General features: G+C 39.8%; 1 protein-coding gene across 1 annotated transcript; it reads left to right on the top strand.

The window, feature by feature from the left end:
• The first annotated feature begins 16,193 nt into the window (after positions 1 to 16,193).
• LOC110706140 (probable serine/threonine protein kinase IREH1) lies at positions 16,194 to 40,362 on the top strand. The gene is made up of 18 exons (XM_021884048.1): positions 16,194 to 17,156; positions 20,159 to 20,229; positions 20,325 to 20,507; positions 20,596 to 21,951; positions 28,236 to 28,408; positions 28,787 to 29,033; positions 29,200 to 29,292; positions 29,373 to 29,513; positions 29,613 to 29,705; positions 30,800 to 31,004; positions 31,392 to 31,477; positions 35,229 to 35,317; positions 36,448 to 36,499; positions 36,592 to 36,648; positions 36,731 to 36,904; positions 36,990 to 37,067; positions 39,848 to 39,994; positions 40,078 to 40,362. The coding sequence occupies exons 1-17, from the start codon at positions 16,532 to 16,534 to the stop codon at positions 39,929 to 39,931; spliced, it is 3,807 nt and encodes a 1,268-aa protein (XP_021739740.1). The 5' UTR covers positions 16,194 to 16,531; the 3' UTR covers positions 39,932 to 39,994; positions 40,078 to 40,362.
• Positions 40,363 to 72,089: the final 31,727 nt, after the last annotated feature.

Here is a 72,089-nt window from a genome sequence, read left to right as displayed (position 1 = left end):
TCATCGTAGTGGAACATTTCCTTAGGTAGTGGAACTTGAATGGGGCTGTCATTAGGCAACACGCAAACACGGTTGTGCAGATAAGTTAACTCCTTAGAGAGCGATTGAAGCACCGTGTCTTCAACTAGTGGAGTAGCTTGCATAGCTGAACCTCGTGAAGAGCTCTTGTTCGACGCTTTTCCACTCACCGAGCCATGTTCACTCCTCTTCTTTGGCATCGGTTGATCAATGCTTTTTGGCCCCTCCACCCTCTTCTTTGGAGTTTGGCTTTTCCTCGATGGCTAATAAGACAAATCACACAAATGGTTAGAAAAGAATTTCATCCAACTCTCGGGATGAAAATCGGGTATAGAGTAAAGCGTGAACTTTAAATCTTAATTACCTGGTTCACCAACCATATCCAAGCACATGGCCATTGCACAAAACTACCTTTTGTCGCCCAAAGTGTAGTAAACTCATCCTCCTCTACAGGAACAGGTATTAGGATGTCCTCGAACCCGACAACCACGAAATGGATCCCGACCGAATAATGTTCAGGTCGAAGCGGTCGCAAATGGACCGTACCTTGTTCGGCTGGTTGTGCACTACCATATGCAACGACATTCAAAGCTCCACTAAGCGATTCACCCGGGTGAAGAATTTCACAACAGGTCTCTTCCTGCACCAATTTGGAATATCACTTGTAAGAAACAAGTAAAACAAAAAAAAAGGGAAGAGCAAAACAGGCATGAAAAACAAAACAACAGCAACAGCGGAACAACTGCACAGCTGTTGCCTGCTGCCTGCACAGCTCACAGGCAGGCATCACAGTTCATCAGGCAGTCAGCACAGCTCACAGGCAGCACAGCACAGCACAGGAGCAGTGAGCTCACAGCACATAAACAGCACAGACACAAGCTCACAGCAGGCAGCACAGTTCACAGGCAACTTATAAACAGCAGGAGTGAAATCACAGCACAGAAACAGGAGCAGTGAGCTCACAGCATAGCTCACAGCACAGACACAGCTCACAGCAGGCAGCATGCAGACACAGCTCACAGCATAGACACGGCTCACAACACAGACACAGCTCACAGCTCACAGGACAGACACAGCTCACAGACACAAAAACAGCAGCAACACAGCACAGAAACAACACAACTCACAGCATCACAGCAGGCAGCACAGCTCACAGCTCCATAGAAACAGTAGACACAACTCACACCACAGAAACAGCAGCAACACAGCACGCTCACAGCACAACTCACAACATCACAGCAGGCAGCACAGCAGGCAGACGGCAGCATTAGATCAACCATGAAAGAAGGCAGACATCAAGCATAGAAAAGCATGACAGTAACAGTATGACAGCACAGAAACACGACAACAATAGCACAGAAACAGCACAGAAACCGGTCTTTACAGGAACGAAGAACCATGAAACAAACAAACAAACGAAGAACATTTACAACACATAAAACCGCAAACTTCATCCAATATAAAGAAACAACACAACAAACTTCACAAATTCACAGCAGAATCAAAGAACCAATATCACCATCCAAAGAAATAACTAAACAACTCACCTGTAGAACTGGAAAGTCATGAGGTGTTGGATTTTCAAGCTCCCTCAAATACGTATGTGCAGGATTACTAACTTGCAACAGTGTATTGATAGTGCGAGGCTAATTAGAACCCACGTAACTCAAAAAAGTCAAAACTTATACATTAGAAACCACTTGATCATGTACCTCCTCGTCTGCATGTATCTCATCTTCTCCTTGTTTTCGTGGGTGACTAGAAGAGTCGACCAGTGTAGCCGAGGAGAAAGGAAAGCTCGACAAGTTCATTTGCTTTTCCCATGCATTGAACTCTTCTCGCATCTCGTTGTGCACTTGTTCCTTAATTGATGCCACCGTGGCATCCAAGTTGACCAGTGAGTTCACACTTGCCCGGGATCTCCCTGATTTGGTATATTCCGGACCCGTCACCTTCTCCCGTCCTAGCAAGCTCCCCCCCCCCCCCCCCGCACCCAATACGCGTCCTGGATGGTAGGGATTTCCCAAAGCCAAGGTGAAAGGGTCCTTCTCCACTGTTGGGACGAGCTTGCCTTCAACAAGCTCTTCAGTGTACTCAAGCTGTAGCAAAAACAAAAAGGCAACATCAAGTTAGTGTTTATGTAAAGTGATATATATGCAAAAGATTCATGCAGTTCACAATTCATAGTTGCTTACAAGTGTATCTGCCATTTCTTTCGTTTTCGGAGCCTTATGGACCATTTTCCAGTTTTCTTGTCAAGAGAATGCAAAGAAAAAAAGAAATCTCCGGCACGACTCACCAAAGTACTGGTCATGGAGTCAAAGGGCAATGTGGAGGACCCTAGAAGCGCAGTGGGGTATACTCCCTCACTCACCCACGTCTCCCTCCATTCATCAAACGTCATACACCCCATACGATGGTAGTATTGCTTCTACAATGCTTTCTTGGAATTCTGCTCCCTTATTTCCTACATAATTAGATATATTAGTTTCAAAACTACCAAAATATTAAATATATTATACAATTGTCCTCAGAGTTGCTTGAACTTACAATTGCTTCTTTTTTGCTTTTATGAAGAACGAAAGCATCCCAATCTTCCTTTGATATGCTAAGCCATATTTGCCATGGGAGTTTCTCTTCATCGACGAATTCATCATCATTGTCACCTCTTTTCTTGTTCTTTGGTTTTCTCACAAGTTTCTTTGTGATAAACCGACGAACTAAGATGGTCTTGAAGCCTCTGAATCTAAGTAAGGATTCAAACACCCTTCGCATATGATGATGCAAGCATTTCATATATTTATTGTTCTATTTAGTTTGTCATTATATAATACAGAAGTCTAATAGCTAGCATGAAAAAACTTTTATTAAAACAATAATAAAGAGAAAGAAATATTTATATCTTAGAGAAGTTTATAATTCGTACCAATACAATTAATGTATTCTTTCTCCCACTTGAGCTAAATATATAGTCTTCAAGCTAAACTTGAACTTCAATTCACATATGAACCTATAAAAACGCAAAAAGAAAAAACAAAACAAAAAACAAAAGTTAGTAAGTATGTATGCGAAATGGATAATAAATACAAATAGGGGCATATGATTAAGGAATGAGAGAGAAAATGGAGATACTCTAAGTTAGCAAGCAAATGTGTAACTATGCCTAAATTATTCTAAACTATGCCTAAATTATTCTAAACTGCTATGCTGCCTTGCTGCCTGCTGCCTGCACTGCCTGCACTACTGATCTTCTGACTGCTATGCTGCCTGCTGCTTGCACTGCCTTGCTGCCTGCTGCCTGCACTACCTTGCTGCCTTGTTGCCTGCTGCCTGCATTGCACAGCACAGCAACACGGCAGCAACATCAGCCACAGAGCACAGCACAGCAACAGCAGCCAAACAGCCAAACAGAGCAGCATAGCACAGCAACACAGCAGCCACAGAGCACAGCACAGCAGCAACAGAACACAGCACAGCAGAGCCAGCAGCCAAACAGCAAAGACGCAAAGTTTACTTTAGTTTTGTGTTTATACTTGTATTTAATTTTATGATTCCATAATTGCAAGAAATGAGTCATTTTAATTAGTGTGACTATTAATTTTAGTTCATGTAATGTTGATTTTGTTTTGGCGAATAAATCGAATGTAAGTTCATGTATTTAAATTCTGACTATTAATTTTACAGTCACAAATAAATACAAGAATGCTTATCAACATTCTTGACATGTTTTACTATTGAAATTTCATGAATGTAAATTGTGTGATAAGAAAATTACATTACATGAACAAACATTACATAACAAATTGCATGTACTGATTTTGTTTCGAACCCATGCCCCTCGGACCATTACCTGACATTGGCGCCTTAGACCAATCGTGAGAGCAAGAAGGTCGTTATGGAGGGGGAGCAATGCGCGTCTATTGACAAACCCTAGATTACAAGAAACTTATAATTAATAAATTGTAAAGCAAATCCACCAAAAACTCAAGAGTACGAAGGAATTCATCAATGGAGTAAGTAAAATCTAATTGCTACATACCTTGCTTGAAGCTGTTTCAATGGAGGGATATGGAGTACGAACGAACGGTATAAAAACTGCTACAATTGAGGTGGGAAGCTCGCATAGCCCTTCAATGGAAGTGAGAAAGCTTCCTAAGAGATGGAGCTAGGAGAAGAGAAGAGGGAATAAAGAAGAAGAAAACGTTGAATGCATAACAATGAAGAAGAACGAAGACTGACGTTGTGAATTGAATGAAGGAGAAATAAACCCGGGTTTTTTTTTTCAAAAATGGCACCGGTTTGAACCGGTGCTAATTAGCATAGTTGGCACCGGTTTTCCTTAAACCGGTGCGAACTCTATCCCATAATTTTTTTTTATTTTTTTTTTAAAAAACAGTTGGCACCGGTTTGAACCGGTGCTAATTAAAGAAGTTGACACCGGTTCAGGTGAGAACCGGTGCCAACTATGAATTTCCCATTCCCGCCCATTAATGTTGGCACCGGTTTTCAAGAACCGGTGCTATAGGGGGGTGCCTATTTAGTTTTTTCTACTAGTGAAATCTCTGATGTCTCGCATGGCACCCCAAGTACCCCTAATGATTCTATTTTGCAAGAATCAGGGGAGGAGTTTGAGAGTGATGCCTCTAGCTCTATTCGACAGGCCCCCGAGGCAGACACTAGGTCCGACGGCTCAGATAATGAGTCCGAGCCAAGTACTTCTAGCATATCCTCCAATGACTCAGAGGAAATATGCTCTCGGCTGGAGACAGCGAGAGAGTCCCTTTCTGTAGAAAAGGGCGAGGGCAAGGCCGAGCCGTCTGCTTCCTGTCGAGAGCAGTTTGCTGCTTACTATCTTCACGTTCTCGTGGGCAGGCGGAAAAATATGGCTAACAAGGTGGGAGTTTCAGAGCTGACCATTTCATGGGACATGGCCTTATTTTATGTGTACCGGATGCCGAGGACACCGTAGTCTAGCCTGAAGGGTCCAGCTATGGGGACAAATGCTTAGGCTGTTATGAGGCAACCATTCAAGGCAGCCTTGGATTCCCCCTCCATCCGGCCGTGGAGAGAATTTTGGACAAATACCAGCTGGGTATCTAGCAACTGGCCCCAAACTCTTCGGTAAATATTTTAGGCTTTGTTGCCGCCTGTGAAATGCTGGAGGTGGATCCCAGCTTCGAGGCGTTCGCCCATATGCATTATCTCAGCTGGACCCCTAAAGCAAGCGGGTCCGGATGGTACACTTTGTCTAGCCACAAAGGTTATATGATGACAATAAGAAAGGAGAACAAGTGGAAGGACTGGAGAAGTAAGTTCTACATTTTCTCTTCTCCTCACAAAGTGAAGAACAAAAAATACAACCGGTGGACCCGGAACCCTCCTCTGCTATTAGGCGGATCTGAATTGCTGCCTGTACCCGGAAAAGTCAGGGAGGAGATCTTGGACAAGGGCCTCTTTAAAGTGACCATCCGGCCCAATGAGGAGACTGGGGTGAAGGAGGTCATTCCCCAAAGTTACATTCCCTGATATGGCTGGCTGTCTTATAGGGATTATCTGGCCGCTTATGATCTGAGTGTAGAGAGGCTGAGAGGTAGTCGACCGATTGTGTTTAAATTTTTTAGTAAGACTTAACTGTTTTGTCCTACTTACTTAACCATTTGAATCTTCTTATGCAGAGAAAGCAATGGAAAAGCTCTCGTCCACCAAGAAACCAGCCGCCTACTACCACTCCCTTTTGGGCAAGCGGAAGGACGAGGAGCCACCAGCAGCTCAGGCGCCCAAGGTGAGCCTTTCTTCAATTTGGCTAAGTTTTGATTTATTTTTTCTCGCCTACTTCTTGCTCATTTTGGTTTATATGCAGGACGGTTCATCCAAACCTTCTCTATCTTCACATGCGGACCCGAAGCTTCAGAAGCAAACGGCCAGCGATGTGTCGACTCCTGGTAGACCTAGGAAACATGTGGCCCATAGGCCAGGAAGGACCCATCCTCCTAAGTCCCCAACCGGCCCTGAGAGTAGTCGGCCCCAAAAGGAGATGGAGGCGGCCGAAGGTATTACAAGCTTTAATCCTTTGTCTTACCCTTGTAGGGTCAAATTCAATTAGCAGTCGACCAATACCTCTGAAAGAAGCCGGTCTATAGGTCGAATTTACACCAAGTATTTACAAAGTGTTAATTGTGAAGATGCCCCTCAAAGGCCGGATCTTCAACAATTGGCCAAGACTGTGCTGAGAGCCATCTCCCTTAAGGATAGGGAGTCGGTTAGAGGACTCGGCACACTTAACCTTGATGCCATTCTCACTCTTCTCGCTGAGGTATTTTAACTTGTAATTTTTTACTTTTTTCACGCAACTCTTTGAGCCGCCTGTACTAATGTTTTCTCCTCTTTGCCGAATGCAGTCTATGCTGCGAGTGCATGGACTTAGAAAACCAATCAGCGAGAAGACCAAAGAGGTAAAAGATGCGAATGCTCGCTCCGCCTCTTCCCTATACACGGCCATGTTTCAGATTGCTCAAAATGAATTATTGACCACTAACATACTATTCTCAGGCGACCGCTAATCTGCAGGTCAAGGCCAATTTGGACGGAGCGAAGAGGCTGGTCTCCAAGATGGAGAAGGAGGTCAAGGACCTCAAGGCTAAGCTTGAGCCCCTCAAAGAGGCGGACACAAAAGCAGCCGGCCTCCGCACTCGGGTGGAGAAACTCAAGGCTAAGCTGCAAAACCAGGAAGTCCAACTCGCCAAGAAGTATGCTTCAAGGGCTGAGGAGGAGAAGGAGGCCCTGGTTAAACAGATGGTGGAGGATTGTGATGTCATCATGGAGATGACTTGGGGGGCTCTTTTCCCGGATGCCAGCTATGACGGCCAGAAGAATCAGTTTGCCGCCTCCTCGAAAGAATACAATGACAAACTCTTGAATCAAGCTCAAGAGGAAGAAGAGGAGGAGGAGTCGTCAGATTCGATCGAGGGATCATCCGGGGGGTCCGATCAGGAGGAGGAGCAGGATGGCGAAAAAGACCGGGAGTAGACTAGGGAGGATAAGGATGCAGTTGTTGATACTAAGAAGCCCCCTCCTGAAGCTTAAGTTGATCGCTTCGACTCTCTTTTTTCCTTATAAATAGAGGTAGTATCACCTCGTTTTCAATCACCAACAATCATCATCTTAACCCTCTCTAATATTCTCTCTGTCTCTTGATTCTTTATGTTCTTAGCCTAGCCTAAACACATCCAAAACACATCCTTGATACTCTCCCCAATTAGTCACCATACCTTATTCACGAGACTTGAATACTCTTAGCCAACCTCGACGTTGCCTCGACCTCGACGTGAAAAGTTGATAGTTCTCAGGATTTAGTCCCAAATCTATATTTCAATTCATTATTTAACTTATTTACTTTCTTGATTTAATCTTTCCTGAAGTTTACTAACGCGTGTATTGTTTTAATAGCAAGAACGTCGAGGCATCAAGGTGAATAAATCTACTCTCTTTACTCTTAGATTTTGGAGGTGAAATAATCATGCTTATAATGTTATTTTAATTCCTAGTATCATGTTAGGATGTTATATTAATTCCTAGTATCATGTTAGGATGTCTTTATGATTCCTGGTATCATGTTTAGGTTAAAGCTTTGATTATGATTTATATTAGTGACATGCTATGATTTGTTACTAATCCGTTTAGTATCATGCCTAGGATCTTGCTATTAATCATGTTTTGATGTTTTGATTATGATGATGATTGTTGTGTCAATTATATGTTGCTTGATTATTCAAGATTTATTGCTATTGCTTGATCACGCCCTCTTTTGCAGGTGTAAAGGGAATTTTTACTTGAAATCACGCCTAATAAGATAATTAATAATTTGATTTAGGTTAATATGATTTTTATTCAAGTGATCATCAATAATAGTTTTATTTGTGCATTAATAATCAACCAACGTAGGTTAAACATGCTTAGGATTAATTTGATAAATATATGTTGATCAAAAAGCGCACATGAATATCATAAGAATTAAGTAGAGGCCGATTTAGGGCGTGTTCAATCTCTTTTAGGTTGAATTCGTACCATCATCCCCGAACATCCAGTCATGGTTCAGGACCACTATGGAGTTAACAATCTCCGTGATTGTGAATGGGGTGTAACCTTCACACCCGGGAACGGTTTACAAGTTCCCAAAACTTGTTGGCGACTCTTCTATCTCTAGCTTCTTTCCCTTTAGACGCCACCATGCCTAAAAGCATGATCACATTGGGCTCAAAAGGTTGAGTTTGAAAAATTCCCTACAACCTTATTATCATCTTTAAAATGTTTGTCGGGTACTTTGTCAAAGTACCACTCCAAATCCTTTCTGCTTCCCATAAGCATTGTAGTATATATATATATTTGTTTCTTCCCATGAATAAAAAAATCAACCCTACTTCAGGTTGATCCACCTTCAAAAGAGTTAAAATTCACCAAAGTGCCTCCATCCATCTCATCTCCACCTTCATCTGCAGATTAGAAATCATCACTATCACCAGCCCCTTCTTCAAAGCTGATAAGGTGTTGCATAGCTTGTTCATCAAATATTGATACAAGAGCATGTTTCGCAACCTCATCAAATTCCTTTAATTTGCTGCAAATTACAAAATTTTAACTTGAACAACAGAGAATTAGAACATGTTTGTATGCATTTTCACAACCACCTTTGTATTTACAACCAATTTCATGTATATATATTTCATTACAAGAGTTAGTTTACATTACACATACAAAATACTTTTCTATAGTAGTAAAAAATTGGACAACATTGTAAACATCCATATCATTTTTGCCAATATCTAACTCTTTAACAATTTTTATTCTACATCCCTAATTTATAAATAACTTCATACTCATTAATTTAAGCCATCTTCATTCACTCTCAATGTTGAAGACCAACCCTTATTTTATCAACTTAAATAGCATTTGCTTCCACTCTAACCAAAATAAGCCTTACTCAATTCAACAGCAATGTAGTCTTCCATATCATTTCCTACACTATCTAACCCCCCTAAACATGTTAAACTTGATCACAAATGAAATTTAGGCACTTTAATGCACTTACAACATGCATTTTTCCTCCATTTTTTTTTACAAGATTTTTTCTTCCATTCTAACCAAAATTAGTGTTCAACACTATTTTTTTTCGAGGAATTTAGTGATAAGTAGGTTATGGTTAGGTCGTTGACTAACATCCTAATCAAACAATATTTATAAATTCCTAACTAACCACTAAGCAAGCATAGAGGCAAGTTCGGAGGCGAACCACAAGGACTAAGTGTATCAATTTGAGCTAATTAAACTAGTAGAAAGGTTGTGAGATAGAGAGAGGAACAACTAAAACTCTACTTAAAGCAATCAACAAAAACTAGGGAAAGTGGAATCCAATTACAATAATGAATTCAACAACAAATTGCAATTAAAAGATCATGATCTCAATTAGGAACAATCAACACAGTCAACTCATTCCCACGCAATTAAGCATGTTAATTATCCTACTAAGCTAATTCACTCCCGCGCAACTAGCCTAGCAAAGGTATGGAAGAATCTAGACTCTCAATCAACTCACTTCCTCATAATTGATTGAAAGCACAATTAAAAACCTAGAATCATTCAGCTAAAAAGATTCTAATCTATGTAAGCATCATCCACACACAATAATCAATCAATTGCATACTAATCACAATCAATCATTCAATTCATCAACACAACCTTCATCCATATCCCTAAAACAAAATCTAAGCAATCATAATGAAGAAAAACATGGAAAACAAGGTAAAACAAGAATTAAAACAAGAATCAAACAACTAATCTAATTATCTAGTCTAATTAATAAAGAATTAAGCAAAAACAAGAATAAAGGAAAGCAATAAAGGTGAGAGAAAGTTAGAAAAGCTCATTGAAATAGATGACAAGAGAATCCACAAAATTGCTTCTTCAAGCTCTCAAATCTCCATTGAAATCCCAAGCTTTCTCTCTTTAAAACTACTCCTAAACTAGAGAGAGAAACTCCTAATCTAACCCTAATCCTCATTAGAGGAGAGAGAAAATGTAAAAATCTGCTAAAAGAAGTCTAAAGCAATCCCCCACTTCCAAAATAGGGTTGTATACTATTTATATTACAAGAAGAAAAAAGGAGAAAAATCGGAGATTAAACGCAAAGAAAACCCAGAACACTGCGCCCGCGGTTGGCACAATCGCGCCCACGGTGGGTAGAAATAGGCTTTTGCGCCACGGCAAAGCTGACCGTGTCACGGCAGGGCTGACCGTATCACGGCAGGGTTGACTGTGTCACGGCAGTCTGCTGGCGCTTGCTTGGTTCTCGTGTTGCTTACTCTTGCTTGGTTCTTTGCTTCTTTTTGGCTTCAAGGCTTCTTCTTATGAAATTTCCGGCTTTCTCTAGGGTCATCAATATCGAGGAAAGTACCAAGTACCTGACAAATATACCAAGAGAGAAAAGAGTGAAAGATCACATAGAAAAACACGCAAATCAAGCTAGAAACCGAGCAAAAAGTGTATTATTCACAACTAAGGCCTAAAAACATAAACTAAGACTTTATTAACCAAAACAAGAATAAAAGGACTAAAAATAACCAAGAAAGACCAAAATAAACCTAAAACTAAGGGAGAAAACCACCCTAAAATGTGTCATAAATGACACTTATCATTTAGCTATTCAATAAATTACCTCAATGAGACACAATGACTTCCTAATATTCATAATAAATCGGGCTAAAAAACTAATTACTCTAGGTTTAGTATTTATCTCCAATCCAAATTTAACCCACAAAATAGATTCAATTATGTATTCACCAAACACATGCTTAGATTCTCTAAATAACTTATAATTGCTGTAACAGATTTCTCAATCCACAAACAAAATCCAATATCTCAAAATGACAAATATATAAGCTAATCAAATCTATATTAATTAAATACAATCTCAAATTCTTCAATTTAACAAAAAATTGCACATTTAATTTCTTCACTAAAAATAATAATAAGTACTCACTTACAATGTCACCAAGTTTTTTGCAAGTTAAACCCTTATCTCACACCAGTAGATCAATAATAATTTACAAATCTAATGTCCTCACTCCAGCCAAAAATCTGCTTGGTTGAGCCAAGCTGCCGATTTGCAACCCAAGAAAATTAACAAAAGTTCAAGGAGGTGTTGATTGCCTCGTTTGTGCCACTATTCTCTCAAAGAAAGGAAAGGAAAAACATTAAACACTTTCATAAAATAAACAGAGACAAAGAACGAGAAATTAAGAAGAATGGAGTGGGAATCGTACCTTTTCGATAAATTACAAGAATCAATGTAAATACATATGGAAATACACCCTCATACTCAAACAGTCCCTCGGATGGCAAGGCAGCCACAACAAATTACGTGTCCGAGATTTATCTCGTAATACACTTTTATTAAAAATATGGGTGATTGAGTAGTCTTAAAAAATCGAGCCTTGATATACTACATCTGCTAATTCATATTATGTGCAACATCTGCCATAAAGGAATGTTACACATTAGGTGCAAACTAAAACTTTCATTTTTTTAGTAAATTTTTTCTAATTGAAGTTACCAACATACCCCTACTTAAATTCAATTAACACATTATATAAAATATCATAAACTTGCTTATAACTTAATTTAAGTTAATGATTCTCACCTAATCAACCCCAATCTAATTAAGTTAAACTTTTTGCCCCATTAAACTAAATTTTCAATTCTCTCTCTCTATCTCCTCCAACCACCACCTTCATTGGCATCACCACCACCACTACCAATCTCTACTCAAGAATACTCTCTCTTTCTCTTTTTTTTTGAAACCACACACTCTCTCTTCATCTACCCACAATGAAGTTTTTTTTTTTTGAAACCACACAATCTCTCTCTACTCAAGAGTACTCTCTCTTTCTCTTTTTTTTGAAACCACACTCTCTCTCTTCATCTACCCATAATGAAGTTTTACCACTTTTTTCGCTAGAAGTTGTTGTTGTGACGCCGTTGCCTCCCCCTTCTCTTTTTGTACTAAAACTATTGAGATTTTTATGGTCAAATTTGACCTCTATAGTTTTAATAGTCAAATTAGACCAAATAAATTCCTAATTTATGATGAGAAGGTAATAATTTGTTATCATTATCCTTTTCGTTTATATTTTAAGTTTGTTTGATGTTTTTTTTTTATTTTTTTTTATTTTATATGGGAGGGGCTCATGGTGGTGGCTTTTTAGGTGGGGGTAGTGTGGGGTGGGTACTACAGCTTCGAGAGGGTTGGTGTAATACCCGAATATATATTTTATGGCTAAAATAAGATATTTTAAATTATTTATAAATTCGATCTTATGCTCTATTTTTGTTATCCTATAAAAATTATCTTAAACCCTATTTAATATCTAGTAGGACTCTTGTTGTTTACTAAACTATAAAATTCTATTTTTTTTAATCTGGTTGGGATCCTTATAATAATATTATTTTATCTCTAATATATATATATATATAAAAAAGCCATTTAACCGTATGGTTATTTGACTAGTTGGCAGCAAGATGATTTTTCATCAAATTCACACATCTTAGTTATCTAAAATCAATTATCAATTACTGAACCTCATGTGTATTCTATTTCTTTAATACGGTAATTTTGTTTCCTATCATACGGATCAATCATACTCGTTGACTATTTGTTCCTTAAATCTAACAAGGTTCCTTGCTCCTATATATTTTACTTGGTGTTTCAATCTAAAAGGTAATCACACGAAACTTGGAGATGTTTGTATTATATTTTGTATTATTATGTGTGATATGATTTATTATTTGTAAACTTTGTATATGTGATTAATTATTATGATATTATATGATTTGATTGGATTTGAGTATTGTATTATTTTTGTTGTTGATAATTGATTATTTCTAGGGGATTTTAATGTTGTTGCTATAGGGAGTTTTGTTTTATTGAGGTTTAGGGTTATTAATGCAGAGTATTGTTTTTGGGTTGTGAGTTAATTATATTTGGGTATTAGTTTTATTGCCCTATAAGAGTTGAGATATACTATGATTGAATCGAGTTCGAATTTTTATAATATTTGGGAACATGTGCCATTGTTTAATTTTGAACTACATTGTTTAATTGACTTAGTAATGTTGATTATTCTATTATTCTTTATATTATGATATGTGGTGATTACTCAGCCTTTTGTTGACGTGTGTGTGTTGTTTTGTTGTGCTACTTGTGTTTGCGCCCATGTCTTGTTCTTATGGTGGCCCTGCGACAATCTATTTTGGAATTTGTCCTTAATGGTAAGCAGTCAAGTTTGTCTAAACAGGTTGATCAAGTGATCGTAGCCAAAGGAGCTCAAGTGTTTCGATTAGTATTTTATAACAAGTTTGTAAAGTTGTATAAATAGCTCACCTAGTTTATTTGGTTGTAATTATTGGGATTTTGTAAGCCTTAGCACTTGGCAAGTTGTTGAGTGTGGCGGTAATACCTCCGATTTAGGTGTATGCTTCCGCAGTTTTTATTCAAAGGTTGTTTATTTTTCCTTTATTTATTATTTATTATTAGCTAGTAAATTGGGGGTGTTACAATTGGGGTGAGATTTTAGGGATGGTTATGGGTGGTTAGGAGGGTGTTAACGAGGTTGCGGGTTATGGGTCCGGTGGTTGTGGGGTTGGTTTTAGGTTTGGTGGATGCGAGGTCGGGTCGTTTTGTGGTGGCTGCAGGGTGGGTGTGGTGGGTTTGGGTGGTTTCTAGTGGTGCCTATCCCTCCCCTTAATTATTTATCTATTGCGTCTAATTTAATCCATATTTTGTTGCACGTAACAAGAAATAAGGGGCCGTTTGGTTCGCAGTAATAAACAAAAGGAATGGGAATGATTCCTTTTGTTGTTGTTTGTTTTTCCTTTTTTATTATTTCCATTCCCTCTTTTTATTTTTGGGTTTACCCAAAATTCTCCTAAATTCATTCCCCACCCCCTACCTTTTGCATTCCCTTTCATCCTTATTCCCTCCCACAGTCCCACGCATCTGCCTTCTCTCTCAAACCTGAAGCTTCGACCTACCCACCGCCGCCGCCGAAGATCCTCTGGCCACCACACACTCGTACGAGACTAACCGCATCCTTAATTTGAGTAATTTAATCTCTAGATTCTCATCTATAATCCTAGATCTTGAGGTAAGGTTTCAACATATTATACTCTTGAATCTAATTTATTTTTGGGATTATGTTTGATTTTGATTTTCAGTGACATTTTTTCATTGTATAATTTGCAGAAAATCTATACAATACATGGATAGAAGAGAAGAGAAGAATCCAGAATTTGTAGATTAACTCGACGGAGCCCGAATTTGTGTTACTGTGGATGTGTTCGTGTTAAAAACCCAAATTTCTCATCAAGATCTACCGGCGAGATCCGTCGGAAAATCACATCTCGCATCGTTACCAACTCCGCCGGTGACCCGTCTTTCTCTCCTCCCAACTGCATCAACAACTATTAGTCATATGTTTTTTTTTTTTTTGTTTTTGTTTTTTTTTTTTTATCTTTAATTTGGGTTTCTTCCTCAATTCGTACTCCGTTTGGGAATTTTGTTGATGAATTTGTATTTTTTGTTGATTTTTCTGGATTTGAATTCGTATTCCTCTTTGAACTTCCATTTGGGATTTTTTTTTGTTGAATTTTGTATTCCGTATGAGTTTTTTCGTCATGAATTCGTATTTTTTGTTGAATTTTTTGGATATGAATTCATATTTTTAGTTGAATTTTTGGATCTGAATTCGTAGAAAGAAATTTTAAAATTCATGGTTTGATTCCCTAGTTTGAACCAAACAGTGACAAAGGGAATCAATGACTAATTCATTCCGTTTTCGGGGCACAACCAAACAACCAGCCCAAATTAGGGTTATTCCTTTCCTTTCTCCTGCATTCCCTTTCTGCATTCCATTCCGATTCTCCTGTGCGAACCAAACGACCCCTAAAGGTATTCCGTATTAAATAATATGGACGTGTTATGCAAGTAGGGATGACAATTATAAATGGATATCCGAAAACCCGATCCACCTGATATAAATAAATGGATGAAAATCCGCGTTAAATGGATGAAGGGCGAGTGACGGATCGGGTCGGATTTGGGTGGGGCTCCGTTTCACCCGTCACCTAATCCGTCATCCGTTTATCACCCGATCCGTCATTCACCCGATATGTATATAATTTTTTTTTTTAACATTTTTTGTAAAAACTTATATACAGTATACATATGTCTAAAAAGATTTACAGTATTTCTAAAATTTAAAGCCCACCTATTTTCTGAAAACCTAACCCAAATTCATTGAATACATTGAACGCCTCCTTGATATCCTCAACTTTCTCACTGAAAGTCTGAAACGCCTCCCTCATTCCCTCTCTCTCTTTAGCGCTCTACCAGAAGCAGTGAAGCAATCCTCATCTGCGACATCCTCGTTGGGTGGCGGCACTCCTCTCACTGGCGGTACTCCTCACCTCAGGTCCCCTCTAATTTCGTTTTATTGAAGTTTCTGGTTTTAATTTATTCGCCAGTTTATCTGTAATCATCTAATAAAACCTAACTTTGTTCAAATTTCTGATTTTTTTTTTTATAATTACTACTAGTTTATTTATCAAATCTGAATTATTTTGAATACATGTAGTATTTGTATCTAATAAATAAATCTGAACATTCTTTTTAACTCAATCTATTGCTTGTTTTTGGGATTTTTTTTGCCAATTGAGGTAATTGATTGTTTCTGATTTTGACAGTGAAGTGGCACTAATTTATTCATAGTGATACTACTGTTACTAGTATTGTTTGTACATGATGAATTAATGTAAATCTTGATTAAGTACTTGTATTCTTTGAAAATTTGATTTATTTGTTGAAATTATATAATCATCACTTAACATCAATAATTTTGATGTACTAATAACATAAGAAATTTTAATCATCACCCGCTAAGCATTCGATCTACCCGTTTCACCAGCGGATGATGGATGGATCGGATGTGGATGATGTGTTTTGCGGGTGGCGGGTGAATCGGGTGGAGCGGATGGGATGAGCGGGTGGATGCGGGTGAAGCTCCATCCAACCCGAATTTGATTCGTTGCCATTTAAATATGCAAGTTGTGCAAAAATTAAGAAGATGTTGGCTCGTGAATGCAAAGAAAGCAGGAAAATACTACAGTAGTAAAATAGTAAGACCGACGCAATAATCTGAAATCACAGCAGATATGCTGTAAACGCGCATCACCGTCTTCTCTCTCTCTCGTTTTTCTATCTGCTATCTATTCTATACTCTATACCAATCCTGGTCCAATCTTTGAAACTTTGAAGACGACCTACTCCACCCACCATTTCTATTCTCCTCCTATTTTCACTCCAAAACTCCCCATTTTTCCGGCTATGATGTAGTACTATCTTCCGATTACCCCTTTTTTCGACTTTCCCCCCCCCCCCCCCCCAAAAAAAAAAAAACCAAAGAAAATGGTATTTAAAGGCAGATTTTTCTCCTCGAAGAAATCATCAGACTCTGATGGATCCAACAGTCCTCGTCGTTTCAATTCACCCAGTAGATCCGAGAAGAAGAAGGGTAAATCTTCTGAAAAAGATTTAATTAATAATACTGGTAATAGTAATTCTACTGTTTCAGCTACTAATAATAGTAGTAGTAATTCGAAACATTCAGTTGTTACCAAGAAGAAGGATGGTAAAGGTAAGGAAGCTCGAATTGATTCTGGGATTAAGCCCAATTCAGGGTCACCGTCGGCTTCGGTGTCGCCGATTCTTGCTTCGTCTTTGGGTTTGAACAAGATTAAGACGAGATCAGGGCCGTTGCCTCAGGAGAGCTTTTTCGGGTTTCGACCCGAAAAGAGCGGTGTTGTGCTTGGGTCTAGTAATCTTTCTAAGCCTGGTGCGGTGATTGCTAGTGATGGGAGTGGCTCCAGTAGTAAGGGTAGTGGGAAAAAGGAGATGGTTTGGTTGGATAATGTTGTTGAGAGTGGAAGTAATTCCGATAGCATGTCGCCCGAGAGCGGTGGGACTGCCCCGAGCCCGAGTTTGTTGAATGCAGGCCAGTTGCCGCGGTCTAGACTGTCGGCTGGAGGAGTAGGTAAGGGTTTCTTACTTACTTATAATTATGTAACTATGTGATTACTTGATCAACCGAGGAGAGAATTGTTTACCCTGTAGTTATGTAACTATGTACATTTTTGTAATTCTTGTAGTTATGGATAGTTGCATGTAGTACAATCCTGCCTGGTTGGTTTTTTTAGCTGTGTCGTATTGTCTGTCTTTGGACATGAATGATTTTCCAAGAAATAATAGGAAGTGGGCTACTTTGTTTCTAATTTTAAGTTGCTTTGTGCTAGATGATTTTATGGTGTTAGTGATGGTGGTTGTTAAGGTTGATGATGATGATGGTTTTTATTATGGTGAGCCGTTGATTATTAGGTTCTGTATACGCAGTCTTGGGATGTCTTTGAATGAGATTGGAGGGAATGGAATTCGGCGTGATGAGTTTTTTTTTTCCTGGTTTGGATATCAAAATGAGAAGAGGTGGAAATGGAATTGCATCTGTATATTCTCCCTCTGATAATTTAAAACCTTCAAATGTTGAAGCGTCGGAAAGAAGTGCAAGCTACTCCTTTTACTTTACTGCTGCCCGACTTCCCCTTTCCTCACCTTTCCACAATGAAAGAGGTGTGAGGCTAAAAGCTAATGTGAGCGAGTGTGTGTGCGCGCCCGCGTGCGCATACTAGAGAGTTATATAGTGTTTTCTTTGAATTTTGGTTGATGGGAAAGCACATTCTTTTTCAATGTTTAAAACTCCTGGACAATTTTCAAATGTGTCTGCTGATGTAACAATGTGGTTCTAATACTTCTGATTTGTGTCACAAAACTTTTCAATTTATTATTTTACTGTATTGGCATCTAGGAGAGATTTAAAAGGAAAATTCCATACGCTTCCTATTTATGTGGTGATTTGAAGTATTTGGGTATACAGGTTTAATAGGCAATGGATAACGACCCTGATTTGTACCACGACAGTATTCTTGTCAAACCTACTTTTCCTCTTAAACACCCATTTCAGAAATTTTTCAAAGAAGAGGAAAAGGAATAAAAGTATTCAAAAATCAACTCAACACCATAAAGTTACAGCTTTAGATTGTCCAGTTTAACAATGGTACTCTGTATGTGGAGTTTGATGATTAAATGTGACCACCTACAACTTATTTGTTAGCGGAGGAGGTTGCGATGGTTGTAATAAGGGGAGTGATGACAACATGCATGTGGAAGTGGGGTTGCATTGTGGTTGATAATGGTGAGATGAGGAGATGATTTTTTGATAGGGTTGAAATAGTGATGGGCATGTGCTTTGTTATGATTGTGAGTTTTGTGACTCGTATGCAATATCCCAGTAAACAGAAAGAAAATAAATTGTGTTTTTATCTTTAGGAACTACCTTACAAAAACTTTCATAAAAAAACTTTCTTGTATAAATATTTTTGTAAAATTATACCTTTTGTCGGATTACAGCCTTTAACTTAAAATCTGGTGTTGACTTGGCAGTTTTTGCTTAAGAGACCAGGTACCATATAACAAACAACCATTTACTTTGCTATATAATATGTTTTAAGAAGTGTATTTATTTATGTATTTTATTTTTTTTGGGTTGATTGTAGTTTTCCACAAATTTTTTACATATTTACAACCAAACATATGACAAGGTAATATTGCATACCTTTCCTTCAAAAAAAAAAAAAAAAGGTAATATTGCATACCTTGCTTTGACCAAACAAAAAAAATATCAAGTTCCCTTTCTTGAATTTTCCCCTTGCTTATCTTTCTTGATTCTTTTTTCCTTTTGATAGACTGCCAAACAGCTCCAATGTTGATTTATAAAGACTAGGAACATGGTTATTCATGGTGCTGAGTGAGGGACTCAGGGTCTATCTTTTTGTGCTGAAGTCCAATGCCAAGGTGCAAGGTGAAGATACGTGCATCACATAAGGCAGAGTTGTTCCAAAAATTATGTTAAATTATTTAGGCTTATTTTTTTCTTATATTTGCTCAAGTTAGCTATTCTGATATAGGGGGAGAGAAAGGGGGGGGGGGAGTGGAGGAAGGGGAGAGAGAAGAGCTGAACTTAAAGAATTAGGCAAGGAGTTTGTGTCATTCATTATTGCTTAGAAAAATCAAAATTAGATTCCTAGTGCAGCCTTTGCTTGTTTTGGTACTAGTTTAAAGGCTGAGATGAAGACTTTCATGATTTCAACCTATCTATAAGGAGGATTTAGGTCTTACTCTGTTATGACTTATTTAACAAAAAATGAGTATTGATAAGATCAAATATAAGTGTAATAAATAAAGATATGTATGATAAGTTTAGACGAAATCTGCTGAAAAGAACAGATCTTTGTTTTTTGTACTTTAGTTGTCACCATGATTTGGACCTTTTTTCTTTTCATTAAAAGGAAAATAAGTTTTTGTTTTATGCTGTTTTCAAATAAATAGAAGAATTATTTTACTATGGAAAAAAAAGTTTACCAAAATATTTTTCGAAACAATTTTCATTTAAAAAAAGAGAAAAATACCCAAAATTGTGTTAGTTCAGCTACAATTGGTTTCCTGACGTCTACATCATTCCTGCTACTGTGGCAACACAACTACTACAACTATTACAACCAAAACCCCAATTTCGATCTATGGTCTTAACCTAACACTTGATTTCACCTATACAACAACCTCAACGAATGCACAACTTGATGCTTTGCTTGCAGGCAAGCTCTATTATCATTGTGCATTTAAACGTACCTCTATCTCTCTATTCTATTTTTTAAGGGGGGAGGGGGGGGGGGTAGGGACATGGGAATGGGAGTAGATATGAGTAGTCCACCAATGTCTTGACAAACATGGCGGCATAATGAATGACATAGACCTGAATATTTATAACATTTCGAGAATTCTATAGGATATGAAATGAATTTCTTCCTATGCTCTATACCTTTATGTGCCATGTAGCCCATGTTGCATGTCATCATTACTTCCTAGTTGACGGAGTGACATGTGATTATTTCCACCTATCCTACTAAGTCTGTACCTTCTATGCAGGAAATTTAAATTCATCCTGGGAGCAGTCAGGAAGCATACAAAGTCCAGATATATGTACTCCTGAAGGACAGGTTGTTAGTTCCCTCTCATCACTCTGCATATTAGAAGTGCTACATTGTTCTTTTTTTCGTTATATCTAATTGAATTATAATATTTTATTCTTCAGATGGCTTTTGATTGTGAAACTCCAAAGGAATCTGAATCTCCTCGTTTTCAAGCCATTCTTCGTGTTACAAGTGGGCCAAGGAAAAGAAATCCAGCAGATATAAAAAGCTTTTCCCATGAGTTGAATTCTAAGGGAGTACGGCCTTTTCCATTTTGGAAGCCTCGTGGTTTAAATAATCTGGAGGTAACTATTATGTGCTGTAGTCTCACTCATTTCCTGATGGTATAATTTTTCAGTACTTATTTACTTTTAGAATTGGTATTTCATGTAGGAAGTTTTAATCATGATACGAGGAAGGTTTGAGAAAGCCAAGGAAGAAGTAGACTCTGACTTAGCTGTTTTTGCAGCCGATCTAGTCGGTCTCTTAGAAAAGAACACAGAAAATCAACCTGGGTGGCAGGAAACTATTGAGGACTTATTGATCCTAGCTCGGAGTTGTGCTATGACACAACCAAATGAGTTCTGGCTCCAGTGTGAAAGCATAGTTCAGGAATTGGATGACAGGCGTCAGGAGTTGCCTCCAGGTACTCTGAAGCAGCTTCATACGCGGATGCTTTTTATACTAACGCGATGTACCAGATTGTTGCAATTTCACAAGGAAAGTGGATTAGCAGAGGATGGGCATGCCCTTCAGCTGCGCCAATCAACAATTTTACAGTTTGCAGAAAAAAGGCTTCCTCTTGGAAAAGATAGAAAAAGTGGTGTTTCTGGAAAGATTTCAAGGGGATCATCTGCACAAAAATCCTTTAGTCAAGAACAACATGGTCACAGTTTGCGTACTTCAGATATATTCACTCCTGTTGAAGCGACAAAGATAACTGAATCTCCTTCTGGGAGGGAGCGGATTACTTCCTGGAAAAAACTCCCTTCGCCTGGTGTTAAAAAAACAGAAGTTCCGCTTGAAATCGAGCAGAGTGATAGTAAATTGGAGCATATAAACATATCTAACAAAAGTGAAATATTAGATACGGATCCGTCTTCTATAAAGGGATCTGAGGCCCTTTCTTCCAAAGATTCAGTTGCACAAACTTGTGCTTCGTCTAAACACCGGCAGAAAAATTCCTGGGGTTACTGGGGAGACCAGCCAAGTGTGTCAGATGAGAGTTCCATAATATGCCGAATATGTGAGGAAGAGGTTCTAACTTTACATGTGGAAGATCATTCAAAAGTATGTGCAGTTGCTGATAGATGTGATCAGAAGGGCTTAAGTGTCAATGAACGCCTTTTAAGAATTGCTGACACTTTAGAAAAGATGATTGAATGTCCTCCACAAAAGGATTTTCTACCTGCAATTGGGAGCCCTGATGCTGCAAAAGTATCAAATTCGGGTGTTACTGAAGAGTCTGATGTTTTTTCTCCAAAACTTAGTGACTGGTCTCGCAGGGGATCAGAGGACATGCTGGACTCTTTTCCTGACACTGATAATGCTGTATTCATGGATGATTTGAAAGGCTTATCATCTATGTCTTGTAAGACTCGTTTTGGCCCAAAATCTGATCAAGGAATGACAACATCATCTGCTGGTAGCATGACTCCTAGGTCTCCTTTAATGACACCAAGAACCAGCCAAATAGATTTGCTTCTATCTAGTAAAGGTGGTTATTCAGAACACGAAGATCATCCTCAGGTATTTTACTCAGTTTTGTAAACCTCATATTCATGCTGTCTGTTTATAGTTATTTAGTAAATTTGGAAATCAATTTAACTCTTACACGCCTTTTTTTTGGCACCTCATTGCTTCTTATTTGAGGTAATGCTCCACTGTTAAGCTTTCTGAGTACTGAGTAGTTACATTACTACTTAGGTAGAAACCACAAATTTGCCCTTAGGTAGGTTGGTATTGTTGTGCTCTATGATATTTGGCACATGACTGATTACTTGAAACACAGGTGCGTAAACACCAAGAAAAGGAAAACAGTATGCCGATCAAAGAAAAAGAAAGGCACTTGCCACCTTGAAAACTGAGAATCTGTAAAAAAAAGCTTTCCTTTAGGATTAGAAGAATGAGGCCCTCCATAAATAGGGCTAGAAAAGAAGAAATTTATTTGTATGAAAATCAGAACGCTTTTGTGGCTCTAACAAGTCACTTGTGATGATTTTTTTTTTTTTAATTTTTTTTACAATGGTCAGAAAAGGAGACTAGCTCCCAACAGACTCAAAAACTAATACAACAAGGAGAGAGCCTAGTTCTCTTAACCAAACTAACACAAGGACTATATCGGGGGATGGGGGGTACAACTTTCATAACTTGCTAAGGAATACAAATTTGGGGGTTGACAAATTCCATTGCAGGCACTAGCTATTGATGCTCGGTGTTTGTTCCTTTGCGCTTCTTGGACCTGCACAACCAAATACCTGGAATACATTTTACCTTTCTTGTTCTTCACCCTTGACATGTGCGGCTTTCCATGTTTCCTTGTTGGGGCAGAGAACTTGTTCTTCCAGGCCAACCAACGCCATCAGAGTCGCGAGTTGTGGACTTCTTTCTCACCTTTGGAAATGGTGTAGCTTTCGGTGGTGGTCATTTTCACCACCTTTCCCTGTATGATCTTTGATCGATTATAGAGAGTTGTGCCTCACCACCTTGCTTGAGATAGTGGTCAGAGGTCTCAGACCCTGTCCTTTTCTCTGCTGGCTTTTGTTTGTATAAGACACAGGTGGCTTGCTCTGATTCGTTACAAATATAAGCTATATAATGTATTAAAATAAAAACATACTAGGTAAATCAATAAAAGTGAAGCTACTAACCTGTTGAAAAGCACCCCAATTTCTTTCACAACCTGTAGCACAAGTGAGGCTAAGAATTTTGATGGCAAACTTTTGGACATTAGGAGTTGTAGCACCATAAGCCGACCACCAATCCGCCGGAGATTTGGTCTTCCTTTGCCTAATTGCCATTGTACGACCAAAGAGACCTATAGCATTCTTAAATTCATCCAACTCTGCAAGTATTTTGTCTTCCACATCCGGAACTAGCCTTTCAATACTATCATACAAACCTTCAAAACTTCCTCACAATACGGAATAATCATAATGAAGTTCCGGATTTAGATAAAAACCCGCCACATGCAAAGGATGATGAAGTCGACTATCCCACCTTTTATCCATGATCTCAAATGCCTTAAGGTCACTATAGCCTTTTTGCTTAAATTAAAAGTCTTCGCTATAGACTCTTTAGCTCTATCCATGGCTTCATAAATGTATCCCATTGGAGGCTTTTTCTCTCCATCAACAAGTCTAAGCACCTTAACAAGGGGATTTGTTAGCTTAAGAGCATACACCACATTCTTCCAAAAGCTTGCTTGCAAGATATAGGTTGCAATTCTCTTTCCTCCCACTTCCCTTTAGCCACTTGGAAGCAGTCCATTCTTTAGAGGTTACCATCTTTCTCAAGTTGCCTTTTTACTTATGAAATTGAGCTAGTGTAATGAAAGATGTTGCAAACCTAGTAATTGATGGCCTATGCAAATTTCTTTGTTGTGTGAACTTCCTCATCAAGTTCACAAGAGAGGTATGACTAAATATAGCCATCAATGAGCATGCACTTCTTTAGTGCATTTAAAACTCTTGTTTGTTTTCCAATGTCTTCTAACATCAAATCAATACAATGAGCCTCACAAGGAGTCCAATAAAGATGAGGTCTCTTAGCTTCAAGTAATTTTCTTACAATTCACAAAAAAAAAAAAAAAAAAAAAAATAAAAAAATAAAAGTATTAAATAAAAACTTACAAAACAAACTAATTATCAAAATTTGATTGAACATATCACAAGAGTGGCAAGACTATTTACTAATTCATACCAGCTTTGACATAATTGGATGCATTGTCCGTTACCACTTGAACAACATTTTCCTCTTTAATTTCATCTACCATCTTATCTAGAAGTTTATACAAAACTCCGCATCTTTCACAGCTTCCAAAACATCCCACAGTTCTTATGAACACGGAACCCTTAGGAGAATTGACAAGGAAGTTTATAATATCCTTTTGGACAACCGAATCATGCCATCCATAGGATAAAATTGAACAACCTTTACTTGCCCACTCTTTCTTGTTCTCCTCCATTTTCATCTCAACATCTTTCACTTCTTTGCTCAAGATAGGAACTCAAAGCTCATACATACTCGGTGGTTTTAATCTGGGACCATATTGACCAATAGGTTCAATCATTGCTCCAAAGCTATCATAGGTAGCCGCATTGAATGGAATTCCTGCATCATAAAACCACTTACCAATTGTCCTACAAGTTTTCTCCCTTAACTCCTTATCACAAGCACCAAAAAATTCCTTTCCTTTCCTTCCTAGCTTGCATTACTTCTTTAGGAGTCGAAGTAATAAACATATCCAAAGGACCTTTGTGTCTAGGTTTCTTAACAATTTTGCACGTTTTGTGACAACTTCTTCCTCTTCTTCATCAACATCATTCATTTCAAGTTGGGACATGCTCGACATCATTTGACTATCGACTTTTGCTCGAGCTTTGTTTAGCATACAAGTCTTAACTTCCTCCCTCACATGTTCGATACATTTAGGGCATTTAGTGACATTTCTAAAGCCACGAACTAAGTGTTGTTTCAAATGATGTGCCCCCTCCCTTTGTCACTTTACCACAAAAACTACAATGCCAAATAACACTATTATTAGGTTCTGGTTTTCCATATTTTCTAACCGGATTCGATCCAGTGGAAGGAAGGGACTCTTCATTCATGTTCCAAGAATCCAAGCTGAAATAACAAAGCTGGACATAAAGAGTTTTTGAGCTCAATTAGATAAACTAGAAAACAGAAAGAAAAAAAAAACCAAAGCAATTAAAAAACAGAAGATGAAAAAAAAAAAAAAAAAAGACGTAATCTGAAAACAGAAAACAGTAACAAGATAAACATGTTAAATAAAAGAAAGCATACCTGGTTTCCAAAGCTCGGCTGGTTTCCGGCGAGAATTGGCTTAGAGCCAACGAGAATCGGTGGCTAGGGTTTTAGTTTTCGAATAATATGTTTTCTCTCTCTTCTTTTTCTTTTATTAAAGCCTGGTTTTATTATTTTTTAAATATTTAACTTCTCCTGATTATGATTATTTGGACGCACGCACCGACTGTTATGAAGAAATCGGATTGCTAGCCTCTAACTCATGACCTAGCTCGTCTCAAAGCTAAATTTGCTTCAAATACCTGTCTCTTTCCTTCCGCTTTCCTCAAGTTAGTTTTTGCTATTTCAAGAGTTTGCTAAGCTTCTTGTGAATCAATGTCACTACCCAGGGGAGTCTTTATTAAAGTACCTCTTGGATCGGACTCTAACGACGGCTTTGGAAATTGAATTTATAATAAATCCTCTATTTTTCGATTCTTTTTTAGAATTAGAAAAAGCAAAAGAAAGAAAAAAAGAGAAAGATGGAAAGGCTTCTCTTTATAAGAATTGCACGAGACACAACCCCCCTACCCCATAGCAGCTTAGCGAGGGCCAAACTCTACTTTGGTCCACCACCTGGTTACCTTTAATAGAATAGATTTTTCTTTCTTTTTTGGTTGTTCAAAAAGAAAGTATCCTTCAGCTCTAATGTTGATCTGCAGATCAACCATTCCATTGAACTGCAGCTGAACGGCACGGGCAAGGTCCCCCCCATGGAGGATGAGAAGGGGCTGGGGAAAGCTTGAACCCAATTCCTATCGTAATAGCACGTGTCCATTAGCGCTTTATATTAGTAAAGCGGCGCCTCAAAGTGCCTCGCCCTTCAAAGCACCTCGGGCCTCTAGGTAAAGGCGCTAAGTCCTAAACTTCGCAATGCTGGGAGGCGTTTTTAAGGTCGCCTCACGCCTTAAGTGTGCCTAGGCGCGCTTTTTAAAACTAAGCGGCCAACATTCTGTGCCATATAACAAAGCAAGCCTTATTACCGTTTGATAGAATTTCCCCTTTGATTTCTGGGGCACGCTAGGATCACATAAAAATCCGTTGCACGCTTCCACTTCAACCAACCTGTTTTAATCCTATGAGCTACATCTCCATCCATCCTTTTGAATAATAAACCTAAATATCGAAAGACAATCTTCCCATCCAAGGTGATCACCCACCCCTGTCTCATTGTTCCTACATCGCTAAACTCCATCTTATTTCAGCTCACCTTCAAGCCATGGGACTCCAAAGTCTGTGTCCACAATTCCAACTTACTTTGCACACCTTTAATCGTCTCATCAATCAACACAATATCGTTAGCAAACATCATGCACCATGGTATATCATCTTGAATCGAGCTCGTCAATTCTTCCATGACTATTGGAAAAAGATAAAGACTAAATGTAGAACCTTGATGAACTCCAATTGTTATAGTGAACTCTACAATTTACTTATTTCATATGAGAACAATTAAGTTCTGATCATACTTTATCGCTATATGTGCGATTAAAAATTGCTAAATATCTTTAAATTCTTTAATGAAATATGGTATAAAGTATATATTAACAACATACACATTATTACAATTCTAACAAGACCCCACTTGATATACTAAAGCCATTCTTTTATTGCACATGGGCACACTTTTTTTGGTAATGTGACAAAGGAAGAGAGAGAGAGGGGTAAAATACAAAATTATCCATGTGACAGAGATATTTTGTTTCCTAAAATTGATATGGTTCAATACTTGTGAATCTTCCTTGAAAGGAAAGTGGTGCAATAATTATAGAATGGAGGAATTATATTTTTTTCGTATGGATTAAAGTACATAAAAGGTCAAAGTGTTGTCAAAAAATAAGTTCATATCTAATAAGCAAAATAAGGTGAACTAAACGTAGTCTAATTCTTAACAATATATATATAAAAAAATGTTTAGAGAATTAAAACCGTATAGACTTTGTAGGAAATGAAATAGTACATGTACAACTTTTTACATAAAAGCAAAGTAACACAATATCTAATGTAAATCTTTCTGATAATTAACAATAATACATATCCCTCATGCCAAAACATATACACAATGCAGTTTCCCTATCTTCTCTCTTTCTCTTTGGAAATCTCCATAGCAAAACTGTAAAAGTCTCTTATCCATTTGGTAGATAGAATTTGAGATTGAGATGTGAGAGTGAAAGAGTATTGATTCATAGACTATAAAAATTGCTGTTATCCAAATCTCCGTTCTTTCTATGTTGAATAATGATACTAAACAGGGAATTCTAAAATCATCGTATTATTTCCTTAGCTTATAGAGCAAGTCTTGGAGGTGAGTTCATCTGACTTTTGCTAAGAGTAACTTCTAATTTTAAGAATACTATGGTGATTGTGGATGTAAAACTAAATTGTGGAATAATGTTGGTAGGTCTAAGTTTAACTCAATCAAAGATTGTCATGTATATTGTGGCTTATGTCTTTTCTGCTAATATTATAAAGTGCACCGAAGTACCGAACCTTTTCTGCCTCATAATGTTCCTTGTCGATTTGCTTGATAATACTTGGTAAAAATTCATACTTTTCTACTTTGGGGCTTTCCATTTTACTTTACAATAGCCTCTAACAGTCTCGCTTTGAAATGCTTTAATTTAATGTTTCCCAAGGTTTTTATTTATTTTATTTTTTTTAAAATTTTTTTTTAATCTCCTTGATCTCTCCAATCTTTAGTAGTCTTGGCCCAAAATCTGGTTGGGTTAAGGCCCTAGAGAGTTGTTCTTACTACCTAAGGAAAGCAACTTCATTTTTTATAGAGATAGTATTACTTTTGCCAAATCTTATTTAATTATTGGGAAACAAAAAGGGGGGGGGGGACAAATTGAAAAATAAAAGTTCCCTCAAGCTTGACTACACTCACAAATGCTTGTTATTAGCAATGTCCAATTTTTTCAGTATTTTTACAATGCCATGAAAATGTTTATATACTGATATAAATCATTTGGTTATTCTATCCCTAAAAAAAATTTTGTATCATGCAGATGTCTGAACTGGCAGACATTGCCCGATGTTCAGCAAATGCGCTGTCTGAAGATGATCGTTCAATGAACTATTTACTCACATGTCTGGAGGATTTGAGCGTTGTCATTGGCCGTCGGAAATTTGATGCACTCACTGTAGAGACTTTTGGAGCCCGAATTGAGAAGTTGATTCGGTCAGTCTTTTCTTTTCTTTTGTTTGTTTGTGTGTGTGTGTGTGTGTGTGTGTGTGCGCGTACGCGCGTGCGTGTGTGTGTGTTTGTGCTGGGGTTATGGCTTGAATTTTCAATTGAGGAAGCTATGGTTCTGCTGATGTTTGAGTATTAGGAGCTATGCTTATTGATTATACGGAGCTGATGCTTTTTTGTGCTGGGGGTATGGCTCGAATTTTCAATTGAGGAAGCTATGGTTCTGCTGATGTTTGAGTATTAGGAGCTATGCTTATTGATTATACAGAGCTGATGCTTTAAGTAGCTTAAATGTTATTGATGCTCAGCTGTTTTGTTCATTTATAATTACACCCAAGTGCTCTATCACTGCCTTAATTTCTTCAGGGAAAAATACCTACAACTAGTGGAGCTGGTTGATAATGAGAAAATTGATCTTGTAAGTACTGTAATTGATGAAGATGCACCTTTGGAAGATGATGTCGTACGTAGTTTAAGAACCAGCCCTATTCATTCTGCCAAGGACCGCACGTCCATTGATGACTTTGAGATTATGAAACCTATTAGTCGTGGGGCATTTGGTCGGGTTTTCTTGGCTAAGAAACGAACAACAGGAGATCTTTTTGCTATAAAGGTACCCTTTTTCTTTGTCATCTTGAATGTATGTATAGTATGGTGTTTTTGATTTGTTTGAATTTTGTGATACTTCTATTGATGTTTCAATCCTGTTGTTTTTGACATTGTCACATGTAAATTTTGAAAGCCATCAATTATTTAATTAAATTTTGCTATGTATGTAGGTTTTGGCTAAGGCAGATATGATTCGCAAGAATGCTGTGGAGAGTATTTTAGCAGAACGCAATATTTTGATTTCTGTCCGCAATCCTTTTGTGGTGAGCAGGTCTATCTTGTTTTTCCTCTTCCCTTCCTTCAGTGAATGATAATCTCTTTAATCTCTATTTGTTATTATCAGGTTCGTTTCTTTTATTCATTTACTTGTCGTGAAAACTTGTATTTGGTTATGGAGTATTTGAATGGAGGAGATCTGTATTCACTGTTAAGGAATTTAGGCTGCTTAGAAGAAGATGTTGCTCGGGTCTATATAGCCGAAGTGGTTAGTTTTTCCCTTATATCTTTTATCTTCTGGTTATATTTATCTTCAATTTCGTTATAAATGCAAGATTGCCTCTTGAGAGCCTTGGATACTTTTCAGGTACTTGCTTTAGAATATTTGCACTCTCTTCATGTGGTTCATCGTGATCTCAAGCCGGACAATCTATTAATTGCCCATGATGGTCATATCAAGGTATAAAATGATTATTGTGTCCGTTCAAATTTTAAACTCAATTTGCACGTATTTGAAGCATACCTAACCTGATGGAGCTTGCATGGAAAATATGGCTTCTAATTATATTAATTACTCTTATAATTTGCCTTTGGTTTTGTGAAAAGCAAAGAACCACAATGTGAAGAATATAATAAAACATAAGAAAAATAGAACTTTTAAAGTTATATTCTAATCTTTTATAGACGTGATTATTTGTACGTTAAAATCTAATCAATTTATAATGCTTTAGTGCACTAATTACAGAATGACTAAAGTTGCTTTTCTAAATAAACAATGGAACATGGTGTAACAACTCCTTCCTTCCATTCTACTTATCCTTTCTTTCTCCTCTCCTAAAAATTCTGCTCTTCTTCACATTTATTTATCGTGCTTAAATTAGAGAATTACTGATTAATAATAACCTCATATGTTCATGAACCTCTACCTCACTCAGAATTTGAAAGATATTCAAATTTTAGACGAACAAATTGCATCATCTATATGCGATTGCATCTTTTTGACAATGACTGCCTACATACCCTTCGGCTGAGATCACACCAATCTTAGTTTCATTACTTCTCTATTTAGTTTAGGATAATTAAGCCAAATCAGATTTTTAACTATCAGAAATTTAGAACAAACTAATAATGTCTATATGAAGTATTAGCTAATAACGTCTCTTGAAGCTCGCTGCATTGTTTATATACTCTCTAAATATATACTTTCTATATAAATTTTCGTATTTAATTTTATTTTTAGCCCACCGATGTTTTATGAACTTTTTTCCTTTGCTAAAGTTTTCTCAAACCTTTATGTTTTCTACTTCAACGTTTTAACCACTCTTAAAACTTTCTTGAATTTATTCTTGGTTCTCTTTTAAAACTCCCATAATTATTCAATGCTCTTTCGTTTAATCACTTTACTCACCTTTTCCAAACTCTTTTAAATGATGATTTGTTATGTCCTTTTACGATTCCTTATGACGATTCATGTTAGCTGACCCCAAATCATTTTGGGACTGAGGCTTTGTTGTTGTTGTTGAAGCTTACTGCATTTTTTCCACATTTGATCAGTTGACAGACTTTGGTCTATCAAAAGTTGGTCTCATCAACAGCACTGATGATTTATCTGGCCCTGCGGTTAGTGGGACAACCATTTTTGAAGATGATCAACCGCAATTGTCTGCTTCAGAGAAGCAGCAAGAAAGAAGGAAGAAGCGTTCTGCAGTTGGAACACCTGACTATTTGGCACCTGAGATTCTTTTGGGAACAGGACATGGTTTGTCTTCCTTATCTTTTACTTTATATCCTGAATATAGAAATCTGCCTGATTTATATGAGGTATCAAATGTAATTTTCAACTAAATGGTTTAAAGGTAAATCAACTTTCTAGTCCATTGGGTGTAGCCAGATGCATGGGCAAATTATTTGCAGCTATTAGTATAAAGCTGTGGAACTGTGCAATAGTTCTTGTAAAATAATCTATTTATTTGAACTTTTTACTCAGTTTTTTGGATGGATACATAAAATAGATTGAGAGAAGCATTGTGTTAATACTTGATTTTCCTACATCTTTATTTCGCATTTACTTTAGTTTGTTTTTTCAAAAACTATTGATGAATGTGGTATCTGGGTTTTTATTCATTATTTATGTCTTTGTTTTTAGGAGCTACGGCTGATTGGTGGTCTGTTGGAGTTATTCTATTCGAACTCATTGTTGGAATCCCTCCCTTCAATGCTGAACATCCCCAGGTAATTTTTTACTTTTTATAATTTTGTTTGGTTATATTCTCTTTGTATTTCACCTTCAATATGGGCAGGACTAGTTGGGTCCTGCAATAGGGCTTATTTATCTGTAAGAGTTAGTCATTGTAAAGGCTGGAGGATTAGTCCTCCTTTGAGAGTCGTGGAAAAGAATCTTATAGCTAAAATAATACTTTTTTTCGGAAGTGTTTTCTAGTTTCAGATAATACCTTGAATCCTAGGAAAATTGGCTAATGGATTACAATGTTGTTGCAATATGTCGAATGTGACGTAGGCGTAACCTGGTATTTGAGTATTTTTGCAAAATAAAATGGGGCTCATTGTCTAATATTATGTGTAGTTATTTATGCTGGAATACATCAGAAAATTTGAAGAATTTTTATAATGTAAGAACAACTCAAAGTCAAAAAGTAAAAGAATTGAATAAAACAACAGAAATCTTAACCTTTGTCTTCCTTTCCTTCTCCCTATGTCTCTATCGATAACAAAGAAATCAATATGAAAATGAGGTTCACAAAGAAGAAATAAGAATCTTGTGCAACTTTCTAGGTCACTGAAAAAAAAGTGGTACCAATATCATAAAGCAGATGAGGTATATGATAGGAATTGTGTATTGAAATTAAAATTAGTTACACTTAAAATAGTCATGCTAATCTGGAAATCTGACTATAGAGAACTGGTTTTCTAGTGTCCAAATTCCAATATCTTGTTTTGGTTTCAAAAATACTGCAAACTTGCACCAATGACTTGGTGAAGATAGTAGATACTAATTAAGTGGCAACATTAAATTAAATAAAGAGTGTAAAGATAATAACACATACAGCTAGTAGCGACGTGCTGACTGTAGATTTATAAATTGCCTTAAAAAAAACTGTAGATTTATAAAACAACAACGAAGAACCAAGAAAGAAAGGCATCTATCTAATCTAATCAACACCCACTTGCTCCTATTATATTGTTCGCATGTGATTTTGATGCATCCACTTCCACTGCTTTGCTTACCATTGTATAGCTGTCATTTTATATATATATATATTTTTTTTTTGTGAAAATTGCTTGTATAATTTAAAATTAGCATCATGGAAAGCTAAATATCTGCCTTATAAATGATACAGTCCTTTGAAGCGGACTAGAAATAGTGTCCATGCATGTTTTCAGACTTGAAAAGCTTCAATTAAGGCAGACTTTATTTCTCTTTATTTTAATACTTTTAGACTGGGTTTGGGGGATGTCATATTAACAATATCTATAAGCTGGACCTAATATGTCCATACCCAACTAACCGGAGCTGCATCATTTTAGTATGGGTGCGAAACTACGGAATGGAATTTCCATTCTTGAGATGGTGTGCTCGTTCTGGTCAAGTGGGAGAAAATTTGTGTAAGAACTACAGAATACTAGCCACTTGGTGATGTGGGGGTTATTTTTTTGACCTACATATAATCATTATATGTAGAATTGCTTGCTCCATGCAGTGTCAATGTCATTGTTTTTTCCTTCATTTGTTTGAGATAAAAAAGACGCACATGTTATTAACAACACATTAGAGAAAAATAAAATTATCCCTATTAATAAAACACTTTTTCAACCACTTTCATCATCATCATTAGCTGTTGACTTCCAGTCTTATAAGTCTATTGGGACTGTGCACTGGTCTTTAACCGGAGTTTACCTGATTCCCCGGAACCTGAATCATAAGATTCTGAAGACCGGGACTGACCAGTAAATAGTCGGTCTAGACTGGATTGGACCTCAATTTCATGTCCGGTCCGGATTCAAACCGGGAATAGACCTCAATTTTTATTTATTTATTTAATTGTTGTAATCAAGATTATGCTGCAATTAGATATAGTTAAGTATAGCAAATCTCAAAATATGACAAAAGGGGAAAGATCTTAATTCAAATAATCCTTATATGCTATACCAAATTAACGAAAGTTTTAAACCCAACACTCTAGGGCCCCGTTTGGTTTGATGTAAAACATTTTCAGTGAAAATTAGTTTTTGTGGAAAACATATTTTAAAGGAAAATTACAATTGCAAATTAGTTTTCCTTTGTTTGGTTGCATACAAAGAAAGTTAAAGAAGAATAAAAAATAGGAGTGGGAATGTGAGGGTGGATGAGATGAAAGTAAAAGGAAGCAAGGTAAAGGGAGGAAAATGTGGCTTCCCTTTGTAAAAGGAAAATGTTCTCCATCATTAAGGATGTAATTTTCCACCATTGGGAAAATTGTTTTCCACCCCTTTACAAAAAGGAACCAAAGGAAATGGAAAAAAAAAGGAATAATCAAAATGGGGCCTAGATCTTAATCGATCTTGTTCGTATGAAAAAAGGTCTTCAATTGTAAAGTTTAATCAAGGAATCATAAAACGCTTTATAAATGGATCACAAATATACTTAAATACATCATATAACTTGCATAAATACCTAAGTTATACCTTCCTTAATTTATTATACAAGTATGCTACAATAACATAAACATAATTCACTAAAATAATTGAATTTGGAATTAAAAAAAATTAGCTTCTAGAATTCTAGCGATTTGGTAGAAAGAACTGAAATGTGAAGGTTTAAGAAGCAAATTTCAAAATTACCCAACTCTAAGTTGCAATTGTAAAGTCTTTTTGCCAATCTAGATTGCTTTAGTCACGATTTTTCCTTTTCAAATCTCCTGGAAGATTCATGTAAATGATTTAGCTCCATTGAAGAACTCAAGAACTTAGATATGATGATTTTTAATGGAGTATAAGAGGAGAGACTGAGAGAGAAAGAGAAAGAAAGAGTTGTACATGCAAGTAAAGCAATACTTCAAATTATATAAAAAGGAGAGAGAATGAAGGAGTATTGAGTGTGAAAATGTTGGAAAGAGGGAAAATAGAGGAGCATTAATTGAATAATTGTCTTAAATAGGCTTCTCTCTCTCTCTGTCCCCCCCCCCCCCCCCCCCCCCCCCCCCCCCCCGGAAAAAAAAAAAAAAAAAAACGTTATATTCCATGGGTCCAGACCAGAACATTTTGGTTTTTACCTGTGCCAGACTGGAAGCCCCAAATCTGTTTTTAACATGTTTTGGGGCATTGAGTACCAAACTTGAATTCCTAGACTGGTCTATTTGTGCACACACCTTATTTTCAATGTAAGTTGTGTCAGTGTCCAACCCCTTCTAGTCTTGGGATACCAAGAAGTTGGTTTGTTGGTAAAGAATTATGCGGGATCTCCTTTATTACCTAACTGTCAACATGACTCTTATAGGCACAAAATCCCGGTAAGATATGGTAATTTACTGTCGGACACAATTACATCAAATCTTTGTTTATTGAAGCCATAGATCTACAAATAGGCATATTAATATGAGAAACAAGTGTTTAGGGCTTTTGTTCACCTTTGTCAAAGGAATCCCATGGTGGTGTTCTCATTCACAAATCATTATGGGAAGTAGTCAGTGAGAATGCAGAACATGAGTGGGAAAAAAAAAAGGACTTTAGCGCCTTGGTTTGCCTTGTGTCTTTTAAAACTAAGCATTCAAATTTGTAGAATAACCATTTAAAGGGATGGAAAAATTATTTTATTTTTTCAGTGTTAGTCTCTTCTAGATCTTGGTCATTTCATGCAGTTTTGTGCATGCGATTGCTCGTCACTACATGGACATGAACACATGTTAAGTCCTTGGTTTTGAAGAATTCAAGTTTTCCGCAGTTTCATTGTTAGTGCCTCATTTTAACAAATTCATTTCTTTTGTAGATAATTTTTGACAATATTCTCAATCGCAATATTCCATGGCCTCGTGTTCCAGATGAAATGAGCTCTGAAGCAGCAGATCTTATAGACAAGTAAGTAACAAGAAGTTATTCGGTGAGTTATTTGGCTATTTATGATCAGATGGTGGTCTGTCTGTCTATCATCTTAAATAATGTTGTCAGGATTAAGCATACCTTATCTGTTAAAGCAAGTTTCTTGGTTTGTTTTTTTTGTAGTTAAATTTTCCTGTTACCATGTTTGCAATATAATTCTTAACAGTAGATTTGTAGGCCAAGCTCATCAGAGTCATAATTATTTCATATTCTAAATAAAGTTAGTATTTAAAACAATTTGATTATGGTTAAAAATTCCAGCATATCCTCACTAAATTTAGCAAAGGCTACAGAGTTTATATGTGAGAAAGGCAAGACTGTTTAAATCGCCTTTTGATGATCTGTTGGCGAATCCTTGAGGGGTTGGGAAATTAAGAATATTTTGAGGCAATTTTGACGATTCATGTTAGCCAACCCCAAATCAATGGGACTTTTGTTTTTGTTGTTGTACCAAGTAAAAAGTTTTTAAAAAATAAGAGAAGGGGGGGGGGGGGAATGTGTGTGTGTGTGTCATATAAATGGGGCAGTTCAGAGATCCTTTCTGCCTCATATTTTTTTTATTAGAGATTTATTTTTGTCTATTTTCAATTTCAAGGTGGGCATTTGTGTAATTATGTGTGTAATCAGCACCTCTAAGGCTCACATAAAAAAGACATAAGAGTTTAATGCCAACAAAAGTTTGCTGCTTAATAGGTTTTTGGGGAGGTTGTTTCATCTAATCGTAATGGTCTGTATAGAATACTGTTTATAGCTTTCTACTTGAGTGTGGAATTGAATTAGCTAACATTTATAGTGAATCAGAGTTTCTGTGACCATGCTTTTTGATGGCCTGTAGGCCTAGGGTTATAAAAATTGAGAACAAATATACATATTCTTTTTAAATTTGTGGTGCAGTTGCTTTATTACTATCCGTGTTGTTATAACTTTACAATTTATAAAGACCAGTCACCAGAGCGGTTAACATGTTTGGTATGATGATATAATCAAGTTATAAGACCATGCCATGAGTTCTTTAAAAGCTATAATGGAAAAGCTTTGATCAATTCTGATCTTTTCTACTAGTACTTTTTTCTTACAATCAAATGTGTTTGTGGTCATATATAATTCAGATTATTGACTGAAGATCCTAATCAGAGACTTGGAGCTAAAGGAGCATCAGAGGTGATACTGTGTTTCATCCAGGCTCTTAAATATCTTTCTTTTTAATTTCCTGTGAATGTATCATCCCCTAATCCCATAAATTTACAATTTAGGTGAAGGCACATCCTTTCTTCAGAGATATTAACTGGGACACGCTGGCTAGGCAGAAGGTGCAACATTTAAATTGATCTTAAACGCCTGTGACTATTGTTACTTATTAAATGTGTATATCTGATGTTTTAAATACCTCAGGCAGCATTTGTTCCTGCTTCAGAGAGTGCAGATGATACGAGTTACTTCACAAGTCGTTATTCTTGGAATCATTCAGATGACCATGTTAATGCAGCTAGTGAATTTGAAGACAGCAGTGATGATGGTTCTGCTAGTGGGAGCAGTGGCTATCTGAGTGACAAACAAGATGAATTGGTAATGTCTGTTGAACTGGAGCTTGTTACGTTGTCATCATTATCCTTCACTACTAATGTATTGATATTGGTAATATTGTCATCAGGGAGATGAATGCAGTGGATTGACCGAGTTTGAATCTGGCTCAGCTATTAATTACTCCTTTAGTAATTTCTCCTTCAAGGTGTGTTCTTGGCTCCAGCATATCTGTGAATTTATATATATATTTTTATCGGATTTTTCATGAAATACCACTGAGTTTTTCGAAAATTCACCATATACCACACAAAATTTTTTAATACACCAAATACCACTGAGTTTTTGGTAAATGTCACAACATACCATTAATGACTAACAGACGTTAACACCGTTAGTCATTAAGGCTAATAATGCCACGTGGCAGTTTGTGATTGGTTCCCTTCTATTATTTAATTAGTTATCAAATAAAAAAAATAAAAACCAAAAAATAACAAAAAATAATAAAAAGTAACAAAAATTATTATAAAAAGAAAAAAAAAAACAAAACCTGCTGCCAGCTTGCCACCAGCCCACCACCACCACCAGCCAGCCCATTCCGGCCACCTCACCGCCAAACCCCTTGCCACCGAGGCCAGAAACAACAGGCGCGCCGGAGGCCGTTGGCCTTCCACCCCTTCCCTCCCCTTTTCGATTCTGGCCACCCCACCCAAAACCCCCTTCCCCATCCCTTACGAATTCCGGCCACCCCACCTAAAACCCCCTTCCCCTCCCCTTTTCGATTCCGGCCACCCACCCAAAACCCCCTTCCCCTCCCCTTTTCGATTCCGGCCACCCACCCAAAACCCCCTTGCCCTCCCCTTTTCGATTCCAGCCACTTCACCCAAAACCCTCTTCCCCATCCCTTTTCGACTATTTCCGGCCAACCCACCATCCCACGAAACCCTTCCCCTTCCTATTTTCGGCTGCCGAAACCCCTAAAATCCTCTCTAAAATGTTACAGGTGGTTTCGGGGGTGGAGGGAGGCGAGGGAGATTAGTGTTACAGGTGGTTTCGGGGGTGGAGAGAGCCGGTTTTGTGGAGGTGGAGCGGTTTTAGGGGAGGTTTCAGGAGCTGGGGTTAGGGAGGGGGTGGTTCAAAGAGGGCCAGGGAGAGGAGTGCCACCACCAATGGTTGTGGGCTGGTGTTGGCTTGGTTTTTTTTCCCCCTTTTTTTCTATTAATTTTACTTGAATTTTTTCTAAAGTTAGTTAATTAAATAAATAACATTAATAATCACCAATTACAAGTTGCCACGTGGCATAATTAACGTTAATGACTAACACCGTTAACGGAAATGGTATGTTGTGACATTTACCAAAAACTCAGTGGTATTTGGTGTATTAAAAAATTGTGTGGTATATGGTGAATTTCCGAAAAACTCAGTGGTATTTCATGAAAAATCTGTATTTTTATTGATGATTGAAACACAGGAGGAAAAATATAAACCTTTTGAACAGGCATTGCACCCAAAATTGCTAGGGCTTATTTCTTACCGTGTCTAAAAATTGCATTAGTATATAGTATCTCTCTCTCTCTCTCTCTAAAATTGGGAAAAAATTGAATTGAATAAAAGATTGCCTGCCATGAAAGGAATAAAGTAAAGTCAGTGGAAATTAGGAAAACAGATGAAAACAGAAAGTGAGTAGAACCTAGGAAAATTGAGGAAGTGTATATTCTTGATACTTGATTATTTGACATCATGTGGCTTTTAATCTTCTTGGATTGCATTCTCTATATGTTACTTGGTTCAACCAAAAATTCTTATAAAATATACTGTAAATGATTAATGAACCTTTAACAAAGAAAAAAAAAAAAGATGATCAAATTTGAAGTTTTGGGTGATTTTTTTGCGATATTTGATCACTAAGTTATCATAATCAGTGGCTGCTTGCTAATTTTATTTTGAAAGATACTTTTTATGATGCGTATATGATTGGACTAACATCGAGTATTAACTTTTAGAGGTGAATTGATCTAAATAGTTCTAGGCTTCACCCATCTTGCGTAGAATCTTATTTTTGAATGGTGGTGGCATTGTGATGATGGTTATGAGTGATTGAGATTGATGGAAGGTTGAATGCAATGGTGGGTTTTTTTGTGGGTTGGTGCAGGCCAATGGCACTGGGTGGTGTGGCTGAGGCTGGTGGGGTGAATGGTCGTGGCAATGATAATTGTTGGGAGTAAGGTGTTGGTGGAAGGGGAATAGGGTGATGCAGTTTTGGGGGTTAACTCGCATTAAGAGTAGTCTCTCTCTCTCTCTTTTTTTTTCCTCAATCACATGGGCAACAAAGTAATAAAATTCTCTCTTTTGTATAAACTGACATGCCATTGCTAGATGTTTCATCTAAAAAGATGAGAACTATGTTTGGGAGAAAATGGGGCATGGGTTGGGTGGGGGGGGAGGGGGGGGGGAATAGCTACATGGACCAAATCAACGACCTATAATCCAAAGACGTAAAGTGCTTATCCACCCTCTATCACTGTACGGGTTTATTCAGGTGTTCTTGGGTTTGTTGTAATGCCAAGGATGGTTAAAACCTGCCTGATCTAGGATGCTTGTTTTATATTGCTGTCACTAACTTTGGAATAATGAAATACACGGTTAAAGTAGGATATATGATTAAGACAGGCTATATTCAATGTTTATGGGAGATTTATCATGTGTGAAATTGCACAAGTCAGGGAATCTCTTAAGTTTTGATTGGATGTAAGTTCAATTTCTTTTGAATCAACTCTAGCATGAGTAGCTCACAATAACTTATTGATTAAACTTAAATGTTATGGTCTCCGGTCTCCCATTTAACCAAAAATTTTCTTTCCTGCAAGTTTTGTAGAAGTATATGTTGCAATTTGTTATTTGTAGAAGTATATGTTTTCAAGGAGGAAATTACCATGGTTCATTACTTCATTCTCATTCTCCTGTGTTTCACTTTTTTGTTTTCTCCAGAATCTCTCTCAGCTTGCTTCAATCAACATTGATTTACTTAGCAAAGGTTGGAAAGATGATCCACCCCCAAATTCAAACGTTTGACTACCATGTATTCCGAGTCAAGAGCGTCCTGGGATTCCCTGTTTGATTGTACAACCTGTAAATGTATGATCTCATCTACATTCATAAGCTTTAATTATATTCATACCTGCCATTGTTTCATTACAAGCATGATTGCATTTTTGCAGAAATAGAAGCAGCTATTAGAGAACATACAACGGAATGTGTCTAACCTCATACACTGCAACAAATTTTGTATTGAGGGGTTGCCGATGTCGTTGAGGTTTTTTGTTCAATTCCGGAACTTAGAGAATGTTAACAACCATTGATAATTTTCTTATGGAAGAATTTGGGTTGGAGAGGGGGGCATGTCAACTCGACTTGTATTTTTTATCGAACCCAAACTAAGTTCAATTAAAATTAATGTGATTACAATGATAAGGGTCTTAATTTTGGCTTAACAATATATTGATACATTATTCATAACATATGATATACAATATACCTATGCAATTATACAGGTTCAGATCCCTATTCTAAAGATTATCCAACTCAATAATCATCCGACCCAAACCTAACTTGTATTCGAATTAACATGTATACAAGAAAATGAACTAAACATGTATTTGGTTCAAATTGAACTCGAACTACAATTTATTTAATTGGTAAGCAACTTAGACCTGGCAATTCTGACACAGACCTGACAACCCGACTCGAATGATTAGACCCATGACCCGAAATCGACCCGTAAACAGTGACCTGAAACCCGAAATCAACCCGACTTGACCCATACCCGATCCGAACTGGAATTGACATGACCTTGACCCAAAATCCGAACTGACCCGACCCGAAATTACCGACTCAAAATTGACCTGATACCCGAAGTGACCCGACTTGAATTTAACTTGAATAAATTGACCCAAACAGACCCGAAATCTAAAGTGACCCGAACTAAAATTACTTTATACCTGAAATGACCAGTTACAATTTAAGCCAAATACTTGACCCGAGCAGACCCAAATAGAAAATAATCGCAATTAAACTGACTCGATTTTTCTTTTTTTTTTTTTTTTAAATTTATTTGTAATGTATAAAGTGTAAGTAATTTACATATTTTGAATATTACTTTTCTCGATGTTGTAATAATCTTGTAATGAAGATGATAACAATAACAAAACAATGATATTAACACTAACAACTACATTTTCTATAAAAGCATTAATAATTATGTCGTATATAAAATAATAAATCTTCTAATAAAGCTTGACTCAAAGTATCGACCAGAACTGTCCTGACCTGATTTTGACTTGACCCGGTCTTGACCTGATATATGGACCCGAAAATTGACCCGCCCCGAATTGACACGACTCGAATTGACCCAACCCAAACTTGACCCGACCCAAAGGCGACTCGAAGTGTTGACCCGAACACGACCCTAAACCCAAAATGACCCGTCCCGACCCGAATATTTGTTGACCCGACCCGAACAACCCATTTGCCAGGTTTAAAGCAACCTAACATAACCTTAACTGAATTGACTAAATTCAAACATGAACCTCATCATCTGGATGCAAGATTTATTCGACATGACTCGAAACCTAATTTAATCTAGCCTGAATCCAACTTGAATACCTGAATTCAAGGTATCACAATCAACTCACTACTGTGGAGGGTGCGCCCATCGTTGGGGATCCTTCTCCTCTATGCCCATGTCCCTTTAAAAGCCTAAGACTTTACAACGCTTTAAGGCATGTTAGGATTTGAATTCTTGACTGTTTGGGGGACCTTGAATTAGAGTTGATCCTATCATTATGCTTTTTTGTAAGAAACTAGTAAGGAGTTGCCAATGAGTTTTAGGAAAACTCATAAACCTCGCTCATGCCTTTTTCCCAAGTAGGGGTTCAAGGGATATTTAGCATGAATCATAAGTTTACCCATGCTCAAATTGGTCTACTTATACCAGAAATGAGTATGGGAGCGAGGGTACTAAAATAACGCTCCTTTTAAGGAGGAATCACTATTCTAGGCCAAGTGCGGCCTCTACTAGCTCTTCCTTTTTCACAATTTCATTACCAAACAATATATGCAACATGATACCTAAAACTAAGTTAATTGATTTTATTTACACACATTAATTACGTAGGAATTATATCGCAAAAGTTGTTATTCTTACTCATTCAAATTTGTGAAAGAACAAAAAGTAAACAAGATCCGCCTTGGCTTAAGTGATAAAGCAATCAATTAATTATTCAAATTCTAGTCTTGATTAACGAAAGAATACTATGTGAATTAATTAATTAAAGTTTGTTTAGAGTGACCAAACAACACTAGAAGTTGTTTAAACAAGAAAAGGAAAGGTGGTTTATCTAAGTGCTCGGGAATATACCACTTTTCCTTGCTAGATCTTCGTTTAGAACACTTATGGACTCCTTCTTGTTCGGGAACCTCCACCGTAAGAACAAATGATTAAAAGGGGTGAGTGTTTAGGACAAGGGGAATGATTAATGCATAAGATCACAAGGTTTCCGTTGACTTTCGGGTTAATTTCTGTGTGTTTAAAGCTTCGTATTGCACTTCTATTTATAGGGAATGGGTGAATTTAGGATTTTTCAAATTATGCCGCAGTAGGTGGCGCGCGCATCTCGAAAGGTCGCGTGCGGCTGCTGCGCGCAAGTGGTTGAGTTGCGCTGTTGAGGGCAGCGCAACTAGTTGTCTTGCGCGTGGCTTCATTGTAATTAAGATTCAATTCAGTATTTCTATAAAGTTCTAAATCTTCCGCGAGCGCACCACTAGAGGTTGCGCTGGACGTCACGCGCAACCTTGTGGGTTGCGTGCGCCAGGCCATCGCGACTCCTTGAGTTGTGCGCGGTTTTTCTTACGGAGCCTCTGATTTTAACCTAGGCACCTCTAAATCCGTTAAAATTAGGTTTAATCTCGGGATTAGACCTAATTACTGATTGGGGTTAGTTTTAGTTAGCTTTGGTTTATTTAGTATTGGGTCAAGCTAGTTGTTTTATGTACTTAAGCCTTAATCAGCAAACCATAAGTATTCTTCACGTTGGTCCAACACAAAGATGGTTTTATTTATCGTTATAACACTTTCGGTCGGGACAGGGGACCAAAAGTAGATGTCTACATTTACTATGGAAGGAATTTGCTTATCGGTACATATGTTGATAAATGATAAATTTAAAATGTAGTTATTTATATTAAAAAATTAGATTTATGTTTGTGCGATGCAAAACACTACTTTTTTATTTATTATTATTATTATTATTATTATTATTATTATTTTTATTATATATATAGCATTTGTATTTTTTTTTTGTGATCTCTTAATATTTATATCTATTTTTCTAATTTGTTTTTCATAAATCTCGTTAAAAAGAAAAAATAATTAATATAATTTACTAATTATTTTAATCATTCTTTATCTTACTTGTTAGCTTCAGATAAAAAAATTGTAAATTATGATTAAATTATATTGCTATTATAGCACTAATTTATATGTAATTCAAAATGCATCCATATTTGTTGATAATACTTGTGTGGCAATTGATTAATTAAAAATAAAATAAATTACCTTTTCACATTAGTCAGAAATTTTGATAAAATCTCTAATACTAAATCCATTTCATATTATTTGCAAGTTTTGAATATTTTATATATGCCAAATAGTAAAAAAAGTAGCAAGCAATATGAAACAAAGTAGCAATAATACTACTTATTGTTTTCCATGATTGTTTTCTTTTTTGGTGCAATAATACTACTTATACACTTGATTGTTTTCCTTTTATATACTTGATTGTTTTCCTTTTTGATTGGTTTCCTTTTTTCCTTTTGGGAAATTATCAATGGTACACCCAAGGTTCGAGCGTTTATCAATGGTACACCTACTTAACTATTGTTTATCAGCGGTACACCCAATGTTTCACACACTCATCTACCGGTACCAATCCGTTAAACAGACATTAATCCTAGGTTAGTTTAATTACAATGAAATGACTAAATTTCCCCCCTACCCCACAAACATTAACTCTCTCCCTCCAAACTCTAACTACCTAAATTAAAAACACCCTAAACAGAAGATCGTTCATCTTCTTCATCCTTTTCACTCTCTCCCTTGTTTCTTCTGTTGTGAGGAACCCTAATTCAAGCGCGTTTGGAGCAAAATTCCTGAAAATTCTGCACTACATTGTTGATCGTTAAAGGTTAGTGTTGATCAGAGCGTTCAATATTGTGATTTGCGCATAAAATAGTTTGATTTTTGGTATTAGATGAATATTTGTGTAAATGATTGAAATTTGATTTCCATGTACAATTGTTACTAGATTATGGTTTGAATTATGCATGATATGCCTCTGATTATGATTTTTTGCTTAATTTTGTGTTTGTTGCACAAATAATTCGATTTGGGTGTGTTTGAGTTGATATTTCTAAGTTTGTTAGTGATAGGTAACCCTAGGTCAAATTATGTGTTATGTAATGTTGCATGCCATGTTTAAATGATTTTCATTCATTGATGATGGGATTGAATTGTGGTATTTTGCCCTAATTTTGCAGAATGAGTGACAAGGTTGTGATAAGATTTAAATATAAGGTCCATAATGTTGATATTGAAGTGGATCCTAATCTGTTCAATCTCATGGATTTAATGATTGAATTTGAAGATAGGTTACAGAAAAAGGGAACAATTATATTGAACCCTATCTTTGGTTATGCATATAGAGGCAAGCATTGGCCTATTGATGATGATGGTGGTATGAGTAGGATGTTTAGAACATTTCCTGATGCTAACTTGTATGAGATTTTGGTTAACACTGCTAAGGATTCTACTTTCATGAATGATCTAGTGTCTGAGTGGAGGGGGAAACAATTTGCTGCTGAACAAGCTAACCAGGCTCAACCACCACCTCTAAATGAAGCTAACCAGGCTCAACCACCACCTCTAAATGAACCACCTCTGAATCAACAACCACCAACACCTCCTGTAAATCAAGCACCACCAACACCTTCTCACCAGCCTACAAATGATGGGGCATCACCTACTGTTGGACTTGAAAATAACCCCTCTTCTTCCCAACCTTCAAGTGCTCCAATGACCAAAATCAAACCTAGGAGGAGATTGAGATTGACATACTAGTCCACTAATGATGCTATTGCTACTACTGCTAGGGATACTTACATACCCTCATTCGATGATATTGCTACTAACCCCTCATTAGATGATATGTTCCCTAAAGAGTTTAATTATGATCTAACTATTACTGCTGCTGATATGCAAGAGGAGCTTGAGGATAGTGGTGTTAGCATGTCTAGTAAGGAATACACTAAGGGGAGGAAGGCATTTGAGAAGGTGTGTGAAAAAAGTGCTGCATCTAAGGGTGTTTCTGGGTATTCTGTGTCCCTCAAGAGAGTTACGTCACTAAGACTGGATTTCGGGCACCTGTATCTGCAAAACAACGGAGACTCCGGTTGGGTGGAGTTCCGCCTCTGACGATCAAGTTAAAACGTGTATGGTGAATGTTAAAGATGCGAAAAGTAAAGTTGGATCTTCTCGGATTCCGAGATCAGGTGTTTTCTCTGTGGTGAGAATTAATAATCTTGTAATCATTAACTGCATCCGTGTCTCCCTGTTCCCTAGGTGGGATACATCTCCCTTTTATAGGGTCTTGGGATTCGTGCCCCCATCCTAGGTTACGGAAACCTAGGTCCAACGAGCTGTCTAGGGATTTGGGCCTTGAAGGCCGCCAAACCCATTTGGAATATCTGCCTGCCACGTGTCTAGCCTTGGCAGGTCCACTTTAGGCCTTCCCTAGGGTGACACGTATCAAGCTCCAGTTGGTCCATGTGGTGGGGTAGAAATACCCTATTCATTTGCCCCTCATAGGGGTGATGTGGCGTGCCACGTGGCACCTGTGACAAGTGTCACACATGGACGGGTGGACAGTATTTTACTGTCTTACCTTCTGGAGTAAATGTCAGGATTACCCTTGAGAATTCTACCCCTCTATAAATAAGTATTTATTTCCTTCATTTTCGCATATTCACGAAAAACTTTCAGAGAAGGAATCTTTGACTTTTGAAAGAATTTTGTCTATTTATGAGAAAAGCACCTGCCGCCTGCAACTTGTCCGTCCGTTTCCACAGTCGTCCAAGACTTTTTCAAGCGCCCACAATACCTTCAAATCTAAGGTAACCGTCTGCTTTTCTTTCTTATCTTAATTTTGCTTCTTTTCTTTTTTAAAAATGGTTTCCCAAAAGCACACCGCACGACCTAGGTTAGTGATCAGCCGGTCACCGGGGACGGCTGACTCTAGAACTAGGAGTGCCGACTGCCCCTTCTTGGCTTTCCCTTTGCGAACTTTCCCGAATCCGACTATCTTTGTGTATGTGAAGGACACCATGGCCAGGATTAAACAAACATCCAGGCAGAAAAATCCAGACGGCTCCTTTAGGGCGCCTGTTAATGAGATTTCTGATCTGCCACCTGGCACTCCAAGTACCCACAATGATTCAATTTTGCAAGAATTAGGGGAGGAGTTAGATTTTAGATGGATACCAGCTGGGTATCTGGCAACTTGCCCCCAACTCTTGGGTGAATATTCTGGGGTTTGTTGCCGCATGCGAGATGCTGGAGGTAGAGCCGAGTTTTGAGGCTTTTTCCCAGATGCACTACCTCAGCCGGACCCCAAAAGCAAGCGGGTCCGGATGGTACACCCTTTCAAGCCATAAAGGCTATATGATTACTGTTGGGAAGGAGTCCAAGTGGAAGGACTGGAGAAGCAAGTTCTACATTATCTCCTCCCCTGACCGGATGAAGACAAAAAATATAACCGGTGAAAATGGAACCCCCCTCTGCTCTCAGGCGGAGCTGAATTGCCGCCTGTCCTAAGAAAGGCCAGAGAGCAGATCCTGGACAGGGGTCTCTTCAAAGTGACCATTTGGTCTAATGAGGAGACTGGGGAGAAAGAATCATTCCCTAAAGCTACATTCCCCGCCATGATTGGCTTTCTGATGGGAATTACCTAGCCGCCTACGATGAGTGTTGAGAGGCCGAGAGGTAGACGACTCAATGCGCTTATATTTTCAGTAAGACTTGATTGTTTTGTTCATCATACTAACAACTTACAACTTCTTATGCAGACAAAGTAATGGAAAAGCTTTCAGCCTCCAAGAAGCCGGTTGCCCACTCCGCCACCTACTACCGCTCTCATTTGGGCAAGCGGAAGAGCGAGGATCCGGATGCGGCAAAATTGACCAAGGTGAGTCACTCTTAAATTGGATAGGTTGGACTTATTTTTTCCGCCTGGTTTTTACTCATTCGGGTTTATGCGCAGGGCGATTCATCCAAACCTTCTCCTTCTTCTCAGCCGAACCCGAAGCTCCAAAAGTAGTCGGGCGGCGACGTGAAGATGCCTGGCAAGCCCAGGAAGCATGTGGCTGACAGGCTAAAGTCGTATCACCTAATAAAAACTAATTCCTAAAACTACTAACTAAAATAGATAGGGAAGTAGGGTCGAATCCACAGAGAAGCAAGTCTTTATATTCCTAATAAATTAATATAATCTATATTATCAAGTAACTAGATTGTTTTTAATGAGAATTAAACTAATGGAAAATAATTAAACTAAGGGAGGAAATCAATAATAAAAGGCCTAGGGTATAGGTTCACCAATAAATAATATTCCAGGGTAAAAAACAACAATCAATTACCAATGCATCAGTTAATCAGATTAAAAAGGGCTTTCGCTACGTATTACAATCATAGCATTAATCTACCGGTATTAAATCGCATCTCTCGAATCTTGACTTAACCATTTATAAATTAACCTGCCTATTGAAACTAAGCCTAAACATCAATTCTCATCTCTCGAATCTCGAATCAATATTGCATAACTCATACAATTAAACCAGGCCTAATCTAATTGCATAGCATTAAATTAATCAATAGGAAATCAATCAAGCATTGACAATCAACAATAATAAATTACCCCGTTGATTAGGGGAATTTCCCCTCCCAATCACAGTCTTCCACGTGGACCAATCAGGTCCTGCCGAGTGTTCGCCACATGGACCAGCCAGGGCCTGCCACGTGTCAGGCAGTAATCAGTCCAGCATGGACCAATCGCGCCACGCCACGTGGCCTGCTATTTACCAACCTGGAAAACGGTCATCACAGGCCCGATTCCCGAGGCAACCCCAATTAGTCCTAGGTTTACTAATTAACCTAGTATTTGGCATGCATCCCAAGGCTATAAATACAATAAATTAGTCTTCAATAAGGACATTCAGAATTAATTACTCTCACCAAGAGAAGCCTAAACACACGTGCATACTAATCGCTAGACCAGACTTAGCATTATTTGCACTTCCCGATCACTCCTCCCCTTCGAGGAACCAGATCACCCTCTTTACTTTCCGCACTTTTTACTCCTCAAACAAGTACTAACTTGATCGTCGGAGGCGGAGCTCCCACCAACCGGAGTTTCCGTTGTTTTGCAGGTACAGATGCAAGGATCGCAGTCCCGGAATTGTAACTCTCCCGCAAGACACCAAAAAACCCCTAAACATTTTGGCGCCGTCTGTGGGGAGAGTACTTTCGGGATGGAACCACAGTCTGTACCGACTCAAAGTGAGAAGCGTCCCATGGACGACCCTCAAGTCTATACTGACCAAGATACTGACAATGAGGTCGAGGTCGAGACTCATACGACCTCTGACGGGACCTTAAGAGCCCGACGCACCCGTCCCACTGAAAGGAGGGAACAGGAGGACTGCCTCGCGGACCTAGTAAACCAGCCGGCCATTCGCTTGATCATCAACAGGTGGCTGAGGGATTTGTCCCCATCACTAGAAACGAACTCATGACCTTCATGAATAGTTTCAAGGGGGAGATCCAGGAGCTTATCAACAAAAGGACGACCGTTTCACCTAAGGAACAGTCGGCCAGAAGACCCTCCCAATCTAGGAGGAAGAAGCTTTTGAAGGATCGGGAGGCGACTCTATACCCTAAGCCTAGGGAGAGGGAGCCACCAGTGATCGACCTAACTAAGTACCACTTTCCCTCACCAGGGAAGACAAAGCCCATCCGTCATGTTCAGCCGGACGGGTCAAAGAAAACATACTATGATGCTCGAATGTTGCTTGAGCAAAAGAGGCATGACCGACTGTCAGAGTTGGCCTCCACGTCTGATTTTAAAGACATCCTACATAATACCTCTTTGAGGTATTCAAAATCAAATTATGAGAGCTAGACTCCCGGAGCCTCCTCTCGTTTTGGTTCCCAGAAGCATCAGGCGGCCCCGTATGTGCCTCCTCAACCATACGTCCCGCAGTCCCAATATTTCATGCAGCCTACTCTTTTTGGAGGACAGGCGGCAAGGAATGTCCAGCCTTTGGATTGGAAAATTAGGTTGCTCAAACTTGGAGAACAGCCATCCGCCTTCTCTAAGGAAATAATAGAGGCCGCTCAGCCGGCCAAAGTAAAAAAATGTGTTGGTAGGGGCATATGATGGCACTACCAACCCAGAAGATCACATGATGGCATACACCAACCTTATGTACCTCCAAGGGTTGGATGACGCCACATGGTGCAAGTGTTTCCCGGCCACATTGAAGGGTATAGCCCAGCAATGGTTTGGCAACTTGCCGGCCGGGTGTATTAACAATTTCAAGACCCTCGCCTACTTGTTCACATCAAACTTCGCAATGAACATTCCTGCTAAGAAGACCACCCTTGATCTGGGGGCCATACAACAGGGAGAGAAGGAGGGACTGCGCTCTTACATCAAGAGGTTCAATCTGATGAGAATTCAGATACAAGGACTACCTGATGAAGTAACTTATACAGACTTTTTCAAAGGTCTGAAGGACAGGTCGAACTTCAAATTCAACCTCGTTAGAAAGAGGGTGACCACCCTCCAAGAAGCAATGATGGAGGCGAACGCCTACATTCAGGCGACTGACCTCTGTAATGTTGGAAAACAGTCGGACCACAAGAGGTCCGACAAAAGAGAGAGCTGGCCAAAGCAGTCGACCAATAAAGAAGAAAAGAAGTCTAGGCGGATGACTCCTCTGAACAGCCGTCCCAGAAGAAGAAGATGGAGTTTAAACCATACTCCCCCAAGTATGAGTTTAACAAGGATAGCTATGCTATCCTAATGGAAATCAAGGACCGACTCTCTATTGAGAAGCCAGCCACAATGAAGGGTTCTGCCAGCAATCAGAACCAAAGTAAATACTGTCACTATCACGAGGACATTGGCCATGAAACCAATGAAAGTATCAGCCTCAAGCGCCTTCTGGACCGCCTAGCAGACAAAGGAGACCTCGAATCCTATGTCAAAAAGTCCAAGGGAAAAACACCCCCCAAGAAGAAATAGGCGGCCAAAAGGAGACAACGGTCAGCTGACAGCTCCGACACTAATGAAGCGCCCATATATACTATAGCAGGTGGCTTCGCAGGAGGAGGCCATACTATTAGGGGCAACAAAGATAACATCAGAAAGCTAGATGTTAACTCTGTTGTCCAAGGCCGAACCTCCAAAAGTTCATTGCCTGATGTTGTAATCATTGAAGAAGATTCGAGAGGTATTCGGGGGCCGCATGACGACCCTGTTGTGATTGAATGCAAGGTGGCCAACCAAAGAGTTGGTAAAATCCTTATAGATACTAGAATCTCATCTGATCTTATCAATCACAGGTTCTTGACCAAGCTCAAGTACAAGCCTGAGAGCATACACCTAGTCTCCCATCCTTTGGTAGGATTTGGAGGAGGAGTCGTCAACCTAGTCGGCCGAGTGGACCTACCTGTCCGCCTGGGTGAAAAAGGGGAGGGCCGCCACATGGTAGTTCGGTTCCTGGTTGTTGAGGAACTGACGACCTATAACATGATTTTGGGGCGCCCCACCCTCAATGAATCAAAATTAAAGCTGTAATTATCCCATCTCTCATGCTTCTCAAGTTTGAGAAAGATGATGGTTCAGTCGGCTCCCTTAGGGGAGATCAGAAGGTGGCCAGGGAGTGCTACCTCTCTGATGTAAAGACTACTGTGGCAGCAGCCGGCCCTAGTGGAGAAAATAACCTTGAGCAAGTCAAAGAAACGGCGCCTGCCCTGGAAGCAGGCGGCAAGAAGAGAAAGGTCACCCAACTGGGGGCCGAGAGGAAAGAAAGACAATAGTAGTTACTGGCGGAGGAGCGGTCAGACAAATTTCGCCCTCAACCGGCTGGTGAGCATGTGGATGTCACCCTGGACGACTCACGTCTTGACCAAACTGTTAAGGTTGGGACGACTGCTCTTGCTGCGCTTGGTGATGATTTTCACCAACTCCTGAAGGAATTCAAGGATATCTTCCCATTTGAATTACATGAGATGCCAGGTATAAGTCCAGACCTGGCAGTACATAAGCTGGCTGTGGATCCTAAAATGAAGCCGGTCAGACAAAAGAAAAAGAACCATGGCGAAGAAAGAAGCCAGGCAGCTGCCGCCGAGGTTAAAAAGTTACTTGATGCTGGGTTCATTCGACAATGTTATTTCCCTGACTGGGTCATGTGTGTGGACTACATGGATCTAAACAAGGCATGCCCTAAAGGCAGTTATCCATTGCCCAAGATCGACAGTCTAGTCGACTCTACAGCCGCCCATGCCTTGATGAGTTTCATGGACGCCTACTGTGGTTTCCATCAGATTCCTCTATGGAAGAAGTATCAAGAGAAGACGGCCTTTGTCACAGGGCCTATATTGTTACACGGTCATGCCGTTTGGTTTGAAGAACGCCCCGGCAACCTTCCAGAGAATGATAAACACCGTCTTCTTTGACCAGATTGGAAGGAATGTGGAGGCGTACATAGATGATATGATTGTGAAATCCAAACTCCAGACAGACCATTTGGCCGACCTCCGAGAAATGTTCACCACACTCAGGCGGCACCATGTCATGCTCAATCCCAAGAAGTGTGTTTTTGGAGTTGAGTCTGGGAAGTTTCTCGGATTTCTTATCAATCAAAGGGGTATAGAGGCTAACCCCGAGAAGGTACGGCGGTCATAGACATGCAATCGCCCCGCACTGTCGAGAAGTCTAGAAATTAACAGGTTGTTTGGCAGCCCTGGGGAGATTTCTCAGCCGGGCAGGAGACAAATGCCTCTTTTTCTTTCAGGCAATAAAAAAGAAAGCTATGTTTGAATGGGGGCCAGATGCTGAGGTGGCCTTCCAAAAGCTGAAAGAACACTTGCACTCCTTACCAAGGCTGGTCAGCCCTTTGCCCAAATAAGTGCTCTATATGTATCTAGCAGTGTCTGACCATGCTCTAAGTGCCGTCCTCCTTACTGAGAGGGACGACTGCTAGCTCCTGGTCTACTTTGTCAGTCATATCTTGAAGAATGCCGAGTTAAGATACCCTTTGGTTGAAAAATTTGGCCTTGCCCTCTTCATGGAAGTTAGAAAGTTAAAGCCCTATTTTTTGGCGCATCCAATTGTGGTATATACAGACCAGCCGATCAAGCGGCCCCTAACAACCATGGAGTCGTCAGGCCGAATGATCAAATGGGTGATAGAGATATAAAGCCTTGAAATCACATTCGAACCAAGAAAAGCAGTGAAGGGGCAAGCATTTGCTAACTTCATAGTATAAATGACTCGGCCTTCTGATTCTAAAATTTTAGACCAAGTTTGGAAGGTCTATGTAGACTGGAGCTCCACTATGAATGGTTGTGGTGCAGGCGTCATATGTCAGCCGCCCAAAGGTGACAGGTATGAGTATGTACTACGATTCAACTTCCAAGTCTCGAACAACGAGGCAGAGTATGAAGCTCTACTGGCCGGTATCCGCATGTGCAAGGCGGCCGGGGCAAGGAAGATAGCCGCCTGTTCGGACTCACAGTTGATAGTAAGCCAATATAATGGTGATTATGAAGCCACCCATCCGGCCATGATTAAATATTTACAGGCGGTAAGGCAGGCGGCTTGGTCACTTGAGGAATTTCATCTAACTCAAGTACCCAGGTCCGTGAATAACCAGGCAGACGCCCTCTCTAAACTGGCATCCTCGGCCTCCTGTGACACTCCAAGGACCGTTTTTTTGGGAAGTTGTGGAGAAACGAAGCATTGAGGAGGAACCTATTAGAATCCTAAATAGAAGCTCAACTTGGATGGATGACATCCGAGCCTATTTAAAAACCGACACCTTGCAGAGTGATCACTCCCAGGCCGGCCTTGTTGAAAAAACGGGCGTCCAACTTTGAAATATGTAAGGGGGAACTATTCAAGAAAGGGTGTCTTCAGCCCCTCCTGAAATGTGTTACCCCAAAAAAAGGACGAGTGGTCTTAGAAGATCTACACTCAGGGTATTCCGCTTCTCACGTAGGCGGCAAGTCGCTTGCTCAAAGAGCAAGGCGGCAAGGTTACTTCTGGCCTACCTTGGAAACTGATGCCATGGAAATGGTTAAAAAATGTGACAAGTGCCAAAGGTTCGGCAAGTTAATCCATCATCCGGCCACAAACCTCACGGCCATCCATAGTCCTATACCATTCGCTAAGTGGGGCATGGATATCCTAGGTCCCTATACGCCTGCAACAAGCGGCAGGAGGTACATACTGGTTGCAGTCGACTACTTCACTAAGTGGGTGGAGGCAGAGGCAGTTAAGGGTATCAAGAATATAGACGTGATCTCCTTCATTTGGAAAAATGTCATCACTCCATTTGGGGTACCCATGTCTATGGTTTTTGATAACGGTCCCAAGTTTGAGACACCTGTTCTAAAAAACTGGCTAGGAGACCAAGGTATCTCTCACTGCTTTGCATCAGTCGGCCGACCACAAGCAAATGGCCAAGTGGAAGCTTTCAATAAAATCATCTCATACGGTATCAAAAAGAAGATTGAAAGAGCAGGCGGCCTATGGGCAGATGAACTACCGCATGTTCTCTAGGCCATCAGGACGACTGAAAAAGGGGAAACTGGAGAAACTCCATTCCTCCTAACTTATGGGGCAGAAGCTGTTCTACCAATTGAACACTACGAGCCGACTCTTCGTATAATGTTGTATGATGAAAAAGCAAATTGGGAGTCCATGCGCCTGGCATTGGATTCATTCCCAGAAAGTACGGGCAATGTAGCCCTACGCCATGAAGTCTATCGCCTGAGGATGACAAGGGCATATAACAAAAGGGTACAAAGGCGTCCACTCAAAGTGGGAAACTTTGTACTACGGAAGATGGAAGCAGTCGGTAGGGCCAATGAGTTAGGCAAATTGACTCCCAATTGGGAGGGACCCTATAGAATCTGTGAAGAGGTCAGGGACGACACCTACTACCTGGAAACACCAGACGACCAATCCCTACCTAGAACTTGGAATGTAAATAAGTTAAAGAAGTATTATTTTTGAATGATGTAATTACCGAGAGCTACTAATAAAACTTGCAAATTTGCTACATTTATATATGTTATAAACAAAGGGGCAAGCTGCCTGCTCAAATAGCAGACGGCTACTCTCCATTTTTTACCAGCTGAGGGGCACGCCGACTAGTCGAATAGATGGCTACTCTCCATGATCAGCCCAGGCACCTAGCCGCCTGATCATGCTCTGAATTTTAAACTAATACGACCTGTCCCAACATCATAGCAAGCGTCCGGCGACATCCTTCCGGATGAGATTCGTCGCAGAGAGCAGCTCCCTTTTGGGTGGAATAATGCTCTATAAGCTAAGTACACGGCACCTAAACGACTGTCCCAAGGACAACCACGTAGCCGTTTTGAGACAAGGATAACTCTAACACTAACAAGCAAGTGCTAGAAGTTGACATTCGAGTCGGATGACCGCCTTTATTACTTGGGATAAGTACAGGGGGTACCTTTTGAGTTAATAGCCAACAAAAATTGGCGAATCAAGGGGATCATCCGGCCTCCACCGCCTGGTACCTCTACTAATCAAGCAGGAGTGACTACAACTGAGTAACCCCAAGGTTAACTCATAGTCACTCTCTCATACTTAGTATGGAATCTAAAAAGTTTGACGAGTCCGACTGTTTTTTGGCAAACAGGAACTCTCAAACCACTACTCCTACTAGGTGAACACCCTTTGAGTAAATAGCCAAGCAACACTTGGCGAATCAAGGGGACCATCCGTCCTCCGCTGCCCGGTTACTCTACTACTCAAACAAAAGTGGAGGCGCCTGGTAAACCTGCGTGGGTAACCAGTCATTCCCCCAGGTATGGAACCAAAAAGTTCGAGAGTTGACTGTTTTTTGGCAAACAGGGGCCCTAGAACACTATTCCTACTTTATCAAACTAGAATTACATGTGGCTATATCCATAGACACAATTAATTCAAACAGGCGGCTCGATAACAAGCAGCCTGTTCCCTTTAAACTTGGTAAAAGAAATCAAAACAAAAACAAGGGTGCCGACTCCCCTGACTGATTCCCTGTCATCTGAGGGAATCGCCTTGACCATGAACTTGGCCATCTAGACCAAGTCCGGCTCCTGATGACCACCTGCAATAGAAAACATGTAAAAGTTAGAAGGGAAAGCAACAGGCTGACTGACCTAAGAAAGATTGACAAAAAAGACTAAAATCAATCATACCTCTTGGAGGCCGGGTGTCCTTTGGGACGGTTGTTTGTTTCGCCCCACTTTGGGGGGTCCGTACCTGTTTATCAGACGGATGTTTCCTGGAAGAATCAGGCGTACTCCCAACTGTCTGTTTTCGAACCTTGGGGTTCGGTTGCTCCGAGGGAGAGGGTCTGAGTGCCCCACCCTACAACAAGAAGTAAAGATCACTAAAAAACAAAAAGAAGAAAAGTAATGCAAAGAGCATGACCAAGTTCTGAAGGCTCACCTTGGACGTCTCCTTTGAGGGAGAGTCGGTAGAAAGCTGCTTGTGGCCAATTATAGCTGCGCGAAGAAGGGCGGCCGCCTTCTTGGAAGCAGAGATCTTGTCCATGGCTTTGTCTGCAAAGGCATCTCAGAGTTAGTAGAAATTCAAGTAAAACAAAAATGTAAGAGCATAAAAGGGGCCGACTACCTCTAGTGGTCCGTTCACTAAGGCCACAGGCGGCCAAGAAATACTCGTCATACAACCAATTGAACTTGGGTATGCAGTTTAAGGGGATTAACTCTCGCAACCTTGTAGCAGAGTTAGCTCTGATCTCTAATTTGAAGAGACCTTGATCAAGGATTTCCTCCTTGGCTTTACGAGGAACAGGCGGCAAGCTAGAGCCGCCTACGAGGAGAGGCGGATCCTTGTTCCACCTATTATACCTCTTGTTGAGAAGCTTTTCGGGGCTAGAAACAATGAAGAAGGTGTTCCTCCAGTCCTTCCATTTGTTCTCCTTCCCCCTTGTCATCAAGTAGCCCTTATGGCTGGAAATCTGGTACCAGCCGGTACCGCTTGCTTTTGGGGTCCAACTCAGATAATTCATTTGGGCGAACGCGGCAAAATTCGGTTCAACCCCATACATTTCACAGCCGGTTACGAATCCCTGAATGTTAAACCATGAGTTTAGGGCCAACTGCCAAAGCCCAACCTGGTATCCATCCAGGATTTTTTAAACAACCGGATGCAAGGGGAATCTTAACCCAGCCTTAATGGCCGCCTCATAGCATCCAAAACAGGCGTCCCCATAGCTGGCCCCCTCCGGCCAGACTACTGTATCCTCAACATCCGGCACAGATAGAAAGTAGTCAGGACCCATTACATGGTCCGCCTGGAAGGTCCCTAACATCTCGGACATGGCCTTAATTCGGCCTTTTGGGACATGACAATAGAAGGGAGTGTTTTATTCCCTATGAGAAGCAGACGACTCATCCTAGCCGACTCCCTTTTCAACCGCATGAGACGCTCTCGCCTCATGAAGACGAGAATGCCTCTCTTCTGAGTCTAGAGACTGCCGGCTAGATGAACTAGACTCAGAGTCGCTTGAACTCTCAGAAGAGGTCAACTTTCATTCTCGGCAGGGGCTGGCTCCTGTCCAGACAAGTCCACAACCATAGGACTGGTCGCTTGAACCTCAAATTCTTCTAAGATTGAGTCACTTGGAGTGCTTGGATTACTATGCGACCTGTCCGAGAGCTCGCTCATTTGTACATAATATGAGGAGCCGTCTGAATTTGTATATCTGGCCGTCCTCTTTGTTTTGGACATAGTGTCCTGCACAGACACAGAGATAGTCGGACTTCGAGCACAGGGCAGAGATTGGTTCAAAAAGGGGCAGGCGGCACTCCTAGTCCTAGATTCAGCCTTCCCCGGTGACCGACTAATCACTAACCTAGGTCGTGTTGGGTGCTTTTGGGATACCATATCTTCAAAAGAAAAATGCAAAGAAATGAAAAAGTGCAAGAGCAAAACAGACGGTTACCTGAAGTGTGTGTACTGAGAAAAGGAGATGGGTGTCTTAAACAACCGGTCACCACGAACAGTCGGCTAACACAATCAGTCGGTCGATTATCAGTCGTCCAGAAAGTCTTAGAGCACAAGTTCAGGGTTCCGAGTTCTCTTGCAAAGTTCACAAAATGTGAACTAGACTTTGGTCAACATGCCCTTATATAGGGCAAACTGAGAATGCGAAAGGTCACTTCCAAATTTGAAAATAGGCGGGAAAAACTCTCGGCCTATCACAGGCCGACACCTGTAGCAGGCCGTTGAAAGGAACAAGTGTATTATTCTGATAGAGGGTTCAGAATTATTATAAAGTTAATTCTTCAGTAAGGTCAAGTGATCGGAATGCCTAGGTGGAGGCCGCTTCCGTTTAGTAATATTAAGGTATAATTAATATTACAGCTTAATCTTAATTAAAACCTTCGGGTCGAACCCAATTGAATAACCGATCCGAGAATACGAATTAATCTGAAGGATTTAATGAGTCGCCGGAGTTTTACGAACACAGACGTCGGATATCGAGCCTAGGGCGTCGAGGCCGAGCGTCGCAAAATCACAAGCAACAAGTACGAGCATAGCCGTAGCATCACATTGGCTTGGCCATGTGAAGTTCTAGGCTAGGCTAGCTCATCGCAAGCCTAAACGCACCATGTGCATGCTAGGCGCACCATGGTGTGCTAGGCGAGCCATGAATGCTACGCGCACAAGGCAGCCCATCGCAGTAGCATGCCTGCGTATGTGCGTGCCTTCGCATGGCACAGTACCGCAGCATGCATGCTTGGGTGCCTAGGCGCCATCGCGATCCCTTCGCACAAGCACAGCACTAGCCTCGCTCAGTGCGTGTGCGTGTAGGGCATCGCAGCAGCACTAACCTCGCTTAGTGCGTGTGCATGCATGCCATTGCAGCATCACTAGCACAGCACCAAGCATCGCATGCTTGTGCATGTGGCTAGCGAGGCGATGCCCAACATGCGTGGCTCGCTATAAGCACGCATGCTGGCAGTGCGAGGGCCTGGGTGTGCGTGTGCGAGAGCCAGGCAGCAAGTAGCACTTGCTAGCAGCGCCCAGCGCCTAGCAAGAAGCAGCGTAGGCATCACCTAGAACAGCAGCACGCAGCGCGCATGGGCTGGCTGGGCTGATGCATGCTGGCTGGTGCTGGCTGGCCAGGCTATCTGGCAGTGCTAGCTAGCATGCTGGCTGACTGCCAGCCCAATAGCCCTGGGTGCCGGTTTTGTGAGAGGTGGGGACCAACCTTTGGGAAATGCCTTGGGGAGCAAGGCAATGGTCCCCCCCACCTATTCTTGGTCCTCACTTAACTCCCTCTCTCCCCTTGACACTTGTTACATTGTGATTGATTTGATTATTTATTTTATTTAGAATTAAATTTTTTTTCAATATCATTCATTCTCCCACATTGGTTGGGGAATGAAAATCAAGGGTTCATTTCCCTATAAATACCAAAGTTTGGGTATTTGGGAAAAATCACACTTGAGTGAAAAAGTAAAGGAAACTCCATTATTGAGTATACCTTGAAATTCGTAAAATTCCAAGTTTATATTTTATCCGGGCCTTGACTAACCTTCGAGGCTTAGGACGATCGGGTCGGGTTCGAGGGTACGATCCCGTTGGAGGCCTCGCATTATCGAGGTTGAAGTAAGAGCTCGGTGTAAGAGCGAAGCACGCGTCGAGGGTATAATTCTTATCCTTTCTCTTAATTATGTTTTGCTTGTATTAGTTGCATTAATTATGGGGGCGGGTCTTGGGGGGTTTCATTCCGCGTAGTAAGGGTCACTACGAAACCCCACAGCGGTATCGGAGCCATGCCCCTTTTAATTTTTGCAATTATTTATTAATTAAGGTGTTTTAAAGAAGATTTACTTTCTGGTTTTGCTTTTCTAATTTGATTAGTAGCTCGTTTTAATTGATTTTAAAACTCGTATTTTTCTCGGTTTTGCAAGCTGTCGAACCTAGATTTTGGCTTAAAAATAGTGATTTTTGGGTGGAATCGACATTCTGAAACAGTTTCAACCCTCTTCGAGAAACTGTCCAGAAGCCAAATTTGAACCAGAAACCCAAGTTTTTGGGGTTTTTTTTTTTTCATTTTTCAATGAAAATTTTAAATCTTTTTAACCCTTGATTAATGCAAGCATTACAAGGTTAGATTAAATGCATTATTGAATCCCTAATCTACTGCTATTTTAAATATCCTCAAGCATGATTATAGAGTTTTAATTAGTGCTTGAGTTGATATGCTTTTTGTCACACAAACTTGTTTTTTCATAATTATGCAAATAAATTGCATTAATCTGTGAATGTTTGATGTAAATGTGTAATTGTAAGTTCCTAAGTATGTTAAAGATCTAATCTTTAAAAGTTTAAATGATTGGAACTTTAACCCTAAATTCCATATTGAACAAAGTTTGGATTTTTTCATATTTGGTTGATTAAAATCCATGAAGTTCAAATACTTGTGAGTAAAATTTTGATTAATCTTCATATTGGAAGACGTAATCTTGGTATTTTACACAAGTATGATAGTTGGAAATTTTATTATTAGATGGTTAATTTATTTTCCAACACCCATTTGTCAAATCCATTATTAATTTGTATATGGGCTAAATTAATTATGGACATAGCTCATTCAATTTTAAGCATAAAGAAAGACCTAAAAATTGTTTCAAAATAAATTTTGGATGATTTAGGCTTGTGCACCATTAAAATTAAATTTAATTATGTTAGACTTATTTTATTTTATTTTTCCTCAAATTGATTCTAATATAAAATTTAGAATTAATTTATGCCACACATAAACCGGGATTAAAATCCCGAGTAAAATGCACGCAAATCGATGTAAAACCGCAAGCGTCACCAAGGCAAGTCGGGCTGCCTATGGTGCGCGCAAGGGCTGAGCATCGAAGGTGCGTGGCTGTGTGGCGAGGGGTGCTAGTGCACTGGGGTTTGGCAGTGGCGTAGGCTGCTGGATGCTTGGGGATGCTGCTTGGCAGCGTGGTAACAAGCACCAGCCAGCCTGGCAGGCGCCAGCATGCGAGGTAGCATGCGTAGCAAATAGCTGGTGCTGGCCAGCGTAGTGTGTTGTGCTGGGCGCAGTATACTAGCACCAAGCGCCAGCACAAACCATGATGCTGGTGCTGTATATGTGGCGAAGGCTGCTGGCGTGGTTGTGCTGTTGCTAGGCAGCGAGGCAGCAAGCCCCAGCCAGCCAGCCCACTGCTGCCTAGCAGCTATGGTGCGTAATGCACTATGCATGGTGGTGGCTATTTTGCTTAAAACTTGGGCTATGTATTTTGCAAAATTTTGCCTTTTTAAAAATATTTATGTAATTATTTTAACGAGGTTAAAACCTCGATTTTTCGGTTTTTGCAAAATTTTGAAAAATTATGGGTCAAGCCGACTTAATTAATCGGATTGATTAAGTATGGATGCGGAATTTAGTGGGAGCTTAGTTAATTATGTGAGCAAAATTTGCATTTTAGAAATAATGGATTAAACAACTTTGACTAGTTTTAATTAGGCGCGTTAATCGGATTAACCACCTAAGTTAGTTACTAGTTTTGCGTGTTTAATTGTGTATTTCATAATATGCATGGACCATTCACAAATATTGAATGGATGAATGAAAGATTGTTTTCAAAACAGGTTTTGAGAAAATGGCAACTAGCGGGACCCGACTAGGATAGAAAATACGGGCTGCGTTCCGTTATGTATTCTTGTAAGTTTAAATACGGTCTGCGAACCGTTAAGTATTTTTGTACTTTAGATTTATCTTAGTCGTAGTAGCTAGTTATTTTATTTTGGCAAAGATGTCTCAAGACGGCGTTTCGATAAAGACAAGCCAAGATGAAGACCCTTGAAGATTTGAAGATTTCAAGGGGTCATACTAGTTGCCAAATGCATCAAATTTCTGCTTTATTTTATTGTTATATATGAATGTTAGATGCATGTCTAGGATTTCTTATGTTGCGACGATTAGTTAAGTTCACTTAAATCAACCAACATAGAAACCCTAGGTCCCTTAAAATGTTGAGCTAAAATTTGCCGTTCCAAGAACAACACTTACCGGACTAATGCGCGTATGTGATGGGCTACGCCAAAGCGAGGCATCACTACTTCCCTAGGAACGTAAGGTATACTAGGTATTCAAGTTGTCTTGGTTAAGCTCAACGATATCAGTAAGGAGTCCTTAGATGTCGTGGCAAAAGAGATAAAATGTCAAGAGTGCATTAGATGCGACATTTTATCAAACCGAGAGTAGCTTAAAGCTATTAGAAATTAGATTGCTTACCTTAAGATATTTAATGTTAAGACAAGCCAAAGCATGCTTAACCATTTCTTGATCTTTGGGATTTCGGAATCATTTTATTCTGGCCCAAAAGGGACAAATTTTTCAATGCGTGGATAAAATGCTCAATAAGATTGAATATATGCATGAACGTTTTAAATATCAACTTATTGATGGATGAATGGTTTTTCACTTCAAATTCTTTCAATTGTAGAACAATGTCTGCAAGTAACTCAAACAACAACCAAATGTGCCCGGAACTCCCCGAAAAGTTGGCATTTTGCCTCAACTTGGTCAACTTTAAGGAGTGGGAGGGGGAACTCAGGAAAATTCTCCGGAATTGTTCCTTAGAGTATACTCTTGATACTCCCATTCCAAGCTTCTTCCCTAAGGGGATCATGACCGATGAGGCTCATGAAGAATGGTCTTCTAATTGCAAGAAAGTCTCACGACTCATGGCTAATTCCATCCCGGAAGATTGGAAGGAAAGCCTTTCCTCCTACCTTCCGGACATGTTCCTCAAAGAACTTGAGGACGTTGTTAATGTAAGAGTCACCAAGAGTGACAATGGCAACTATGATGGACTCGTGTTTGATTTGACTAGGTCACTCTCAAACATGAAGATAAAGCCACCAAATGTGGGTTGTCTTGCTAAGGAAAGGCGTCAGCTTTGGACAAAGCTCTACAATGCCAAATTGAGACCTGGCATGCCCCTCCGACCTCATGTGCTTGGAATGACTAGGCTCTTCAAACACATGCAGCTTCTCGGAATCTCAATGGAGGATGATATGGTGGGGCATATCTTGCTTGCTTCGCTCCACCCGGGCTATGATGCACTTAGAGTGCATATAGCTGCGGGAAAAGAGACACGCTCCTTAATGGAGGTGGTGCAACTACTCAGATAAGCCACCGCATGTGGAGTGACCGAGAGGCCCTTGAGAGCAAGGAAAAGGGAGTTTAAGAAGGTCAAGGAAAAGATGCGTTGCTTCTATTGTGGAGGGCAAGGCCACTACAAGAGAGAATGCAAGCTCTTTCGGGAAGAGGAGGAGAGGAATGGAGCATCTGACTCAGGTAACTTCCTTAAACACTTGTGAATTAAGCTTATCATAGGTATTAGATACCAAGTATGACTCACTTTATGTTGCCTTTTCAGGAACCAAGTGAGAAGCTTATCAAGTGTTGGTGCAAGGACAAGTAGACGACGAAGATGGTTTTTCGGTCGTGCTTGCATGCACTATTTTGTCTATGACATGTAATTAAACTAATCTTAGTTTTCATCATGTTTTTGAACATACTATGATCTATGGTGTTGGACACCTAGTTATTTTGAATGTAAGACTTTGACAATAGTTGTTTCAAAATTGTCTTGCAAATATATGTTCAATGGAAATTGCATGTTTTACATATGATTAGACAAGAGTTGATACCGCTAACTAAGACATCTAAGAATTCCGACGATTTTAGTAGATATGGCTATATCTACTTAATGTCGAATAAATCTGAATCTTTTGAGAAATTCAAAGAATTTCAGAATGAAGTTGAAAATCAACTTGGCAAGAAAATTAAAGCACTTCGATCGGATCGAGGTGGCGAATATTTGAGCCATGAATTCGACGATCACTTGAAAGAAAATGGCATTCTTTCAGAGTTGACACCTCCTGGAACTCCTCAATGGAACGGAGTATCCGAACGGAGGAATCGAACCTTGTTAGACATGGTTCGATCAATGATGGGTCTTAGTGAACTTCCTATATCTTTCTGGGGACATGCTCTACAAACTGCGGCACTAACACTGAACCGAGTTCCGTCAAAAGCTGTTGAAAAGACTCCATATGAATCATGGACTAAGAAACCTCCTAGGTTGTCTTTTCTCAAGATTTGGGGATGCGAAGCATATGTCAAACGATTAATTTTGGACAAACTTCACCCCAAATCAGACAAGTGTTTCTTTGTGGGATATCCAAAAGAAACCAAAGGGTATTACTTCTACAATAAATCTGAGAACAAAGTGTTTGTTGCTCGTGATGATGTTTTTTTGGAGAAGGAACACCTTTCCAAAATGACAAGTGGGAGGAAAATTGAACTCGACGAAGTTCGAGAGGACGAGCAACAATGTCAATCTGATAAAACTGACAATCTAAGTGCTTTAGAAGCAGCTGAGAAGATTGGTCAAAATCAAACAGACAATGTAAATTCTCAACCCATTACCCTTCATAGGTCGGAACGACAAAGATCTCAACCAGACAGATACCTTGGTATTGTCTTAACCGATGATCAAGACATCTAAGTTGTGGATTGAGATGAGCCAGCGACATACAAGCAAGCTATGACGAGCCCTGACTCTGCTAAATGGCAAGAGGCCATGAAATCCGAGATGGACTCCATGTCTGAAAACTAAGTCTGGAACTTGGTAAATTTGCCCGAGGGTTACACACCCATTGGTTGCAAATGGATCTTCAAATTGAAGACAGACAAAGATGGAAATGTATCAATATACAAAGCTAGACTGGTGGCTAAAGGTAATAGACAAATCCACGGGATTAACTATGATGAAACCTTTTCACCGGTTGCAATGCTAAAGTCAGTCCGGATTATTCTAGCGATTGCTGCATATTACGATTATGAAATATGGAAGAAGGATGTCAAAACCGCCTTCCTAAATGGGATTTTGGAAGAAACTGTGTATATGACACAACTAGAAGGTTTTGTTGATCCGAGCAACACTGGAAAGGTTTGCAAGCTTAAGAAGTCCATTTATGGACTAAAGCAAGCCAGCAGGAGTTGGAATCTGCGATTTGATGAAGCCATCAGCAAGTTTGGTTTTATCAAGAATCCAGATGAATCTTGTGTATACAAGAAGGTCAGTGGGAGTGACATCACATTCCTAGTCCTATATGTCGATGACATACTGCTCATTGGAAACACCACAAAATTACTGGAGTCCGTAAAGGGTTGGTTGGGAAAGTGATTTTCAATGAAGGACTTAGGAGAGGCACAATACACATTGGGTATTAAGATTTACAAGGATAGATCTAAGAGGATGATTGGATTGAGCCAGAGTACTTACATTGATAAGGTACTGGAACGATTCCACATGGAGAATGCCAAGAGAGGGCATCTACCCATGTCCCATGGCGTAACTCTTAGCAAGAAACAGTGTCCAGAGACACCTGTTGAGCGAGGGAGAATGGATCAGATTCCATATGCTTCGCTAATTGGATCGATCATGTATGCCATGATATGTACCAGGCCAGATGTATCGTATGCTTTAAGCGCTACGAGCCGATACCAATCAAACCCAGGAGAGGCGCATTGGATTGCGGCCAAGAATATCCTGAAGTACCTGAAAAGGAACAAGTATAAATTCCTGGTTTATGGTTGCTATAATGACCTGGTTTTTGAAGGTTACACCGACGCTAGCTTCCTGACTAACAGAGACGACTTCAAGTCACAGTTAGGATACATATTCTGTCTGAATGGAGGAGCGTTTAGCTGGAAGAGTGCCAAGCAGAGCACCATTGCAGATTCTACAACTGAAGCCGAATACTTGGCTGCTTCAGAAGCCGCTAAGAAGGCTGTTTGGATTCACAAGTTCATCAGTGAACTTGGTGTTATACCCACCATCAAGGGTCCGATAGATCTCTACTGTGACAACAATGGAGCTATCGCTCAGGCTAGAGAGCCAAGAGAGCACTAGAAGGTCAAACATGTCAAAAGGCGATTTCACATGAATGGTTTAGTCAATGGAAATCTGAAGGTGAAATCAGAATTTGCAAGATCGGCACGGATGATAATGTGGCCGATCCTTTGACTAAACCTCTGCCTCAAGTGAAACACAGCAAGCACATTAAGGCAATGGGAATAAAGCACGTTAAAGACTGGCTTTGAAACTCCCTGTACATGTGTTTTAATTAAACTTGATGTTTTAATGTAAGACACTGTATTGAAACCATTCATTAATGGAGTAACTAATATTTAATGCAAAATTATTCTTCACTCCATTGCTATTTAATTGTGGTTTAGAATTAAATAATGAGTCCATTCGATTTATGGAAATATTCAAAATAGGGTATCAAGACGATGTCTTGGATAAAGAAACACCTGTTAAGTGAACATTGAATATTTAAATCGAAAATTGTCCCTAATTGAGGTCATCTAACTGATGGATGATTGATGACCACCAGAGATTAGTGTGTAGTATGATTTACAGCACCGTTTCTTGTGCTGCAAGGACGTAATGGTCATAAATCATTTGCACAGGTGCTAGTTTGGAACTGCACTGGATAGACCTATGAGAGTACTTTAAGAGATTCAAAATTGTCATAAGTACATTTCTCATTATAGCTATCAAAACTCGTTTCCTCGACCATGAGTATTGTGAAGTTTTTTTGTTTGAGTACTAATCTCTTTGGTGTTGCCTAACGTCTGCCGTAACTAGGGATCATAACGGGAACACTTAGGAGATTAGGTCCTCTTTGTAAGAGAAACTTACAATGCAAGACTAGGAATGTCCCCCTATTAACAATAGGGAACATGTCTTTGTTGTTTACAAGGCCGCTCGAAGAGCGAGACTGTGAAAATGCATGGCCGTGCTCAGATGGATTTTAGAAATCATCTACTTATTGACAGTCGAACTCGGAGATCGAGAAAAACTTCTGAACGAAATAAGGATGACGATGAATCTTACCTTATAGTTCACGAAGAGACATTAAGCGACATAGGAAATGGGCTATACACTATATACACACTTGTCCGGAAGGAGAAGTGGGAGATTGAAAGGAATGGTGTCCTTCCAACAAGTGTATTATTCTGATAGAGGGTTCAAAATTATTACATAGCTAATTCATCAGTAAGGTCAAGTGATCGGAATGCCTAGGTGGAGGCCGCTTCCGATCAGTAATATTAAGGTATAATTAATATTACAGCTTAATCTTAACTGAACCCTTCGGGTCGAACCTAATCGAACAACCAATCCAAGATGACGAGTTAATCCGAAGGATTTAATGAGTCGTCGGAGTTTTACGAACAGAGACGTCGGATATCGAGCCTAGGGCGTCGAGGCCGAGCGTCGTAAAATCACAAAGCAACAAGTACGAGCATAGCCTAGCATCACATTGGCCTGGCCATGTGAAGTGCTAGGCTAGGCTAGCTCATCGCAAGCCTAGACGCACCATGTGCATGCTAGGCGAGCCATGAATACTACGCGCACAAGGCAACCCATCGCCGCAGCATGCCTGCGTATGTGTGTGCCTTCGCATGGCACAATACCGCAGCATGCATGCTTGGGTGCCTAGGCGCCATCGCGGGCCCCTCGCACAAGCACAACACTAGCCTCGCTCAGTGCGTGTGCGTGTAGGGCATCGCAGCAGCAGCACTAGCCACGCTCAGTGCGTGTGCATGCATGCCATCGCAGCATCACTAGCACAACACCAAGCATCGCATGCTTGTGCGTGTGGCTAGCGAGGCGATGCCCATCATGCGTGGCTCGCTTGAAGCACGCATGCTGGGAGTGCGAGGGCCTGGGTGTGCGTATGCGTGCGGGTGCAAGGGCTAGGTAGCAAGCAGCAATTGCTAGCAGCGCCCAGCGCCTAGCAAGCAGCAGCATAGGCATCACCCAGCACAGCAGCACGCAGCGCGCATGGGCTGGCTGGGCTGGTGCTGGCTGGCTGGTGCTGGCTGGCTGGGCTAGCTAGCAGTGCTAGCTGGCATGTTGGCTGACTGCCAGCCCAGCATCCCTTGGTGCCGGTTTTGTGGGGGGTGGGGACCAACCTTTGGGAAATGCCTTGGGGAGCAAGGCAATGGTCCCCCCCACCTATTCTTGGTCCTCACTTAACTCTCTCTCTCTCCCCTTGCCACTTGTTGCATTGTGATTGATTTGATTATTTATTTAATTTAGAATTAAATTAATTATCAATATTATTCATTCTCCCACACTCGTTGGGGAAAGAAAATCAAGGGTTTATTTCCCTATAAATACCAAAGTTTGGGTATTTGGGAAAAAACACACTTGAGTGGAAAAGTAAAGGAAACTCCATTATTGAGTATACCTTGAAATTCGTAAAACTCCAAGTTTATATTTTGTCCGGGCCTTGACTAACCTTCGAGGCTTAGGACGATCGGGTCGGGTTCGAGGGTACGATCCCGTTGGAGGCCTCGCATTATCGAGGTTGAAGTAAGAGCTCGGTGTAAGAGCGAAGCACGCGTCGAGGGTATAATTCTTATCCTTTCTCTTAATTATTTTTTAATTATGTTTTGCTTGTATTAGTTGCATTAATTATGGGGGTGGTTTTTGGGGTGTTTCATTCCGCGTAGTGAGGGTCACTACGAAACCCTACAGCCGTCGCCTGTTATAGGCCGACACCTTTCACAGGTGACATGTGACCAATCACGTGCCACCTGTGAGGGGAAAATGATTAGGGGATTTTCCCCGCCTAATCACAGTCTTCCACGTGGACCAATCAAGTCCTGCCGCATGTCCGCCACATGGACCAGCCAGGGCCTGCCACGTGTCAGGCAGTAATCAGTCCAGCATGGACCAATCGCGCCATGCCACGTGGCCTATTATCTGCCAACTTGGAAAACGATCATCACAAGCTTGATTCTCGAGGCAAGCCTAATTAGTCCTAGGTTTACCAATTAACCTAGTATTGGGCACGCGTCCCAAGGCTATAAATACATTAAATTAGTCTTCAATAAGGACATTCAGAATTAATTACTCTCACCAAGAGAAGCCTAAACATACGTGCATACTAATCGCTAGACCAGACTTAGCATTATTTGCACTTCCTGATCACTTTTTCCCTTTGAGGAACCAGATCATCCTCTTTACTTTCCGCACTTTTTACTCCTCAAACAAGTACTAACTTGATCGTCGGAGGCGGAGCTCCCACCAACCGGATTTTCCGTTGTTTTGCAGGTACAGGCGCAAGGATCCCAGTCCCGGAATTGTAACTCTCTCGCAGGATACCAGAAAACCCCAAAACACCCGTCATATTAATTATGTATCCCCATAACCCTAGAATTAAACTACTCACACATAATTAAATCTAAACTATTCAAAGCAATTAAGCAAGACATAATCCATCTAAGCAATAAAATTACTGAAAATAAAAGGAAAGAAATCGTTACCAAAATAAACGGAAATGATGAATTGTACAAATTTCAAGAGTGCAGAGGGAGAAAGTAAGAGTATTAACAAAAGCTTAAACTAAATCCGAAAATTAAGTAAAGAGTGTAAAAACGTCCTTCATTTCCTAAAACAAAACGTATTTATACTAAGGCAAAAAAGATAAAACAAATTAAATCATTAAACTCTTCAGAAAACACGTGCCCGGTCGGGCGGAGGTTCGCCTGGTCGAGCGCGCCTTTTTGATCCTCTAGTCTTCACTCGCGCCCGGTCAGGCACGACACAGGGCGAAGGCTTCTTTTCCTTTTATACGTCTCGCTCGGCCGGGCGCGCCTCCGGGCAAGGGCTTGCCCGATCAGGCGAGCTCTCGGGAAAACATGGACCTTAATTTTGGGCTATTTCTCTGGGCCCAATTCCGAATTTCCTCTTGGATCTCGAAAATTTGGTCCGTTGCCTCGATCTCTTCTATGCCAGGCCCTTAATCACCGATTTGATGACTCCAACCGACCTTGGGCTATGAAATACGGTCATAATTCTCCAATGCTCGTAGTGGCTTATCATAAGTCCGGGAAAATGCTCCAAATCTGCAATTTCTTATAAAATAGTACCAAAAATACGAAAACACTAGAAAACGCATATTAGTAATAAAAGTGACTCCGAAGAGCCAATAATACTCTTAAAAATGACCAAGGGACGGGGGTAAATCACTATATAAAACGAACATATCAAACTCCCCCAAGCCAAACCTTTGCTTGTCCCAAAGCAATGAGCTCATCAATGAACAGATAAAACATACTTCACCCCAAAAATAGTTTAAACCAAGCATACCAATCCAAGGAAAATCCAACAAGCATGCATCAAAATTAACCAATCAAATTCATCCAACTACTCATCCTTCCTAACAATTGTCAAATAGAGCAAACCACAAGAGCATATAGAATTCAAGACTAGTGCTCACACACTCAACTCTCATTTATGTGCAAGTAAAGGATGTACTCGATCGCTCTCCATCCACCCCTTTATATGTGAACAATGCCCTCCCAACTCACGCACTCGTGTGTTTAAAAGACAAACACTCAACCTAATAGTCGACTCAAAATATATCAAATCATTCTTTGCATTGATAAACAACTAATTTCAAATTCATACAACTTTATGCACAAAGGTCGGAAGGTCTTGAAAGCTTGTAATGTAAGGTTAGGGTAAAAGGTAGGATAAATTTGGGAAAATGTGAGAGTAAAGCCATGCTTAAGGGAGCCAAAATCCTAATAAAAACCAAGGTAAAAAATAAATAATGACCAATCATCTCCAACATGACTCAACTCTACCAAAAATTCACCAAACATCCAATTATATTAAAAATTCCCAACACTTACAATTTCACTCATAAAATATAACAATAAGGAAATGGAGTGAATAAACAATCTTTGAACTCAGTTTTTTTTCTCTTTCTTTTAAGCAACCTTCATTAGAATACTTGAACATTGAAGCAATTTTTTCCTCTTTTGCTCACATTGGAATTTTTTTTTTTTACTTTGAACAACAATTTCTCAATTTTTTTTCCAATCCACAAAAATAAGAACAAATAAATAACTTCTCAAATCCACCTAAAATTGTGCAAATTATGTGCACACTACAGCTCCCTCACCTTACTCACTATTAGCTCCCCCAAGCCAAGCTTGGGTCTAGTAACCAATGGGGTTGAAATAGGCTTGAAATGTGGCTAATAAACAACAAAGGGGCACATGCAACAACATGGGTAGCAAGAAGGGAACAAATGTATCTAAAATCGTCTGAAAGCTACCTAAAAAAACAAATGCCTTCGTCCTCCACAATGTTCATAATAATGAGTCATACAAACATTACTCAAAGTTGCAAACCAATACTCAACTTCATTGACATACCAGGAACTAACACACATTCCTCACCAAATCAACTAGTCAAGCACTATATTCACAAGTAGTTGGACAAGATTGACTCATGTTAAGACATCTAAGAAATCAAACATCAAATCATGGCTAACCTATCCACAATACTCATCATCATATACCAAGAATCAAAACAATTTTCATGTATGGGGCACAGGGAAGCATGTTTTATCATTCATTGGATCGTATTTTTGCATTTTTTTTTTATTTTTTCAAAGCAAAAAAAAAAATCTAACCTAGAAAGCAATAAAACTAAACTATACACAACAAAAACAAAAAGAGAGAGAGAAGAAAGATACCTCAATCCAAAAATCTCCCTTAAGCCGAAATCAGACAATGTCCTCATTGACTCGGGAAGTAGCCCAGCATGGCTAATCATCACCATCCTAATCCATCGCACCTCCTCCACTACCACTTGCACCACCAGAAGTACTAGCACCAAAATAGTTAGGGTTAACATCCCCCCCATTCCCCCAAAAGGAAAGTCTCGGCCATAGCTGGCAAATGCGGAATAGTTAGTGTAAATGCCATGGGAGGTGGGATCCACAATATCCCTAGGGTGGTGGCTAGTACCAATCGGGGTAAACAACATCGTCGGGAATAGCACCCCGACGAGCATAGTCATCATACATGGGAAAAAGGGCCCTACCCTGATTCCACTCAACGTACCCTAACCTCTGATCAAGAGAGCCCACCATCATCCTAAGGTCTCCCTGGGCGTCCCCCTACACGACCTATGGCCTGACCTATGCTCTGAAGGTCCCAAATGGTCTCGGGGTCTGGCTTAGGCTGGTGTGGGGATGGCTGAGGCACATGGGGTGGTGGTGCCTCAAAGTGTGGCTGTGGTGGTGATGGGGCGTGCGGTCGAGGCTGTACCAGGCCCTGGGCATGGGCAAGTAAAATATCGTAAGTGTAAGACTCTTGCTCAGGGGGAAAGACAGTCAGCTCGAGGTTAGGAAGAGGGAAAACGGGGGTGTAATCCTTCCCTACCCTGACAAGCCACTCTAGAACATTGCTATGGTTGGCCTTAACCCAGTTCAGAAATTGGAAGTACGGAAAGTTCATAAGTGTATCCCCCCCACAATTGGTCAACCCTTCATATCTAGACTCACTAAACCCCGCCTTCTGAATCGCTATCCTAGTGATTAGGCCGCCACAATAGATAGGGGTCTTGGCATTGTTACTTCAGGCATTGGCGTGCCTACTCAAATGGGTAATAATATATCGGGCAATGTTCAATTTCCCGTACCCATACACATAGTGACCAAGGATAGCTAGCTCGTTGGTTCGGGCGTTGTGGGGTTCATGACGAGCTAGAAAACAAGTCCCCGAAAACCTTTGGAAGATTTTAGGGACGAGGTATTGGAAAGGGAGGGCGCTAGCATGTTGTGAATTCGGGCAAGGTTTTCCCAACAAAGTAAGGTATATATCATCGGCCTTATAATCCTCATGCCATTGGGTAGGGGGATGG

The sequence above is a fragment of the Chenopodium quinoa genome, unplaced genomic scaffold (assembly GCF_001683475.1).
Source record: "Chenopodium quinoa cultivar QQ74 unplaced genomic scaffold, ASM168347v1, whole genome shotgun sequence".
In the NCBI taxonomy this organism is placed as follows: Eukaryota; Viridiplantae; Streptophyta; class Magnoliopsida; order Caryophyllales; family Amaranthaceae; genus Chenopodium; species Chenopodium quinoa.
This window is presented reverse-complemented; position numbering and strand designations above follow the sequence as displayed.

Excerpts from the sequence above, each read along its gene's own strand:
- LOC110706140 (XM_021884048.1), top strand. The coding sequence starts at position 16,532 with ATGGTATTTAAAGGCAGATTTTTCTCCTCGAAGAAATCATCAGACTCT. Across the intron at positions 29,706-30,799 it reads CCCATGATGGTCATATCAAG|TTGACAGACTTTGGTCTATC; the intron begins GTATAAAATGAT and ends ACATTTGATCAG. Across the intron at positions 37,068-39,847 it reads TTAGTAATTTCTCCTTCAAG|AATCTCTCTCAGCTTGCTTC; the intron begins GTGTGTTCTTGG and ends TGTTTTCTCCAG.